The 72,089-nt window shown below is 45.9% G+C and overlaps 1 protein-coding gene and 1 long non-coding RNA gene across 2 annotated transcripts; both read left to right on the forward strand.

Annotated features, from left to right (window-relative positions):
- Positions 1-507: 507 nt before the first annotated feature.
- PRSS23 (serine protease 23) lies at positions 508-15,250 on the forward strand. Its single transcript, XM_033146092.1, has 2 exons — positions 508-942; positions 14,091-15,250. Exons 1-2 carry the CDS (start codon positions 935-937, stop codon positions 15,220-15,222), a joined length of 1,140 nt encoding a protein of 379 aa, XP_033001983.1. The 5' UTR covers positions 508-934; the 3' UTR covers positions 15,223-15,250.
- A 1,655-nt stretch (positions 15,251-16,905) lies between these two features.
- On the forward strand, positions 16,906-30,208 carry LOC117045225. The gene is made up of 3 exons (XR_004426413.1): positions 16,906-18,245; positions 20,571-20,573; positions 30,191-30,208. It is a non-coding gene; the product is annotated as an uncharacterized LOC117045225 (long non-coding RNA).
- The last annotated feature ends 41,881 nt before the right edge of the window (positions 30,209-72,089 follow it).

Consider the following 72,089-nt stretch of genomic DNA (forward strand, 5'->3'; position numbering starts at 1 on the left):
AGAAGCCAAGCCATTCTTCCAAAGGCCATTCATTTTCTCCTGCACGCGTCTGCCAACTCTCGCAATGCATCCTTAACTTGCAGTCAGTTTCTGCCTCACTCTCTCTTTCTCTGGGCAAACTTTGAGAAACTTCGGCGCGCTCTTTCGTCTGAACGCATCTCTCTCCCCCCTCGATGGAACAAAAAAAAACCCATAGGGTGGTGGCGGGCTTTTTTTTTTTGCATCGGAAAACGGGAGAGAGAGAGGGCTCCTTTCTTTCCTCCGCCCCTCTCCCCAATTCACTGCTTCTGAGGGAGGGGGAAATGCCTTGTCCCCTTTTGCAAATCCTGCCCCCGCCCCGCGCGCGCTGGAGCTGCACGGAGGCAGCCTCTGTTTGCGCACGGAGGGGCGTGGGCATAGGGGGGCAGCGCATGCGAGGGGGGGTGCGAGTCTTGGGGAGGGGCGGCTCCTCGGTTGCAGCCAGAAGGGGGTGGCTTGAGTCGCAGGGCGCCTGCGCCGAAGTACCGGCTTGCCTCCTCCTTGGGTAGGACTTTTTCCCCGGCTGCCCCCCCCTCCCCACCAGCCCCATCGCGCCGAGGGGTGAGAGCAGCAGCTGGGCAGGAGGGGGCTCCGCGGTGACACCTGCAGGGAGCTCTCGGCTGCGCTCCTCTCCGGTTGCCAGGTTTTGCAAGAGAGAGAGAGAGCTTTGGAGAGGAGGGCAGCAGGGCGGGGAGGACATCTATCTGCAAACCTCGTTTTGTGTGGGTGTGAGGAAGGGGTCGCATTTATTTAGGGGAGAAGGAAGGCAACGTCCGAGCTAGCAGTGAAGAAGTCTTCCTCCCCTGCGGCGCCGTGAACCTGGGAATGATGGGACTTCAGTCTTCATCTATCTGATTTGTATCTAAAAAAAACTTTGCTTCCTTGAGAACTCTTAAATCAGCGTCCTGGTACAGCCATGAAGAGGTAAGTTGACCAAGAGTTATAGAGAACTGTAGAGATCTAAACCAAGGAAGCAGCCCTGCGTATCCACAGGTAAAGTCCTTCTGGGACCCAACTTCCAAGTCGTTTTAGCCCAGAAGGGACTCTCCTTGGAGAGCATCAGCTAGAAGCCCGGCTGATCTGGGAGATGATCTGGCCACACACAGCTGATAGTTGATGTTGATTTGAACAATTAAATAAGGATCCTTTCCTCTTTAGTGGATTATTACAGGTGTTGGGATGGCTACTCTTCCTGGGATCCATGCGAAATGTTTGGGACTTGGGCTAGTGGAAGAGATTAAGCAAAAACCTACGCCAGTGTGGTGTAGTGGTTAAGAGTGGTAGACTCGTAATCTGGTGAACGGGGTTCGCGTCTCCGCTCTTCCACATGCAGCTGCTGGGTGACCTTGGGCTAGTCACACTTCTTTGAAGTCTCTCAGCCCCACTCACCTCACAGTGTTTGTTGTGGGGGAGGAATGTTAGCTGCTTTGAGACTCCTTCGGGTAGTGATAAATCCAAACTCGTCTTCTTGTTGTTTGGTTTTAATAAATTTGAACTCCTTGGCTGACTTTGGGGTGGTACCTGTCTCCTTTACCTTTTTCTTGTCTACCTGAGCTTGGATTCCCTATCACTATTCTGATTCCCTGTGATGATCTGTACTTAACATATTGTGGAGAAGGGCTGTAACTCAAGGGTAGAGCATCTGCCTTGCATACGGAAGCTCCCAAGTTCAACACCTAACCCTAACCCTGGTCTTATTGGAGAAACCCCAGCTTAAAACCCTGAAGAGCTGCTGCCAGTCAGTGTAGACAAAACTGAGCTAGATAGACCAATGCCCTCACTCTTGTGTTTCCTATATTCCTACATAACCATATAGAGCACAGACCAAGTACAAGTGATCTTGATTCTAACTAACTCTTCTTGGAAGATTTGAAAACTTTCTCCTCGTTGCTGTTTGTCTAATCTCTTTGGACCCTCCCAAATTCCCACGGACCAGCAGTCTCTTTAAATTGTTTTGCATCCACCACTGTTGCAACGCCACCCTTTGAGGCATGCTCTGGGGCTTAGCAATTCCCCCCTCATTCCCTGCATACCGAATTATTGAATTATTGGGTCTATCATGTTCTCTGTCTTCTCTACTAACACAGAATTGTAGAGTTGGATGGGACCCCAAGGATCATCTAGTCCAACCCCCTACAATTCAGGAATCTCAGCTAAAGCATCCATGACCGTCCAACCTCTGCTTAAAAGCCTCTGAGGAAGGAGAGTCCACCACGTCCCGAGAATAACTATTCCACATGTGCCAGATATTGCTGGACTAGGACTTCTTTCTTCCCTGACCATGGGCTATGCTTCTTGCAGGGGAAGTGTGTGGAAGTTGGATTACACTGCCTGGCGACAGTTATCCAGAGTTTCAGGCAAAAGTCTTTTCCAGCCTTATTCGGAGATCCTGGGGATTGAACTTGGGACCTTCTGTATGCTGAGCCCATGTGCTCTGCCGCTAAGCCACGGTTCCCCCCCCCCCCATAGTTGTGGCTATCCTCCGGTGGTCTAGTTGTGATTATTCTGCGGTGAGACCTAAGTGCCTCTTACGTATGGTTGCTAAGTCACATCGTGGATACTCCCCGTGTACTTTTTAATTTGGCAGTGAACTGGGAGTGGAGGCAACTTCTCTCTCTCTCTCTCTCTCTCTCTCTCTCTCTCTCTCTGCCCCCCCCAATTGCCCATCCTTTCATCTGCAGTTCTTCCTGCTGTGCAAAATCCCTGTAGCCCTACTTGTTTAAGCGGTCTTGTGTAATTCCACAACAGTCCTGTAAGGTAGGCTAGAAGAAGGACTGAGAAAAGAGGTTTGATAAGGCAGCAGGAAATTAAACCATGCCAACTTTGTTCCATGGGCACAGCATAGCTTCTCCAGGTTATTTTTTATTGACCAACTTGGCACCTTTTGCATTGCCTGCTGTAAATGTGGTTTGGGGGTGGTGTGTGTGTGTGTGTGTGTGTGTGTGTTTTACAAGAAGTACATTTTTCTCCAGTATAGAGATACGGTCTGTTAAGAGAAAAATATTTAGGCCACGTGGGGAAGTTTTGCAAGTACCTCTTTCGACATGATTACACTGAGCCACTATAACTCAGCAAAAGAAGACATTTGTGCAAGTGTTACATGGGATGGTGTCCTTCCTCAACTCGGTGCTTTCCAGATGTTTTGGACTGCAGCCAACACGACTGGGACTGATGGAAGTTGCACTCTGGTAGGGCATCAGGTTGGGCTGACCAAATGTGCATGCTTTGTTCCTACTGCACAAAGGTGGCATTGGAATCCACCATTCCTTCCACTTCCGCCTCTGCTTTTGCTCACCATGGGCATGTGGGTCTCATAAGGTTGCCTGGAGGGGAATGCATGTCCTCTGTAAAGGGTTCCGCACCCATCAGCTAGAGCCTCTCCCAAGTGTTCCATTTTGGGAAAGGACAAGAGAGGCAAAGAAACAGGAGGCACCGGAGAGTTTGTGCTTTCTGTCCCCCTCTGTCTCATTGTCACTTCTAAAGCAGCTCTTAGGCCTGAGATTTCACTGGTGGCTGATGGGGAAGAAAGCCCTTCGGAGTTCAGGTTGCCGAGGAGGCTCTTCCAAATGCTTTTTCATACACGGCCATTCTCCTAGAGACCAGGGAGAAGGGGTTCTAGCCCAGCTGCCTTTGACAACTGGATTTCTACGTGCAGGGAATTCCATATCCCTCTCTCTCTTTCTGCAGGAACATTCATTCATGTGCAGTCCAGAAGCTGGTCTAAACACCTCATTTGCCGTTTGTGAGAACAAGACCAAAGGGTCCAACGTGTAAATAAATTTGGGTGGCGATGGGCATGTGCTTATTATGTGTGCCTGTGAAACTGAGCCAGTTTGCCCTTTTAGTACAAACACTAACATTCCCTGGCACACAGTTATCAGAAAGAAACTTTGTGTGTGTGTTTGTGTGCGCGCACGCGCAGTTTGAGGAATTCAAGAACGCAAGGCAATTCCACGCATGGACTTCATTTTGCTTGCCCTTGCCTTGGTTTTATTTGGATACTTTCAAAGAGCACTGTATAAAGCTATTCCTTTGGAAAGCAATTAATGTTTAACTTCTTATCTACATGCATGCGAGCACACCCAATCTGGGCTCCCCCAGCATTTTCTCAATTCAGCCTGGCTGAAAACAGACGGAAAATAGACCCGGCTTCTCTTTGTTCTTGGATTCTGATTGATGATTACAGAAGCAACACTGATTGGAAGCAAGTGTCCACCTATTGTAATCCATGCTTTAATGAGGTAATGAAAGTCATGCCCTAATTGGACATTGTAGTCAATGCATATTTTTGGAAACTCCTGCACAGAATGCCTATGTGCGCACTCACACAGGCTCACGCGAAAACAGCTGATTAATATCATGCTTGCTTTCTTGGGTGACACCCAGGAGATACTCTCTTATTTCCACCAGCTGTAAAAAAGTTTCCCTTCATTGCGAAATAGTTGGGGCTTCAGTATCCTGGAACGACTTCCAAAGTCTCTTGGAATCCATATAAATACAGTACAATGGTGGGGGAAGGTTCTCTCTAACTTGCACATGCAACATCATGAGATTGCAGCCTCAGCTGCATAAATCTGATGTGCGAAAGCCTTTGAAAAACCATACTTTACCCAGAGTGACTGTGAGTGCAGGAATGGCCCTTCGCAGGCACCCAGAGTAGTGTGGGCACTGTTTTGGCACGATGTGCTCCTGGGCTATTGGTGATGAAACAACCACATGAGACGTATCCCCCTTTTAGCTTACAGTTAGCGAAAGGCTGACATTTAAATAAAGTTGCAGGTAGGTAGCCGTGTTGGTCTGCCATAGTCAAAACAAAATAGAATAAAAAATTCCTTCCAGTAGCACCTTAGAGACCAACTAAGTTTGTTCTTGGTATGAGCTTTCGTGTACTTTCGTGTACATGCACACTTCTTCAGTGTGCATTTGTGTACATGCACACGAAAGCTCATACCAAGAACAAACTTAGTTGGTCTCTAAGGTGCTACTGGAAGGAATTTTTTATTTAAATAAAGGAGAGTGAAGCTGCCCTGCAGGCCGGACCAGTCCCACCCCTCTCACCTCTGCCTTTTTCGCAAAGTCTGAAAGAGAGCTGGCTGCAGTCATGGGGTATGTGCAATTAAAGGACCCTTAAAGCACATTGCTTCCCCTGAAAGAATCCTGGGAAGGGCAGTTTACCCCACACAGAGGCACCATTTCCAGCATCTTTGTTAAACTACAGTTCCCAGGCTCCTTTGCACAACGCGGAGTCTTGCATGATCAGGGCTCCCAAGCAAATGTAGAAGCCTGTATGAAAGCTCTTCATTCGTCTCATGCAGTGGTTCCCAACCTTTTCCAGGCCTCTGACCCCTTGCTTCCATAAACTTATCCCCGGTGCCCCCTACCCTATAAAAAGCATTTTTTTCAGAATAGTGGTTTGCACTATGAAAGACAACAGCACAATAAAATCATGGAATTATAGAATAGTTGAGTTGGAAGGGACCACGAGGGTCATCTAGCCCAAATCTCTGCAATGTAGGCATCTTTTGCCCAATGTGGGGCTCAAACCCCGCAACTCTGAGATTACCGGTAAGAGCATCTTGGATTAGATGACCCTCGGGGCTCCCTTCCAAAACCCACCATTCTATGGTGGACCATGGAGAGACCTGGTCTGAACAAAGACATTGGATTCTTATCTCATTATACATGACAAAGCTATCTTTAGCCATCACACCCCTTGCCTTTTCCTGTAAGACCAATTGCAGTCGTTAACAGTCGTCAACAGGTTTTCCACACCTATCAACCTATCACCCATTCCCACCACCCTTCTGAGTAATACCCCTCCCCACTCTCTCACTATATATAAGGGTCTGGTGACTTCTGTTTCAGTGTATCTGAAGAAGTGTGCATGCACACGAAAGCTCATACCAAGAACAAACTTAGTTGGCCCCTAAGGTGCTACTGGAAGGAATTTTTTAATTTTTTATTTTGTTTTGACTATGACAGACCAACACGGCTACCTACCTGTAACTGCCACCGTTCCATGATTCTGCAACTTAAGCATAGGAACATAGGAAGATGCTACTGGTATATAGCTCAATCCCAGCAGGGAACTCTCCCTGCAGTAGCTGGAGATGCTGGGGATTGAACCTGGGGGCCTTCTGCATGCAACCTTTCCCCAGAAGGAACTTGGGAATGAGAGAACAGGGGCCGGGAGTACAGCTCCGTGGACTGCATAGCATGTGCCTTCGTCACGAAATCCAAATTCCTTTCTAAGTGTGTGGGGGTGTGAGTGCAGAGTGGGGATGTAGGCGAGCCAGACCCAGTAATTCTTAAACTAACTTTGCCAGCTGGTAACCAAATCACACAATGATCCTATTACTTTGGCGCGGGGCTGCACTCCGGCCAGCTTGCCAGAGAACCTGCTGTGTCTGCTGTATGCGTTGGCAGGTACCCTGGCCCTGGGCGCTCTGGAGACCTGGTTCAGATTTTCCAGCATGTCTCCTCTTGTAACCCTCAAATTAGCAAGAATTTAGGAAGGAACAGGCTCAAGATATACAGCATCCCTGACAGACTGTGTCTCAACATACGTTGTGTGTGTGTGTGTGTGTGTGTTTCAAAATGTGCTTCTGTAATCCTTAAAGTGCCTTGCTTGTGTTTTTAACAGCCTGTCTGCATGCTTTGCCAGGAGTGGGAACGGTTGCTGGATTCTCATTCTGTAATAATTTGTTTAAAGACGCTCTTTGCTCTGCCTTCCCGCCTTCTCCTCCTCCCCCTGCACTGCCCCCCCTCTCCTTGTTAATCATTCTGGCTCCTTGCCCTGTGCAAAAAAAACTATCTTCATTGCAAAATGTAATGGAGACTATTCCTCTCGCAGTTCCCCCTCCCTCCTACACCTTCCCACTACACCAGTGTGGTGTAGTGGTTAAGAGCGGCAGACTCGTAATCTGGGGAACCGGGTTCGCGTCTCCGCTCCTCCACATGCAGCTGCTGGGTGACCTTGGGCTAGTCACACTTCTCTGAAGTCTCTCAGCCCCACTCACCTCACAGAGTGTTTGTTGTGGGGGAGGAAGGGAAAGGAGAATGTTTAGCCGCTTTGAGACTCCTTCGGGTAGTGATAAAGCGGGATATCAAATCCAAACTCCTCCTCCGCCTCTTCTTCTTCTTCTTCTTCTTCTTCTTCTTCTTCTTCTTCTTCTTCTCCCCCTCAAAACTTTACATTGCAGGAACAAATTCTAATTAGCAGGATTGAAGAATCACCTCCTAAATAGTGACCTTCATAAAAAAAAAAAACCGTAGGCAAAGGTGATTCATGCCAAAGAGAGACTGAGTTTGCAGTTATGGAAAAAAAGAGGCCATGCTCTTTCCATGTCATATTCCTGAGAGGTGAAAAAGGCTTCTTGTATCTCATCCAGATGTAAGTCAAGTATTCCATGTGGTCAAAGAACACCCAAATTGCCTGCCACAAGAAATAAAGTAAATTATCCAACTGAAGTCTCCCGTGAGCTGGAGAAACAGCTTTCCAAATACAGGATGCCTTCTCTTTCCAGCTCTGTGGGCAGGGGAAAGGCTACCTTGCTTACCTGCCTTTCTCCAGTCTTGCTAGCTAGGGTTGATGGGAGCTGTAGGACAAAAACATCTGGGGAACCCAGGCTGAGAACCACTGTGCTAGAAGCAAGCCCCAGTTAACTCAACGGGATTGGCTTCTCTCAGCAGGCATGTTTGGGTTTGCACAACAATTGCTATAGGTAGGATTTCGGTGCATGCTTCAATTTGTTTTTTTATTGGTTGCTGGTTTTAAATTTTTTCCAATGTAATTGTTTTTAGTGAGAATTTTATTGGGTTTTCTCTAAGCAGATGTGTTCAGGTTTGCACAATAATTGCTGTACCTGGATCGGTAGAATGTTGGTGTGTGTTTTCTTTTCTTTCTTTCTTTTTATAAAATTTATTTATTTGGTTTTTCAGATTAAAGTTTTACAGTCATGTATCCAACATACAACATAAAAATAAGATTCCAAGGACTCTTATCTTCTTTCCATCTCTGTGTGATTCAATTTGTTTTTAGTTGGTTGCTGATTTTAAGTTTTTTTTTTTAATAAGTAAGTAAGTAAGTATGTAACTGCTTTTAGTTGTGAGTTTATTGGTTTTTCTCTTTGTAAGTAACATTGAGGGTTGGGTTTTTCTTCTTCTTTTTACAATCAAGCAGTGTATAACTATTATGAAATAAAATAAATAATAGTTTTTGTGGGTTTACCTCCACTGATGGAGGCGAGGGGTAGGTTTAAGTTTCCACAGGTACCTCTTACTTGCCATGCATTCTAAACCTTTTCAGTTGCAAGGGTAAAGTGTGCCACCAATAACTTTTTGGGGGGTGGGGGTGGGTAGGGGCTATCAGTAATTTGGGGGAAGCTGCTTTTGTATAAGTGCTTTACTGCGCCTCTTTGCAATGGCAGGTGTGGGGATCCCCAACTCTGCAGAAATCAGGGCTGCTGTTACATGCGCACAAACACCCTCTTATAGGAGAAGTGGCGTCCAGGGTCAGCTTCACTGCCTAGCACCCCCTGCTGGCCAGGTACTGCAACTGCAGGCATCTCTGAACAGGAAGAGGAAATGGTTCGGCAGGAAGCAGGAAGCAAACCCACTCCAGTAGCCATCGCAGTGGTATAGGTCACAAGTGGCAGGGAATGGGAACTACCCCTGAGTCCACTGCTGTGGGAATAAGAGGTCTCCATGATCTGGCATCATTTTCTGTGCAGAGATGAGATGCTCAAGTTTTCATGAAGGCTACTGTTTTGTTTGTTTTTTGTAATTAACATGGCTGTCTGTGCTTTCCTACGGTTCCAGTACACCTGTGCCTTAATGACTTGACCCGAAGTTGACGGTCGTTGACCTCTCAATTAACCAAAGTATTTTTTGACCCATCTAATGCCACCTCTGATCCAGCCTTCAGGAACACTAATGTGCTAGAACCTAGTTCTAGCAAGTGGGATGGAGCTTGCCCTCATTCTCAGGTGTGTAATTCTAGGGGTGACAAAAGACAGGCACCTCCCAGCTTTAAAAGCAGGAGAGAAAGAAACCTCCTGTATTTTGGAGCCCAGGGCTGTAGCTAAGGCGGGGATCCAGCTGGGGTCTCAGCCCTGGGTGAAGCCTCTAGAGGGGCACCATTGAGGCTCCCAACTTGCCAGGGGCTTCCTCCAACCACAGCCCCTCCTTGGGCTCCAGAGTCTAAAAGGAAAACCAGGAAAACGATCCTCTCCCTCCCCCCCCCTGTCTGTTTTTGGTATCAGAACATCACCTCCTGTCCTTTTTGGAAACAGAAGCACTTTGGAGTATTGCTTGCTTATGGGTTCTCTCTCTCTCTCTCTCTCTCTCTCTCTCTCTGTGTGTGTGTGTGTGTGTGTGTGTGTGTTTGGATCTAAAGGACAACATACATGTTTACACCATGTGAATATATAAAGAGGGCACTGCTGCATACAATCTGCTACCGACACTGAGTCCTCTTTATACAGAAAATAAAATACCTGCAGTGAAAGAAATATGATGCTGACATGTGAAGCACTTTGTATTTATCCTTTCCTGTAATTTGGAATGAAAATCTAGCCAATCCACTTTAAATTCTTTCATTGCAATGGTTCAGCAGCCAGCATATTTTAAAGTAAACCAGTGGAGTATTTATTCTTTTATTTTATTCTTTGGGGCCTTAAACTGCAAGCCTTTACTACTCAGAAGTAAGTCCCACTGTGTAGAATAGAGCTTACTCTCTGGTATGTGCATGATCAATAACACAGTGTCTGTTACAGGTAGGTAGCCGTGTTGGTCTGCCATAGTCAAAACAAAATTAAAAATTAAAAATTCCTTCCAGTTGCACCTTAGAGACCAACCAAGTTTGTTGTTGGTATGAACTTTCTTGTGCATGCACACTTCTTCAGATACCAGTTTCTGTTGTTGTTGTTGTTGTTGTTGTTGTTGTTGTTGTTGTTATATCATACAGTCATAATACTTCCTAGAATTCCTCAAATGATCTATTACTCTCTGATGAGATCTACTTAAGGTTGAATGAAAGCCAGATACGCACACAGACAATTTTACTCTTTGGAGAGACTTATCTCTTCTCCAGCCTCTTTCAAACTCCTTTTTATGCCCTTTGTGAACAATTGTTTTGAGGTGTGTGTGTGTGTGTGTGTGTGTGAGAGAGAGAGAGAGAGAGAGAGAGAGAGAGAGAGAGAGAGAGAGAGAAAGAGAAAGAGAAAGAGAGAGAAACTGGGCCTTTGCCCCAGGTGACAGAAAATCTAGTGGCCCTGTGAAGCCTACTAAACATAAGCTCACAAAAAGTGATGGAGGAGGTGAAGATAGCAATGTTGCCTTGCTGTTGGTGGCTATTAGCTATGATGACTGTGCTTGGCCCCACAGCTGGAGGCAGCAAAGCTTCTGAATGCCGGCTGCTGGAAATCACAGGAGGTTAAAGTGCTCTTGTGCTCAATCCTGCCTGTGGGTTTTCTGCGAGCATCCAGTTGGTCACTGTGAGAACAGGATGCTGCTCTTGAAGGGCCATCGGCCTCCCCCAGCAGCCTATTCTAATGGCCTTGCAGGAATCTACAGGACTCATTCAGTCAAAGGACCGTTTCTGAACCTTTTCCAAGGAATAAAATCAGGAGCGGTGGTTGTTTTAAATAAGAGTTTACCCAGTGCGTGCTTTAAAAAGAAAGAAAGATGGAACTCAATCATCAAGTAGCATGAGGTAATGGTACCAATAGAGAAATATGAAAAAGATGAGTAAACAAACTATTATAATTATCAATGCATGCATATCCCATCTTCCAAAGGAGCCCAATGTGGCATATATGGGTCCCCCCCTCCCAATATCATCCTCACAACAATTCTGTGGGGTGGAAAAAGTTGCAGGAAAGTGACTGACACAAGGTCATCCAGTGAGCTTCTTGGCTGTAGTGGGAATTTGAACCCTGATCTCCTAGGTCCTAGTCTAACCCTCTCACCACTGCACCACATCGGCTCTAACAGAGCATTATCTTTCCATTTCTCCTACTGTTGACCCCCAGCACCTGGAATGCAAAGACTCCCTGTCCCTGAACATCAAAGCTCCATGGATGTAGCAAATAGCCATTGATAAAGCAATCCTCCACGGATTTGTCTGCCCCATTTTAAACACCCCATCCAAGTCATCATAGATATGTGGGCTGTAAATTCCACATTCCAAATTCCATTACGGGATACCCAAAGAAGTGTGTTCCTCTGCCTGTCCTTAACTTATAGCAACTCGGTTTGATCAGAGAACCTTTACTGCTTTGCGAGCAGGAGAAGACTGTCCAACTTGCCCATACAGTGGTACCTCGACTTATGAATTACTTGACATACGAATTTTTCGACTTACGAATGGACATCCGTTGGCGGTTTTAGATGGGGTTTAGTCGACTTACAAATTTTAGACGCGGTTTACTCGACTTATGAATTTTTCTGAATTTTTCGTTTCCAATGCATTCCTATGGGGAAATCGCTTTTTTCGACTTACAAATTTTTCGACCTACGAATGTGCATTCGGAACGGATTAAATTCGTAAGTCGAGGTACCACTGTACTTTTTATGCAAGGTGATGCTCCTTTATACACCTTCAATATACAGTATTCCTCTTTTTGGTTTCCCTAAACCCCAAAATCACTATTCATCTATCTCTGCAATAAGGCCTGTAGAGAAAAATATGCCAGATGTACCAGCTGATATGGTGGCGCTGTGGGTTAAACCACAGAGCCTAGGGCTTGCCGATCAGAGGGTCAGCGGTTCAAATCCCCGCAACGGGGTGAGCTCCCGATGCTTGGTCCCAGCTCCTGCCAACCTAGCAATTTGAAAGCACACCATTGCAAGTAGTTAAATTGGTAGCCGCTCCGCCGGGAATGGCCAATGGCGTTTCCGTGCACTCTGGCACTTGTCACAGTCCTCCGTGCGCCAGAAGTGGTTTACCTGGATCAAATAATTCATGTGGATTTGTGCTGTGCAGCATGCAAAACAGATAGATATTCCACCAGGGCTCAAATAAGAATGCCTAGCTAGTGACCTCATCTCTTAGCCTTCGTTAGTCATCATCTCTTGGTCCAGCGTACCTCACAGGGTTGTTATGAGGAATAATTGGAGGTGAATCCTGAGCTCCTTGCAGCAGCAGCAGCAGGAGGAAATAAATGTGGTACAGAAAACAAACCAGAGAAGGGGGCATGCACCCACTCGGCCTCCATCTGGAGAAGTTTTGAAGACTGGCAGTAGCAGAGCTATGGCCTAACTCTGGTCAGGTACAGCAGGTAACCTGGTTATCCGCAGACTGAAGGCAGCGTGGGGTGGAATTGTGGGTTGCAGCACAGAGGACTGCTTTGTGAATGCTTGCGGGGACCATTCCTCCCTTGCACAGCTGCGGACACCTTCTCTAAGAGCCGGTTGTATTCTGTTCCCTTTGAGGCATTTCAAGAATGATGCTAAGCTGCTCCAGCCATTATTGGTTTAACCCCAGCCGGGTTTAAATATGCATAAGCTGCGTCTAATAGCTGTGATTTGTTTGAGTAATCCCTTATCGGGAATGGGCAGGCCTTCCCTCCTCCTCCTCTCCTGCAAGGGAGTGTTTGGGCTCCTGCAGTGATTCAGCTGCCTGGCTAATTTTCAAATAAGCCAAAGTCCTGCATATTTCCTCGGCACAGTTGTAGTACCTGCCGCTGTTCGCTACTGGAGACCTCACTTAATCTGCCTGTCATCTACAAATACACCGTAGGATGTGGCTTTTATGATTCGAGCTGAGGAAGAATGCTGCCCTGGGTTTCCTGGAGGATTTAATTTAACATGGAAAACTGTGGCTTCTATTAGTCCACAATTCTCACACCCCACACACACACACTGTCCAATTTAGCTGCACCAGTAGATCCACTCCGTTTCCCCCAATGCAAATCCGAAATGGAGTGCTGCCTATGCTATTTAATTGGATTTCTTCACCACTTGCGACCGTGAAGGAAAGGAGCCCCTAGACCTCAAGAGCATAATAAACAAGACCATGTATCTCTCGTCTCAGGTCTGTCTGTTTCAGCTGCGGAGTGCTTCTTGCTAACAAGTTAGAACCAGTGCAGAATTGTGGGCTGCCGGAGAGCCATAGCTCAATCGCAGAACATCTGCTTTGCACGCAGAAGGTCCCAGGTTCAATCCCTGCCATCTCCAGTACTGTCAATACTTACTGGCAGCAGCTCTCCAGGCAGGGTTGACCTCTTCAGTCCTATCTGGAGATGGTGGGGATTTCGGTTATGAACTCCATTGGGTGGCCTTGGGCTAGTCACTGGGAATGGAGTTTCATAAAATCGGGCCCACAGTACTGCTGGAAATGAGTGGACCACAAAACAGTGACTCCCCTGAAGACCCCAGTGATCAGCCAGGGATTAGGTGAGCCTTGAGGTATCCACACAAATCGTTAAGGGCCTAGTAAATTAATTAGAAGAACCATGAATCTGTCCTGGTAGTATTTGGACAGGCAGTGTAGACTCAGGAGTCTTGCCCCAGCGTTTTGCACCAGCTGGAGTCTTCACATGAAGCCCAGGGGTAGCTCCATCTCAATAACCAAGTCTTGCAGTAACCAAGTCTTGAGGTTACCAATGCATGGATCACTGTGGCCAGGGTGGTTGAGGGAGCTGGGTATGTTTAGCCAGGAAAAGGGGAGATATGATAATTGCCTCCAAATATCTCAAGGGCTGCCAGGTGGAAGAGGGAACAAGCTTGATTTCTCCTGCTCTGGAGGGTAGGACTCGAACCAATGGCTTCAAGTTACAAGAAAGGAGATTCCGAATAAACTTTCTTATAGTAAGAGCTGTTAGACAGTAGAATGATCTCCCTTAAGGCGGTGGGCTCTCCTTCTCTGGAGGTTTTTAAGCAGAGATTGGATGGCCACCTGTCTTGCTTGGATGTTTAGTTGAGAATCCTTCATTGCAAGGGTTTGGATTTAGATGACCCTCGAGGTCCCTTCCAGCTCTACAATTCTATGATCTACTTTGATGTTCTGTAATAAATAGCAATGTGTTATATAAATGATAAATAAATAACATCTTCCTTCCTTTTCACAGTTCAGGGTTCACCATGGCCAGCCTACCATGCCTTCTCTTACTCCTGTGGACCATCAAAGGTGTTCTACCTTCCAGTTCTCATTGGAGGCCCACCTGGCCGGCCTACAGAGTCCCCGTCGTTCTGCCACAATCAACCACTTATTTGGACAAACCCCAGTTTGACGCCGAAGCTAAGCTGGAAGTGGTCTCGTCTTGCAGCCCGTCTTGCCACAAGAGTTCCCCGCTACCTACTTACGAGGAGGTGAAGGACTACTTGTCCTACGAAACTTTGTACTCCAACGGCTCCCGAACTGAGACGGAAGTTGGCATCTATGTTCTGACCGGCGGGAGCGCCGGGACGCAGAGCAGATCTCGGGCCAAGAGGCAGATCTACGGATACGACACAAGGTTCAGCATTTTCGGCAAGGACTTTTTGCTCAACTACCCCTTTTCCACTTCTGTGAAGTTGTCCACGGGCTGCACCGGGACTTTGGTGGCCGAGAAGCATGTCCTCACGGCCGCCCACTGCATCCACGATGGCAAAAGCTACGTCAAAGGGGCCAGGAAACTACGCGTGGGGTTCCTGCGGCCGAAGCTGAAAGATGGCAGCAAGGGGGTGAACATCAGCAGCTCCCCGGAGCCGGAAAGGATGAAATTCCAGTGGATCCGAGTGAAACGGACTCACGTCCCCAAAGGGTGGATCAAAGGGAATGCCAACGACATTGGCATGGATTACGACTATGCCCTCTTGGAGCTCAAGAAACCCCACAAACGGAAGTTCATGAAGATTGGCGTGAGCCCGGCGGCAAAACAACTGCCTGGCGGGAGAATCCACTTCTCGGGCTATGACAACGACCGGCCGGGGAACCTGGTCTACCGCTTCTGCGACGTCAAAGACGAAACGTACGACCTCTTGTACCAGCAGTGCGACGCCCAGCCAGGCGCCAGCGGCTCGGGAGTTTACGTGCGGATGTGGAAGAGGCAGAGCCACAAGTGGGAGCGCAAGATCATTGGGATATTTTCCGGGCACCAGTGGGTGGACACAAACGGCTCCCCGCAGGATTTCAATGTGGCCGTTCGCATCACTCCCCTCAAATACGCGCAGATTTGCTACTGGATTACAGGCAACTATCAGGACTGCAGGGACGGATAAAGACAGTGGGCATCCTTTTTTAAAAAAAGGAAAATTAATGGCCTTGGTTTCTGAATCGCGAGCAGGGTGGGGTGGGGGGAAAGGGGAAGCGAAACTCTTCTATATTGCCGGTGCTATGGGGCGCAGTTCTGTTTTTCTTTTTTTTATAAATACCTGGATGCAGGAATCAAAAGGGAAGTCTGTCTTGTTTGTAAAGGTGCTTTGTGTTACATACTACGCATAGACAGGCTGGCCTTAGATACTGGGGCATCCTGGGGTGTACATCTGGCCCTGCCCTTCTCCAAGAACTCTCCTTCCTGGTCCCCATGTCATGGCAAAACACCCCCCTTTTTTTGCCTGTCTTCTAACTTAGGGCATCTCAGCACTGGGAGGCTCTGGAGCAGACACCCCCAAACTCTGCCCTCCAGCTGTTTTGGAACTACAATTCCCATCATCCATGACCCCTGGTCCTGTTAGCTAGGGATGATGGGAGTTGTAGTCCCAAAACATCTGGAGGGCCGAGTTTGGGGGTGCCTGCTCTGGAGCTTGTGCGCTTTGCATGTGATTTTTGCAAACTGTTGCTCCTGGGATCCTGGCCCCCAAGTCAAGTCAGAGAGCACGGCGTTGATAGGGGCTGAACCGGGGATGGTGGCCAATTTAAAGTTGAAGTGAGACAGGGGTAGGCATGAGTGTGGCTGTGGGCTTTGTTTTTTGTTGCACCGCCGTGGCTGCTTTCTGCAGGTAAGCAAGAGAAGAAAACTCTCAGCTTTGATGCTCCCGTGTAGGAGATAGCTTAGATAGACGATATGCTTTGCATCAGTCAAGTTCTCCCTGAAAAAAAAAAGGCTTTTCGTCTGAAATGTATTTAGCGTCAGCAGCTCTGATTTCTATTTCTGGGAGCTATTATATTCAGAGCGGGGGTTTTGAGAGTCTGTGGGAGCACAGAACAGCTTCAGAATTAAAATTCCTAAGAATCGCAGGGTATTTTGGAAGCGAGTCCACCACTGCAACACACCCACCATATTCGGCCATATGCACAGATTTCTCCACTAACCTGTTCTGGTTTGCAGCCAAAGCAGACCATTTGCACAGTGTTGGTTCGACTAGCCCACAAAGCCACCTCCGACTTAGCTGGAGCAGGGCTGTGCACAGCGCTGATTGGCTGGTCCTTTGTGTCAATCGCAAAACCACCTCTCCCTCTTTGGAGCTAGGTTGTACACAGTACTGATTGGTTGGCCCTCATTGTTCATGGAGCCACTCCCTCCCTCTCTCATTGTTTTCGCCCTAGGGTTACAAATTTTTTGCAAAAATATATATTGCAACCTTTAAAAAAAAAGGAAAGGGACATTCCCAGCCCTACCTGGAGTTGCGGATAGGGGGCTGAACCTGGGACCTTCAGCATGAACAGCAGATGCTCTACCACTGAGCCCTGTCCCTGCGGGTGACGCTGTGATCTAAACCCCTGAGCCTCTTGGGCTTGCTGATCGGAAGGTTGGCGGTTCAAATCCCCGCAACGGGGTGAGCTCCCGTTGCTCTGTCCCAGCTCCTGCCAACCTAGCAGTTCAAAAGCACGCCAGCACAAGTAGATAAATAGGTACCGCTCCGGCGGGAAGGTAAACGGCGTTTCCGTGCGCTCTGGCAGTCCTCCGTGCGCCAGAAGCGGTTTAGTCCTGCTGGCCACATCACCCAGAAAGCTGTTTGACTGGACTTAACCGTCCAGGGGTCCTTTACCTTTACCTTTACCCAGAGAACAGCTGAAGGAGACGAGAGGCACCTCCCAGTAGCATCAAATTTCAACTGCCCCGAGTCTCTTCAAGCCAGGAGCAAAGTTTCCTTCTAGCTAGAGGGACAGGCAAGGCTAAGTGGGCTTTGCAGCAGAAGCAGATGTTGTCTTTCTTTCTTTCTTTCTTTCTTTCTTTCTTTCTTTCTTTCTTTCTTTCTTTCTTTCTTTCTTTCTTTCGTGCTGGGTAGCCCATGCCAATGCGGAGTTCAGAAGTAAATTTACTGAGTACTGCTTGCTGTGTGGGATCTGTTACCTTTATTTATCCCTGGTCTTTTATTTTTCTCATGTGGTTTTACCTTTCCTCTTGTTTCCCCCCAAATTCTCCAGCGATTCTCAGCAACTAGAGAGCAGGCAAGTTTTAGTGAGGTTCCCCCCCCTTTCCCCCCCCTTTCAACTGCCCTGCTATCCCTTGGCATAATGGATGCAAACTGAGAAGGGCATTCAAGCCTTCGCACACCAAGATTGCCAAACACAATCTGTCCAGGGTTCAGTTGTTTTTTTCCAGAGCACAGCGCAGTCTCGGAAGCCGGGCTGGTGCCTCGCGGTTAGGGATAGGAGAAGATGTCCGTTTCAGTTTCTCGCAATCTCTCATTTTCCCCATCTTGAGTTCTGTTCTCCACATTTCCTCATCATTTTGCAATTTTCTTTTAACGGAATTCCTGTGAAAATTTGTCAGCGTTTTAATGCAAACTTCCGCCATGCACATTTTTGTACGCGGTCTTCCCTGTCAACCACATTTTTTTGCAATACAGTTTCCATTAATATAATGCATTTTCCTGCCAATAAGTGCATTTAAATGCATAAGCATTTTTGTACATGTCACCTGGCCAGAGAACCACACTTGCAAGATCCTTCAAAATGTGGATTTCGAGGGGCGGCTGTGTTTTGGTTTGCATATTGATGCTGAAAATGCGAATTAGGTACCGGTAAGTTCACATTGAAATGCAAACCGAATTGAGATTCTCCTCCTGAAAATGCGAATTAGGTACCGGTAAGTTCACATTGAAATGCAAACCGAATTGAGATTCTCCTCCATCCCATCTGGAACATAAAGGACTGAGTTACTGTGGACTTTCTGGCCTCAGTGCCCTCTACAGGCACAAAAGAGAACTGCAGCAAGCATCACTGACCCCTGCAGTTGGCAGGCAAGACTCTGGGTTGGTCTGTGTCAAAAAGAGAGCCCACAGGGAAAAGCTCTGAAACTGTTTGTTGTTCCAAAGTAGCAGCTCATCAACTTATGATTCATTGCATCTTCAGCTTTGTGCATGGCGGGTGGCCTGTTCCCCAGGATTCTCCCCATTTAAGCAGCTCAGTTCAGACATTGCCCCCAAACCATGGTTTGCAGGGTTTGCATATCTCGCTTCATTTCTCATCTGCTCAGTATTCCCATTTATGTGGTGCAGCAACCCTCCAAGGTGCAGGGATGGTTATAACAATGGTATGTCGGCGCAGTTATCACATCTAGCGATGTTTGGTACAAACCATGGTTTCGCAAACACCCCTGAAGTGCATGAGAGCTGTGGTGAAAAAGTGAGACTATGGTCAATGTTAGTCCCTCCCACTTGGTTTAAAAAACGTATTGGCAAATATAACAAAAGGAATGAAAGAGGAAACCAGCAGACATTAACAATATTTGATCAATCTTTTTTTAAATAAAATTCTTAAAGTTTATAGAGAAAAAACTTAATATATTTTCCTTTTTTAAAAAACCAAACCTTCATCTAGATAAAAACATAAAAAGGGGGGGAGAGAAATAAAGAAAAAGAAAGATATAACAAGAGTAGGAAAGAGGTTAAAAGAGAAAGATAGAAAGATCCAGAAAATAAAGTACTTCTGATTTTTCACCTGTCCACTATAAAAAAGCCTATCAAATGAGACCCTTCCCTTTTGTTTATCAAATTTATTTATTGCTTCACAACAAATAGGGAGTCTCAAAGTGATATACAAGTAAAGTAAAATTCAAAAGTACATAATAATACCGTTTGGTGGGAGAGGGTCTCATGCAGATACCATCTCACCAGGAGGTCCGTTCCATCTATGTCTGAATCAGGCCATTTGTGTGGCAGCACCTATGCTGTGAAACTCCTATTGCATGTCAGACAGGCATCTTCTCTATTGTCTTTTTTGGCACCTGTTGAAGACCTTCCATTTCCAAGTTTTTTAAGCAGAGATGTGTATCCCAGTCCACATCTGGACTGGACTTGAAAAATGTTCTTAGATATGTTTTTTATCATTAAATCAGTTGGGGCTAGTTCAGGCCTTGTATGTGACAGAGAGAGACATTCAACCAAACGGACAGAGGAAAAACACCCTCAGAAAGACACAACCAATCAGAGCACATGCTACCTCAGTGAGGGTCATGTTGCTGTGATTGGTTGCTAAGGAAAACCTACACACACACACACACACACACACACACATACACACACGGTTAGCTGACTTACTGTTAAAGAATTAACTCTTTAGTCACACACAGAATGATCTCTGCTGTTCTGCCAAGCCATTCATTACCGTATTTTTCGCTCCATAGGACGCACTGGACCATCGGGTGCACCTCATTTTTAGAGGAGGAAACCCAGGAAAAAAACATTTTTCTGGTTTTCCTCCTCTAAAAGCCCTGTTTGTTTGTTGTTGTTTTTTTGAGGATCAGCTAAAAGTTTTGCAGCTTTTTTGCAAAGGGAAAAGCCCTGGCTTTTTTGAGGATCAGCTGAAAGTTTTGCAGCTGTTTTTGCAAAGGCAAAAGGCCTTTTTTTAAGGATCAGCTAAAGGCTTTGCAGCTTTTTTGCAAAGGGAAAAGCCCTGGTTTGTTTGTTTTTTGGTTTTTTTTTGAGGATCAGCTAAAGGTTTTGCAGCTTTTTTTGCAAAGGAAGAAAAGCAAAGCTCCTTTTGCAAAGGGGGAAAAACAAAGAGGAAAAGCCCCATTTTTATGGGGTTTAACTCACATTTCTGAAAAATCTTAAGGAAAAGGAGCCATTTCTACTGTTTCCAGACAGATAATCTAATCAGCCAGTCACATGTCCTGGGGAAACAAACAACCTCCCTCTGCAGCACATTCAACAAAGGAGGGCGGGGCTGAAAGGGAGCCGGGACTCTTATCTCTCTCCCGATCTATTTCTGATCAGCTGCTCAGGGGGGTCCTTTCAACACTCCCTTTTCTCTTTGTAAAATAAAAAGCACAATCTGCTTTTGGCTCCTGGGCAATTCAGCTCCAGGGACCACCATTCGCTCCATAAGACGCACAGGTATTTCTCCTTACTTTTTAGGAGGAAAAAAGTGCGTCTTATGGAGCAAAAAATACGGTAATTAAACTACAGTTAGCGCCAGGCAAGCACCCCCAGAAAGAGCAATCCTATAACCCTGCAACCAGACCTCCCTGCAGATGCCCACTTTGCAGATGTTCGGCAGAGACTGAGATCTGCTGGTGAATGTTTACAAACCAGACCAGAGCAATCAAACTGAGCAGCACATTTCCATCAGGGTAAAGCCTTTCACCAGGAAGCCTGCTAGCACATTTGCAAAGCTAAGCAGGGTCCGGTGTGGTTTCAAATTGGATGGGGGACCGCGTGTTAAGATTCCTGCGTTGCAGGGGGTTGGACTAGATGACCCTTGGAGTCCCTTCCAACTCTACAATTCTATGATTCTACAAATTAGAATGTGTCAGGTGAGAACTCCCCCTCCCCCTGTGTATGTATCTCCTTTATTTCCACTCCACCCTAATGAGGTCAAGGGTGTTAATGGTGCTTAATTTTTTCCCAGGTATTGTGGTCCCTCTTTGGAATGCCAAAATTGCTTCTCGACATGTTCACATACCAGGTGTAGCTTTCGCACATAATGCTAGGGCTCTTCTTTTTTCTTTTCTTTTCTTTTATTTCCGGTGCGCTCTGGCACAGACAGTCAAGGATGCTTTACAACGAAATCTGGCAGCAGGATGGGGGTGGGGGTGGGGGAGAGAACCTTTTTGCCTTTGGCAAAACCTCATCCACCTCCTTTCTTTGTAGACACCTGACTCCTGTGACTGTTTAGTGCCAGTTTTTTTTAAAAATGAATGTATCGCAGAAAACCAAGAGAAAACTGAAAGAGACAGAGGATTTTGTACATATTTATATGTTATCTGCCGGAAATGAAAAGCGCTCATTGTAATTACACTTCATTTGTAAGGATGTTCAAATACAGCACAGTTTTTATCAACCTCTGCAGTAACAATATGCTTGATCATTTTCTTGTCATTTTTTTAAAAAAAAGGATGTTGCTTTGCATGCTTCCTAGCCACATGGGTGCAGTTCCAGAGAGTGGCAAGCCTGAGCTTCAAACCCATCATATGTTCCACCACCCTAACCAGTGCTACTGTATTTTGTAAAGCACTTTTGAAAACAACAACAATAAAGAGGTATATAAATTTTAATAAATAAAACAGAAACGACGTTGCCGCTTCGAGCAGAGAATCCAAGGAAATCGGCTGCAGTTTAAGACAACTCCTCGCTTCCACATCTTCCAGGCTGCCCTGTGCAAAAGGACCCTTACTCACCCAAATCTTGATGCCAGCAGCATTGCACTATTTTTTCCAACCAGGAGTACAACATCCCAGAAGCAGCTCTTTTCTACAGGGAAAATGAATACTCAGAATACACATGAATACTCCCAGAAGCAAGGACTAGGGCAAGGGATTATTCATTTCATTTCTACAATTCATATTTTTAAGGGGATTGGAATCTCAAAGTGGTTTGCAACCTATATTAAAACATCAAAGGAAGCAATTCCAGAAGAAAGCCAGACATAAAAGTATACATTCAAAGAAACATAATTCACAGGAAACCATTAATTATTATTATTATTATTATTATTATTATTATTATTATTATTAACTTAATTACATTTGTATACAGCCCTATACCCATCAGTCTCAAGGTGGTTCACAACACAAAGTGACAGCATACAAAGCACAAAGTACATAACAAAAATAATCAAAGCACAGAATACATAATAAAAAATAATCAAAACATACAAGACAGTAAAACATGGCTTTTCACTCAGCAAGCTAACTCCTTCTCCAAAGCAAATAAAACACCACACAGGAGGGGTCAAATACAGAATGCACATTTAACGCAGCAAAGTTAACAATTTTTTTATCTTAAATGTTTCAAACGAAAGCATTACCAAAGGAAATCAAATATGAAATGCACATGTAAAGCAGCATAATTAGCAAGAGAATAAAATAGTATCATAAACATAGAACATATCTTCTGCCGTTGCTGCCAATGGTGGTTCATGACGGATGGTGGATGCTCAGGCTCGGTGACCTGGGTCTGCACTAAGAAGCATGCAAAAATAGTCTCTGGCCTCTTCCTCAGTCTCAGCTTTTGTAGCTGGAGTCAGTCCGGCAAAATAATCTCTGGCCATTTCCCCAGTCTCAGTTTTTGTAGCTGGAGTCAGTCCAGTCCCCGCCCTCCCAGGTCAGGTGGGGGAAAGCCTGCAAGGCACGGAGCGGGTCTATCAGGACTCGCAGCCAAGATGGGGATCATTACACTCTATCTCTAGTTGTCAGTTGCTCTCTCCCTACATGTTCTGTGAAATAATGGGGACACACCCACACAATACAAAAGACATTTACCGAATGTGGGCTTTCCCTGAAGAATTCTGGGAAATGCCATCTGTCAAGGTGCTGGGAACTGTAGCTCTGTGGGTGGGTGGGATAAACTGCAGTTCCCAGGAGCCTTTGGAGGAAGTTGTAGAGTAGTAGAACTGTAACGCTAAAAAGGACCCCCATCTAGTCTAACCCCCTGCAATGCAGGAATCACAGCAACATTTGTTTCAATACCTCATGTGCTTTAAATGAGCTGTAGATGTATGTTGTGGGTTTATTCTGAGCCAGCAAAATGAGGCACCCTTTTGCTTGTCCACCTGCACTCTCTCCTCTGAGTGGAGTTCACCTCGCCCCCGCTCCTCTCAACGCCACTCAGGGAGAAGTTCAAGTGACTTAGCAAATGTGATGGCTTCTCCTTCCATGGTCAACCCCCTATCATTTATTAATTTTAGCCCACTTTGCCAAACGGGTCCCAGGGCAAGGTACAAAAGTGTCAGTCTGAATCAATTTTCCGTTAAAAAAGCATAAGGCAAAGCCGAAAAACAACCGGCGGCAAAATAGCAATGTAACAGAACGGCGGCAAAGTAGCAAAGTAACAGAGCAGCAGTACCGGTGAATGTAAACATGGCATTCATTTCTCTGCTTCACTTTTGCCTCTGGCCCTGTGCACCACTGGCTTGTGGCCCCCATGAGCTTACCCAGAAGGCAATGTGGCCCTGGGTCTACAAAAAAGTTCCCCACCCCAGGAAGAGCTTGGTGTGGCAAGACAACTGCACAGAATTGACTGTTAAACGAGCCCACGTTTCCAAACTACCCTGCACCGCCACATCGCCTTGACTCTCGAAGCAGCCTTGCACGGCCCCAGCTGGAAGTCGCCTTGCACAAGCAAATATGACACACATATTTGAGATTCTTCTCTGCATCGCCTCTTGTCAGCACCTCTTGTGGGGAGAGCCAACTTCAGGTACACATATCCTGTCCTTGATATGGAACCTGGTCGCTGTGGCTTCTGTTTGGCGGCATTAAGAGAAAATGTGATATTAGATGTGTATTCTCATTGAGAAGAGAAGCTCTCAGGAAATAGGGCAGTGGGGAGAGGCAAGCCTGGGCCCCAGGAGCCCCCTTTTCTGCACAAAGGAAGAAGAGAGGGCCTCTAACTGAGCTTCTAACCAACCAGGGAAAAGAAAGGAGCTGGATTCATTTTTATTTATTTTTTGCTTTTGTAGCAGTTGCTATTTCCCTTCTCTCTCTGTTTGTTTTTTTTTTTTTTGGAGGGGTGCATTATTTAATTTTAATGCATCTATACCGCACCACTTTTCCTAAAACAAAAGCGCAACATCTTCCAACTGCACTGTGCAGAAATGCAACTCATTGAAATGCATTAGATCAATCGCAACCCACAAATGAAACCCCAGCGGCAAAATGCTAAGGCTGTTTGTGTGTGTGTGGGGGGGAAATCTGTATAAACCTCTTTGCTGGGGGGGAAGGGCATTGCAAAGCGTATGGGGCCACTACAGAGAAGGTCCTGCTTCTTGTGGTGGCTAATCTGGTACCCATGTGAGATGGAACGCAAAGCAGGGCCCAACTTACAGGGTTGGTTGCTGGGGCAGGCATTGGTCCGAGATGAACCAGAGCCTGGAGTCACAAAAAAAGTCGTGGAACAAGCTGGCAGCCAAGGGCCGGTTCTGCAGACCTACCATACTAAGACATGATAAAACCCAAAACGGGGTGGAGAATGCAGCTCCTGTAACTTTCTACGGCTGTTTAGAGGATGAGAGTTCAACAGGTGTAGATGGCACAATTCCCTCGCAGGGTACAGCTTGGATAACAGCTATGTGGCTTGCATAACATGACCCTGAAATCTGAGCACCTTTTACACGGGCTCCTTTGCATCTGCAGAACTGACATCCATTTGCCAAGTGCAGAGATTCCTTCCATATTGAAGGCTTAGGAAGTTGCTTTATGTGGGATGTAATCCACTGAGAGCAGTCAAGTACAACATTCCTTGTTTTCCTAGAGTGGTCATGCAGGGGAATGTTTGGTCCAGCCAGTCGAAACTTCCTCCTGTTCCTCCTGGCCTGGGGCATCCTTCCTTGCATGTGACTAGTAGGTGAGCATGACCTTTCCAGACCTGGTAAAAGGACAAGGCATGCTGCCACTCAGAGCCGTCTTAAGGGGATCTGCCGCCCTGGCGCGGCTATCCCTCCGGCGCCCCCGCCATGCCGCCTCTCCGCCGCCCCCCTCCCGCGCTTGCCGCCCCTTGGGAGGGGGGTGGGCGAGCGGGGGATGAGGGGCGTGGCGCTGGAGCAGCGCGGGGCTCTGCGCGCCCTTCCAGCGCTTCCGGGACGGGAGGCGAGGGTGGCCGGCTCGCGCTCCCGCGCGCATCCGGATGGCGCGGCGCAGCCGGGCAGCTCGCGCTCCGCGCGCAGCCGGCCGCCCACCCGATGGAGCACAAGCTGCCCAGCTGCGCCGCCCGGCTGCGCCGCGCCATCCGGATGCGCGCGGGAGCGCGAGCCGGCCGCCCTCGCCTCCCGTCCCGGAAGCGCTGGAAGGGCGCGCAGAGCTGTGCTCCTGTGCTCTGCTGGGCAGCCAGAGGGCGTGGCGTGGCCGGCCAACTCCCTTGCCGGGAGTCAGAGGGCGCAGCCGGCAGGCGCTGCCAGCGGGGCTGGAGGACGGAGGCACCCTCCAGGCCATTGCGCCCTGGCGCGCCGCGCCACCAGCCCCAATGGATGAGACGGCTCTGCTGCCACTCTCCTCTTTTTTCCATCTTCTTTTCGTCCTGCGAACTTCCTGGAATGAACTGCCAGCCGAGCAGTCCCCCAGGTCATCTCCCTTATGGGATAAACCTGTTAGTATAGTACTTAAGCCTGCCTTCAGGGAACACACTTTGCTCTGCCTGATCATGAGTAAACTTTCTTTTTATTGCTTGTGAATAAGACTGTGTGTCTTTATTCTTTTAGGAGGGATTCAAGGGGTCTTACCAGGAAAATATTAGAACACATTCCAATCTGGACAAGTCAGATTGAATTGCGTATTGTCTTAAGAAACTCACACAAGTTTGCAACTAGTTTTCTGCTGTGTAAAGGGGAATGCACTTTGCCAAGTAAAGAAACTTGCTAACGCGAGTTAGGAAGAATATAATAAACAATACAGCCCCTCCTGCCACCCTGAACATTCCCACACCTTTTACTGAGTCAGACCACTAGTCCACCTAGTTCAGTATTGCTGACACTGGCTGGCAGCAACCCTCCAGGGTTTCAGGCAATGGGGATATTCCCAGCCTTACCTGGAGATGCCGGGGATCGAACTGGGAAACTTCTGTTATGCAACGCAGCTGCTCTACCCCTGAGCAGTAGCCCTTCCCCCACTAAGACTGAGCTGCAATTGCAGAGCCTTTCACGTGAGCAGAGGGAGAGAACTGGCTTCTCACCAGGAATGATCAAAATCTGGCTCGACACTGTGCTTTTCTGACGAATTAGCAAAAAACAAAGGGCCCTTTCGCCTGGCTTGTGCACACACAGCAGACATTTCCATCAGCGAGAAAACGGGGGTGGCAGAAAGAAAATGTCAAAGGTGGGCCTCGTCTGGCACCTTCAGCTCCAGGCCACATGCATGAGATCGAGAAGTCACGTGACTTGCAGAATGTCACTGCCAAACGGTCATGTGGGATTGTGTTTCTCCTTGCCGGTGTCTGTCCTTTCTGCATATAAGCTTTACTAGCCATTGAAGCAAAGAATATACTAGCTGATGAGGTCACACATTGTGTGTGTGTGTGTGTGTGTGTGTGTGTGTGTGTGTGTTGGGAAGCTTGTGTGACTACTCTGAAAACCAGGTGCAAAGAGGAGAGGGACCCTGTGCCTTTAATAATCATGTAGAAGAATGAATTTTGGAAGGTCAACTTAAGGTTTTTCATCACATTTTGGAGAGTTGATCCATTGCCTTATCAAAACAACAAACCTGCAAGGCAGATCAGGATCGTTGCCCTTCTATTTCTGCAACAAGACAGGAGATGGGTGGAGGCTGAAGGAGACAGTGAATTAGACTGAAGCTACCCAGTGAGAGGTGACATTTGAACCCAGTGCTCTTCGATTCGCAGCCGAGGCTGCTATCCAAATTCTTCCGCTTGCTACTGATTCAGCTGGCCTCCCACGGAAGTGTCATTCCACTGGTCCAGACCTCTACCTTCCGCTTGCTGAATGAATGGGCAGGTGGAAGTCTCGTCGGCAGGAATTCAACCAGCAGAAAGTGCTGAAATGAGATACCCTGAGGAGGGAGGGCTGAGCAGCCAGCCCAGGATCCATGGATCCTGAGCTGCTCTCACAGCTGGCAACAGCCACAATTGGGCTTGATGGCTGTGCCACCCTGGAGCTGATCCACCTTCCATTGCCGCCACCATGATTAGTCATGCTGTGGAAGCAGTGGCTGTTATGCACAGCCATTGCAGCCGAAATCTGCAGTAGTAGCAGCCGATGATGCACTCCTGGGAGGGCAGATCTGTTGCCCCAGTGCAGTGGCAGACATTGGGTTCTCAAATTTCAGCAGCGCTTGTTGTCGTTTAGTTGTGTCTGACGCTTCGTGACCCCATAGACCAGAGCACGCCAGGCGCTCCTGTCTTCAACTGCCTCCCACAGTTTGGTCAGACTCATGTTGGTAGCTTCAAGAACACTGTCCAACCATCTCATCCTCTGTCGTCCCCTTCTCCTTGTGGCCTCCATCTTTCCCAACATCAGGGTCTTTTCCAGGGAGTCTTCCCTTCTCATGAGGTGGCCAGAGTACTGGAGCCTCAGCTTCAGGATCTGTCCTGAAGCTGCGCTTAGTGTGACACTAAAATTCAGGGGGCCCTGCCTCTAGCGCTCCTTTCCAACAGCATTGTTTTGGCACCCCCTGCAACACAGCACCTAGTGCAGCCAAACCGGTCACGCTACCCTAAAACCGCCTCACCTTGCCTCATGAGTGGGCCGGCCCTGCAGGCATGCAATACAGGTGCGGAGGCAGGGTGAGTGGGGAGCAGTGTGCCCCACAGGAAAATGCCGTTTGGGGCTGATGGGAATCTCAGTCCAAAACATTTGGAAGGCACCAGATGTGTGTGGAAATATATTTAGAAAAATGGCAAGGATAATGCAGGTGCCGGAGCCGGCAGCAGTATTTCGGAGACCAATGCTCAGCTGGCTGAATTTTGGCAAAGGGATCCTTTGTGATACCATCAGGGGATTCTCATTCAGTCTCTAAGCACACGGGACTTTCTTTTGGAGATCGTGGGACGGTTCCGGTTGCAAGTGTGAAAGAACAGCATGTGCTGATCCTTGTCGGTGGGACATTAAAGAGCTTCTCACCTCCAAGGTCCATGGGGCTTGCTTGTTTTAACAGGAAGAATAGGAACAAAACAGGGTGCTTTTTTATTTTTATTTAATCATCCGGAATCCTGCCCTTGGCAATAGATGGGAAAGGAATGAATGCTTTTTGGAGAAAACCTAACTGTTACCCATTCAGGAGAGGCCCCAGCAGTTAAGGGGGCAGGAAGTTCGAGTAAGCATGGATTCGCCAGCCCGGTTCAGTTTTTCTGAATTTTTCGTTACTCTAGTCTTGAGCTCAGCTTGCCACAATTCCACAGTTTGCAATAGCAGCAGCAGCAGCAGCAACAACAACAACAACAACAACAACTCCTGGGGAAATCTGCCAGCATTTCGGTGTGCTGTTCTCCTAACACACAATTTTTGCATGTGATTTGAATCCGAACCCTCCCTGGATAGACTTAACACAGCGCTAGGACCACCCACTCAGTCTGGAAGCAGCAGCAGCAGCAGCGCCACATGGAGGGTCTGGCTAGGGGGCGCAATACTTGCTTTAGAAGCACAATACTTTCCTTGCCCTGGAGGGGCGCTGGCATCCCACACTAGTGGTGATGACACAATGCCATGGCTTCACATTGCACACTCAATGTTTCACCGCACTCCAGCTTTCAAATAAATGGGCAGCCATCTTTCGCAGAGCAGCTTATTGACAGCTAAGCAGACAGCAGCTCTGCCAATATGTCAATGTTGTCAGAGGCCACCATCTGATTGCAGCCCATCTTGTCCGGAATGGCAAGGAAAGTGGTCGATTCGACATCCTCATTATTGTCTGCCACGCTTCTCAGGACTGATAAGAGGAATCATAGACTTATGGAATTGCAGAGTTAGAATGGACCCTGGGAGTCCTGTAAACAGCTTTATAACTTTTCGTAGACATCTGAAGGGAGCCCTGTTTTGGGAAGCTTTTAATGCTTGGGTTTCCCACCCCCCACCCCCCTCCCCCCCTCTGTATTTTTGTTGGAAGCTGCCCAAAGTGACTGGGGCATAAGAGATTATTGTTATCACATACCCTCCAACAGTTCTCTGGTGAAAATAGGGTAGGAAAAGCGAGACATTCCGGGATCAAATCAGAAACTGGGGCGGCTTCTGTAAATCGGGGGCTGTCCCTGGAAAATAGGGACACTTGGAGGGTCAGGTTATCATCATCATCATCATTATGTAATCCGACCCCCTGCAATGCAGGAATCTCAACTAAGGAAGAGGTTCGTGCTGATTATGTCTCTGTAGGTAATTATCTGGGTGCGCATCAAGAAATCCTTGGCGGAAGGAAGAATTGGCCTCCCGTCCGACACCAGTGAGTGCTCCCGTTCTAGAAAGCCTGAGGGCTACATGTGGCCCCCGGCCTCATTTCACGTGGCCCCCAGTCTAATTTCGGGTGGGTGGGATAAGGATGGGAGAAAATGGAATGGCAGGTGGAGGGGAAGGGGATGGCCCACCCACATTTGGCCCTGGTCCCACCCACCACTGGCTGTGGCCCCTCCCATTGCTGGCTTGTGGTTGGGGAAGCTCAGGTCCAGGGGCCATATGTGGCCCTCTCCATCTGGCCCTTTCCCTGTAGGCAGCACACCTTTCTGAGCCACACCCTGCTTTGGATTTTCCTGCAGCGTCCCCCCACCCCCGGGCAGGAATGCAATCTTGTACTCTGATAACGTAGAGAGGGGTGTTTTGAGTGTGTAAGCCTAGTAAATCTTTAGCTACCTCCAGTTTCGCCTCCGGCCCCCAGGAGATCGCCCAGAATGGAATGTGGCCCTCAGATGGAAAGAGGCATAGCATTGCAGCCTGTACTTCTTACTTCAGATGTTGCTGCTCTATATTCCTATTACCAGGCATGATAAACCGAGATGAGCGTTTCAGGATTTAGCAAATCCGACCTCACATTTTCCTCTTGATCCTATGGATATTGCTCTGCAATTAATAGGTATCTTAGGTTTAGGGCAGCACACACACCCCCCACCTCCGCTAATATATGCCTTTGATTTTTGTCCCATCAAGTTATTTCAGCTCATTACGGTGGCTGGAACTTCATGGCTTTTAAAAGGTGAAATAGGTGCCTCATCAAATTGTCCAGCTAAGAGAAACGACAAAGGGTATGTCTGATTTTTATATATATATTTTTAAAAGCTCTTTGAAGTTCTGACATTTTGTGATCTTTGAACGCTTTAGGGAAAGAGCAGCTTTGTGTGGGTTAAGAGAAGAGAAGGAACGAAAAATGATCATTATTATCAGAAAGTCGAAAAATTCTCAGGAAAAAACAGCAATGAACAGTATCATGAGAGCCAGTGTGGTGTAGTGGTTAGGAGCAGTAGACTTGTAATCTGGTGAACCGGGTTCGTGTCTCCGCTCCTCCACATGCAGCTGTTGGGTGACCTTGGGCTAGTCACACTTCTTTGAAGTCTCTCAGCCCCACTCACCTCACAGAGTGTTTGCTGTGGGGGAGGAAGGGAAAGGAGAATGTTAGCCGCTTTGAGACTCCTTCGGGTAGTGAAAAGCGGGATATCAAATCCAAACTCTTCTTCTTCTTCTTCTTCTTCTTCTTCTTCTTCTTCTTCTTCTTCTTCTTCTTCTTCATGCCATTTAAACCAGGGATGTTGTTAAGGGGTGGTCCAGTGCAGAATTGGGTGTGCAAAACCCCAGATCATCTGCACTGGGGAAATCTCCAGCCCCTTTCCCCTTTTTTGTTTAACCCCTGTCACTTGCAGAGCAGCTTAATCCTTTGAAAGTCAGCCTAAATTTGCCCCTGTACATATAATTAAGCACATGCAAAGCGGGTGGTACTGTGGGTTAAACCACAGAGCCTAGGGCTTGCTGATCAGAAGATCGGTGGTTTGAATCCCCGCGATGGGGTGAGCTCCCTTTGCTCGGTCCCAGCTCCTGCCCACCTAGCAGTTCGAAAGCACGTCAAAAGTGCAAGTAGGTACCGCTCCGGCGGGAAGGTAAACGGCGTTTCCGTGCGCTGCTCTGGTTCACCAAAAGCGGCTTAGTCATGCTGGCCACATGACCCAGAAGCTGTACGCCGGCTCGCTCAGCCAGTAATGCGAGATGAGCGCCACAACCCCAGAGTCGGACACGGCTGGACCTAATGGTCAGGGGTCCCTTTACCTTTTAAAGTGTATACAAATTCATGTCCTCGGTCTGTGGCCTGAGATTTTTAAGGATCTAGCTGTATCCTTGCACTTAAGCCTATTTAAGCGAAGAAAGGTCAGGCACTGCATTGATTTAGCACGGAAACGGTGGCGGCACAAGACTTTTGTTGCCTGATGCGAAGGTCAAACGTTGACATACACACACCCAGTGCTTCTGATGCAAACACTTTGAAGAGTTTTGTTGACACCAGTTTCTGCCTTTATCTATTTCCGTTCCTGATCCACAAGTTAAAAGACCAATGCTGGAGGAGACAATAGACCATGATTTCTTTTCTCACATTCCTGGCAGAGGATGTAGCCTCCCACGCCCCACATTTCCTCTGAGACATCTAAGCTAGCCTGCTGCCCCCAGGTAGAGGACACTCATTGCCCCGTGACCAGCGATAAAGTAAGACTCCTCGGCCTCTCCCGTTGGTTTCTGCATGGGGAATGGCCAGGGACGCCCCTTTGTCCTTGGCCTCAAGCATCAGAAAATATTGGGCTGCCTCTTCCTCCTTGCCTGCCTCCTCAAGAACCTTTATTGAATTAACAGAACTCACGTAGGAGCCCTGTTTGCTCCAGTCAATTGAATCTTAGGCAAGAGACTGGTGGGTGAACAATGCACATATTTGAATCATAATTGTTACAAACACTGATTTATAATCCCATGGCCATGTCATTTTGAAAAACAGATGCGAGATGCAATTTAGCAGCATTACCCATGTGCTGATGGAATTAAAGTTGGCATTTCTTCTTAAGATAACCTTTTCTTAAGAGGCTTTTCTTTGGGGAATAATAGGATTTGAGATACCCAAGCAATATAACAACTTATTGATTGTTTGATTGAGAAGCAAAGCCTGATCTTTTAAATATATATATATATTATTGAAGATTTCTTGGTTTACAAAAGTATGTGCAATGTCTCTTTTTTCAAGTTACATTTTCTACAGGTCAGTTACAGGTAGGTAGCCGTGTTGGTCTGCCATTTGTTGTTGTTCAGTCGTTCAGTTGTGTCCAACTCTTCATGACCCCATGCAGCAGAACATGCCAGGCACCCCTATCTTTCACTGCCTCCCGCAGTTTGGCCAAACTCATGCTAGTCGCTTCAAGGACACTGTCCAACCATCTCATCCTCTGTTGTCCCCTTCTCCTTGTGCCCTCCATCTTTCCCAACATCTGGGTCTTTTCTAGGGAGTCTTCCCTTCTCATGAGGTGGCCAAAGTATTAGAGCCTCAACTTCAGGATCTGTCCTTCCAGTGAGCACTCAGGGCTGATTTCCCTCAGAATTGATTGGTTTGATCTTCTTGCAGTCCATGGGACTCTCAAGAGTCTCCACCAGCACCATAATTCAAAAGCATCAATTCTTCGGCAATCAGCCTTCTTTATGGTCCAGCTCTCACTTCCATACATCACTACTGGGAAAACCATATCTTTAACTATACGGACCTTTGTCAGCAAGGTGATGTCTCTGCTTTTTAAGATGCTGTCTAGGTTTGCCATTGCTTTCCTCCCAAGAAGCAGGCGTCTTTTAATTTCGTGACTGCTGTCACTATCTGCAGTGATCATGGAGAAGAAGAAGAAGAAGAGTTTGGATTTGATATCCCGCTTTTTACTACCCGAAGGAGTCTCAAAGCGGCTAACAATCTCCTTTCCCTTCCTCCCCCACAACAAACACTCTGTGAGGTGAGTGGGGCTGAGAGACTTCAGAGAAGTGTGACTAGCCCAAGGTCACCCAGCAGCTGCATGTGGAGGAGTGGAGACACGAACCCGGTTCCCCAGATAACGAGTCTACCGCTCTTAACCACTACACCAAACTGGCTCTCACTTTCTGGAGCCCAAGAAAGTAAAATCTCTCACATTTCTTCCCCTTCTAAGTAGCACCTTAGAGACCAACTAAGTTTGTTCTTGGTATGAGCTTTCGTGTGCATGCACACTTCTTCAGATACATGAAACAGAAGTCACCAGACCCTTATATATAGTGAGAGGGTGGGGAGGGGTATTACTCAGAAGGGTGGTGGGAATGGGTGATTGGCTGATAGGTGTGGAAAACCTGTTGACGACTGTTAATGACTGCAATTGGTCTTACAGGAAAAGGCAAGGGGTGAGATGGCTAAAGATAGCTTTGTCATGTATAAGAATTCAATGTCTTTGTTCAGACCAGGTCTCTCTATGGCTTTAAGTTTGATAATTAGTTGCAATTCAGCCACTTCTCTTTCCAGTCTATTTCTGAAATTCCTTTGTAGTAAGACAGCTACTTTGAGATCTTGTATAGGATGTCCTGGGAGACTGAAGTGTTCTCCTACTGGTTTCTCTGTCTTGTGATTCCTGATATCAGATTTATGTCCATTTATCCTTTGGCGTAGGGTTTGACCTGTTTGTCCAATATAGAGAGCTGAAGGGCACTGTTGGCATTTGATGGCATACACAATGTTAGAAGATGAACAATTAAATAGTCCTGAGATGGTATGTTTGATGTTGTTGGGGCCAGTAATGGTGTTGTCCGGGTGTATGCAAAGTTGGCATCTGGGTTAATTGCAGGCTGTGGTACCGGTGTCCATGTTAAGTACTATTGTTGTATTATTGTGGGTGAGGAGTTCTTCTACAGGTCAGTTTCATTTGTTGAGACATTAGTGTTACATTAGGAAGAAAAGGGGGGAAGAGGTGGAGGGGGCATGGTGAGCGGGGTGGGGTGGGGAGACAATGTTTCTTAGTGTATGTGTGGGGTTTTGTGTCAGCGTCGCTTGTGTGGGTTCTCTTTATCTTGGTGGTGAGAGATAAAAAATATTTTATGTATGCGTCCACGGCAGTCCAAATTATTTTAGCCCAAAGATGGGAAAGAAAACATCCCAACCAAAGAAGAATGGCAGCAAAAACTGTTGGAATATGCAGAAATGGCAGAACTTACCAGAATAATAAGAAATCAAGATGACAAGAGTTTTTAATTTAGAATGGAAATTGTTTACTGAATATTTTAAGAATGAATTTAAACAGATCAAATCATTAGCAGGATTAATGTAAAGACATGCAGTGATATAAAACTAATTTTGTAATATTGGATAAATAATAATTAGGTTTCACTTGGAGATGCAGCAAATATATTATAAACATAAGTAACCGCAGAAAAACAAAATAAAAAAAAATTCCTTCCAGTAGCACCTTAAAAAGGTAAAGGGACCCCTGACCATTAGGTCCAGTCATGTCCAACTCTGGGGTTGCGGCGCTCATCTCGTGTTAATGGCTGAGGGAGCCGGCGTACAGCTTCCGGGTCATGTGGACAGCATGACAAAGCTGCTTCTGGTGAACCAGAGCAGCGCACGGAAACGCCATTTACCTTCCTGCTGGAGCGGTACATATTTATCTACTTGTACTTTGATGTGCTTTCGAACTGCTAGGTGGGCAGGAGCTGGGACCGAGCAACCCCATTTAACCCACAGCGCCACCCGTGCCTTAGGGGCCAACTAAGTTTGTTCTTGGTACTGTATGAGCTTTCGTGTGCATGCACACTTCTTCAGGTTCACTTCAGATACACTGTGTATCTGAAGAAGTGTGCATGCACATGAAAGCTCATACCAAGAACAAACTTAGTTGGTCTCTAACATGCTACTGGAAAGAATTTTTTCACCGGTATTTCGTTTCGACTACGGCAGACCAACACGGCCACCTACCTGTAACCGCAGAAAGGAAGGGAGGTTGAAATGTGGTATTGAAATTCAGTGCAAAATTATTTTGTTTGATGTGAAATGTGAAATGAAAAATAAATTATAACAAGAAACAGAAAATAAGTTGGTATTTCTTTATCCAGTACCAGACATAGCCCAAAGTTTCTCCAGCCTCCAGTTTTTTTGCTTTGGGTTTTGTTTGTACTATTACCAGGTTTGCATCTGACTGATATTATTTTCTAATTCAGACAGACTTCCTCACCCACCCAGATTTCTTAACTGTGATCTTCTGTTGGTTCGATAAGGGGATGTGGAATGTTTTAAAAGAACTAAACAGGAAAACCCCACTTGGCTCTCTCATCCTTCCCTCTTTGCCCTTATTTATCTCTGCCGCTCTCCATCCCTCTGCATTCTACCTCCTCTTACTCTGAGCACTTCAGCATTTAATCGCTCTTGATAAAGATGTCAGCCTTGAATGTATTTTTATCATGGTTAAGACTCAATCACCTTAAATGGTCATTAGTATTCTATCAACCTCCATTTCCTGCTGATGCGTCTCTTTGTCTTCAGTTAACAATTATTTATTTTGCAGGATGTAAGAGGATGTTTTCAGCATCAACCCAGACACTATTAAAACACTTATAAAAGTCAAGTGGGTCTCTCTCTCTCTCCCCTCCCCCTCCCCCCGCCATGCGGGGTTCCTTTGTTTTTTAATGCCTGCAAGGTAGACAAAATCCAGCAGTTTTCTTCTGATGTAGAGAAAGGGAAATACACTGCTTGCTGGATTTCTGCTTTTTCGGGAGAAAAGGGAAACACGTGTAAGGTTGAATCACGCAGGCAGAAGATAACCATGTTCTCCTTATACAGGCAGGTACAGGGGTCGGTCTTTCCCAGGCTTGTCTAGAGATGCCAAACATTGAACCTGGAACTTTTTGTGGGCAAAGCATCTGCTCTACCATTGAACTACGTTCCCACCCTTGAAGCTTAACCGTAGGCGCCTGCAGATAGCCTATTGTAATAATTAATAATAATTTATTATTTATACCCTGTTTTGCGTAGGCTCCTAAGATGTACAGGTGAAACTTGAAAAATTAGAATATCGTGGAAAGGTTCGTTTCTTTCAGTAATTCAACTTAAAAGGTGAAACTAATATTCTGGCATATAAGACTACTTTTTAATCCAGGAAAATCTTCTCAAAAGTCGGGGGTCGTCTTATACGCCGGGTGGAGAATCTGCGGTCGAGTATATCTCAAACTCTATATTTTAACTGGAAAACTTGGGGGGTCGTCTTATATGCCCAGTCGTCTTATACGCTGGAAAATACGGTAATATATGAGATAGACTCATGACATGCAAAGCTAGATATGTCAAGCCTTTATTTGTTATAATTGTGATGATTATGGCGTGCAGCTGATGAGAACCCCAAATTAACAATCTCAGCTTTGGGGTTTTCATCAGCTGTACGCCATAATCATCACAATTATAACAAACAAAGGCTTGACATATCTCGCTTGGCATGCCATGAGTCTATCTCATATATTAAACTCCAGTAGCTAATGAAAACAGTTGCTTACATAAATGAACTTTTCCACGATATTCTAATTTTTCGAGTTTCACCTGTAAGTAGCCTGCTCCCTAAAATATCACTGGTTTCTATATCAATTACTTTGACAAAATGCATATTTTGTTATGTGCAAATGGTTTTAGATACCTATTAGGTCCATAAATTACCATACAGCATATATTCAATACAAAAAAACAGCAAAAAATTGTTGTTGATAAAGGACAGCTGGACATAGAAAGGGCCCCATTCACTTCAGTAGCTTAGAGCCTCATCAAACCTAAATCCGGCCCTGGCTGCGTGCACTCAACATTATATTCTACATGCAATGTACCAGTATATCGAGGTCTTTTTTCTCCTACCGAGTCCACACACACAACCCAGACGCATTGCGTATTTTATGAAGAGCGTTTTCATCAACCAGTTTCCTTCCAAAAATAAAAGCTCAGTGCAGATTGATCCTGCGTTACCACAGTGTCCATCTGAAAATGGATTTAGGTGGACTCAGCACTGTGGGGTGTGTCCACACCTGCCCAGTGATGTTGCGGGTGGACATACATACACCAAGTTAACAATCACCATTCCCTTCCTTATTCACTGGGGCGTGGGTGGTAAGCGAAAGGATAAGCTAATCAAGGGGAGGGTTTTCAAATATCTATCAGGTTACCATATCCATCTTGGGAGATGGCAGGATTTGGAATTAAACTAGCTTGAAAACAGCAGGTGAGGGATGAGCATGCACAGTCCTGAGAAAAACTAATTGTTTGCATTGTAAATTGATGCAGCCCAGAGGCTACAATTCTGTACTTACCTACTTGAGAGCAATCCCCCCCCCCTAAACTCCACGGGACTTACTTCTGAGTAGACACGCCTAGGATTGTGCTGACAATATCTGGGCTGTGAGAATTTTTGTTGTTGGGGGTTAGTGGTGAAAAAAGGACTTGCATATGTTGAGATACGCCATGAAGGTCTTGGCTCGTGCTGGGTTTTCCTATAGAGAACCAGTCGATTCCTCCAGGAACCATTATCCTTTTGAGACGTTCCTGGGGCTCCCTCTGGCGGCCACTTCAACTTGACTTTTGTGCAGCCTGGCAAACTGTCCCATGAAGGGCGCACCCACCCATTTAAAGAAATAAACACTGCATTTATTTAACAGGGAATATATTGCTTCTCTGGGAGCTTCCCATTGACATCTGGACCCAATTCAAAATGCTGATTCTCAGCATCCTGTTCTCACAGTAGCCAAGTGGATGCCGTAATGTAAGCAGAACCTCAACACAAGAGCCCTCTCCCCACCTGCGATTCCCAGAAACTGGTATTCAGTGGCACGATCCCTCTGACGGCGGAGGCAGAACTCAGCCCAGCAGGTGAAAGAACCTTCTTGGTGAGACAGCTTTGCATTCTGGGATCCCTCATAGAATTGCAGAACTGGAAGGGACCATGAGGGCCATCTAGTCCAACCACCATGCAATTCAGGAATCTTTCGCTCAACGTGCAGCTCGAACTCACAACCCTGAGATGAAGAGTCTCATGCTCTACCGTCCGATTCATCTTGGTTGGGATGGCCTCCCCAGGGTCTGTCCACCTGAGGGTTCCATGTGTTAGTGTAGTGGTTAAGAGCGGTAGACTCATAATCTGGTGAACCGGGTTTGCTTCCCCGCTCCTCCACATGCAGCTGCTGGGTGACCTTAGGCTAGTCACACTTCTTTGAAGTCTCTCAGCCCCACTCACCTCACAGACTGTTTGTTGTGGGGGACTGGAGGAAGGGAAGGGGAAGGAGAATGTTAGCCGCTTTGAGACTCCTTCGGGTAGTGATAAAGTGGGATATCAAATCCAAACTCTTCTTCTTCTTCTTCTTCTTCTTCTTCTTCTTCTTCTTCTTCTTCGAAGGGAAGCAAGGTCTTCCCTAACATGGTTCACACAAACCTGCTTTTGCAGTTTCTAAAGCTCTGAAGACCAAGTCTATGCTTAGAGCGTGTTATCTCATATTATTTATTAGTTCAGTGGTGTGTCATAATACAAGGGTGCAATTCTGTGCAAACCTATTCAAATGTGGACCCCACTGGGTTCAGTGGCACTTACTCCTAGGTAAGTGTGTTGATTGAAATCTTAAGACTTGTTTTTATCTACAAATGCTTTTTAGTTCTTCATTTTTGCTGCTTTCACCAAGAGTGTAGTATTTTCATTGTTTCGTTCCCAGATAACTGGTTTCATCTAAGGTTTTGGTTCTGAATTTGCTTATATTCTATTGGACTATTTTAAATCGCTCAGATATTTGGAGAAAACATCTAATGAATCCAACTGAAAAACATAGCACACCCCAATGTGTTTTGATTGACCTTGCTTCCAAAATGTGATGAGCTGGGGTAGTAAACAGATTCTGAGAATTTTATTCATTCATTCATTCACAACCTTTCATCAGTTTCGATTCCAGGGCAACTTATAACTCAAGCATTTAATTAAATGAAAATTAGGCCAATGATTTTAAACCACCTTAAAACAAAACCATATAACCAGAACAGCAGAACAGCAGATAGCACCTATCAGTTTACTTTTGCTTTTGTCAAATCAACTTTCTTCTAATAAGTTGGTCTGTGACCGTAAAAATAAATTCATTCATTCAACTTTCTTCTAATGGGTGAAGAGATAAGGTGCTGAAAACCCACAATCACACAACTTGCACCTCTGTGGGTAGCAATAGGCTTACCTCCCATTGAAAAAAATTAGCAAACAGACACCTCACATTTATTTATTTATTACATTTATATACAGTACCACCTTTTCCACCAATGAGTTCAAGTGCAGGATTCTTCCCTCCCCATTTTATCTGCAGAGAGACAGTGACCTTACGCATGCCTCCTGAAAGTCCAGTTGAACCCAATAATGGGTTGCAGCCTCAGAAATCCTGGAAAATCATCGAGTTTGACGGTACTCCAAGGATCATCTAGTCCAACCTCCTGCAATGCAGGAATCCTGCCCACGGTCATCCCTGGGTGGGCTTCTTGAACCACCAACCTTCTGGTTAACAACCAGACACACTGACCCACTGCGCCACAGAAATAAGCACAATTGAAATTAGTGGGATTTACTTCCGAGTTAGACATAATGTGGGATTGCACTGTAAGCCAGCAGGGTTTTTACAGCACGTGTAGCTGTACCGATTTCCTGTTTTGAGGGGAGGGAAGGCTCTGATAACAGAGAAACAGCAAAGGCCAATTTCACACAGGTATGCTTAAATAAGTGGCACTGACGGACACGCAAACCTGGTGATGCAGGCAAGAGTAGGAGAAAATACAGTAGGAGAAGATACAGACCAACCTCTTTAGAGGCAAACTGACTCTTTTCAACACAGGAGGAGTGGTCTGCCTGTCTTAGAAGCATCCACTCAAAGTTCAAAAGAGCAAGTCCTTGATGGACCAACGTTTCCATCAGGCAAATTGGACCATGATGGCTTTGGCATCAAAGAACTAGGAATGGTCCAGTGAGGTTGCTAGATACTTACAAGACTTTGGGGGCACAGGCCCATGACACAATTTGCCAATGCACTAATTTATATAGCTGCCTCTGGAAAAATTAAGGTGGCGGGTTGCTGGGATCTTCACCAGCACTGCAATTTGTAGGCAAAGTAAAAACAGGAACAAAGTTGTTCTAAGAAGGGAGGGAGAGGTGCAGGAAATCAAGGGCTCAGCCCCAGAGATCTGAGCCACCCCATAACCACGTCGGACGCATTCTTCTCACAGCAGGTGTTGCAAAGGGAGACCCCCCTAGCGACGGGCAGTGGAGGGGAATTTCAAACCTTGGATGTGGGATAGGAAGAAGAAATGCCCAAATATTCCATCTCCTACCCACAAGAATGGAATTCAGCTTCCAGGGAGTAGAACCAGGCATTTGGCTGAGAGTAGCCCTGCAGGCTGGGACTTGCTGGACTTTGGCCCGTCCACGTCAATCAATTATCCAGTGGAGATAAACCACATGTAGATACCCAGATTTTAAGCCACAAAGTTTCACAAGTGTTTTCTGGTTGACCAAATTCCCTGGGCAGGTCATCTTCCCCTTTTAGACATCTCCCAACATTTATTCGCACCATCAGGAACAGGCTGGTCTTTTCGTTCTCATTCACAGGTGGGCATGAGTTCTTCTTGGCTGAACCATCAACAGCCGAATGACAACCAAGGGTTACACTTGCTCTTCTGATCTACTGGGGTCCAGTCTCCTGACAGGCATCACCTGTGTGGATTTGCAGCACCCGGCGCAGATGTATTTCAAGAAACACAGGTAAGCACTCCCGGAGATGATGACTGTGACGATGATGATAACGGTGGCACTGAATGCGGGTGATACCGTGTCCTCCAGTACAGAGTGGAGCCCCGCAGTGGCAGAGAAGGTCGGCAGTTCTGTGTTCTCCCCTAAGAACAGAAGAGAAAGGCGAGACAGGGTTTGGTTAGTCTCTTTAGAACACACTAGGAGTAGAAATTAAAAGGAGGAGGAATTAAAGAACCTTTTAATGAGGGTGAAAGAGGAGAGCGCAAAATATGGTCTGAAGCTCAACATCAAAAAAACGAAGATCATGGCCACTGGTCCCATCACCTCCTGGCAAATAGAAGGGGAAGAAATGGAGGCAGTGAGAGATTTTACTTTCTTGGGCTCCATGATCACTGCAGATGGTGACAGCAGTCATGAAATTAAAAGATCCCTGCTTCTTGGGAGGAAAGCAATGACAAACCTAGACAGCATCTTAAAAAGCAGAGACATCACCTTGCCAACAAAGGTCCGTATAGTTAAAGCTATGGTTTTCCCAGTAGTAATGTATGGAAGTGAGAGCTGGACCATAAAGAAGGCTGATCGCCGAAGAATTTATGCTTTTGAATTATGGTGCTGGAGGAGCCTCTTGAGAGTCCCATGAACTGCAAAAAGATCAAACTTATCCATCCTTAAAGAAATCAGCCCTGAGTGCTCACTGGAAGGACAGATCCTGAAGTTGAGGCTGCAGTACTTTGGCCACCTCATGAGAAGAGAAGACTCCCTAGAAAAGACCCTGATGTTGGGAAAGATGGAGGGCACAAGGAGAAGGGGACGACAGAGGATGAGATGGTTGGACAGTGTTCTCAAAGCAACTAGCATGAGTTTGGCCAAACTACGGGAGGCAGTGGAGGATAAGGGTGCCTGGTGTGCTCTGGTCCATGGGGTCACGAAGAGTCGGACACAACTGAACGACTGAACAACAACACAGGAGTAGAAAACACCCTGGCAAAATTCAATACAAATAAGTTGTATTCCCAACCCTTTGCAGACAACAGGACAGGCAGGTGAGGATCAGGATGATGCCAAGTCCTTAATGCAAGATTGGCGAACCTCCACATGTTTCTGGACTACAACTTCCATCATCCCTAGTCACTGGCCATGCTGGCTGCGGTTGGTGGCGCTGTAACTTCTGGCCACATGTTCCCCATCCCTGTGTTAAGGCTTAACAGGAGGATGAGGAACCAGACGTTGTTTGACAGCCAGCATGATGGGAGTTGTAGTCCAACAACATCAGGGTGGGGGCACAGGTTTCAAGTCCTTTCCTTAATAAGCAACCTGTGTGGGGAGGAAATTAAAGCAGAAGTCAGAACAGATTTCCTCTATTGTGATAAAGTTCAGGAAGGGTTGGCATTGACCCCTAATGCTCATTTCTAATATATTGGGTGAGACAAATTCAATACACTAGGCAAGAAGAATCAAGGGCTCGCTGACATTTGCCAGCGATGGACGAGCTAGAGAGTCAGCAGCTTTCAGAGTGACCTTAAGAGGTTTATAATTATCGGTAAGCAGAGAGAAACAGAAAAACAGGAACGAAAGGAAGAGAACACAGGTACAGAAGCAGAGCAGGTGAAATTAATCAGTAAACAGGGACAAAATGAACACTGTGTGGACAACGTTCCACTGTAGATAAAACATGCCAACCTCTAAAACTCCCCTCTGACTACTGTGGTGAACCTCTAAGGTGTTTGTTCTATGTGAGCCTGTTGCCTGAAAAGTAATATTATTATTCATTCAATTTCCAACTCATCCTTCCTCCGAGGCGAGTCCAGGGTGGCGGGGTAATAAAATATTGCAGTTAAGTCTCTCCAAGCCCTGCGTGGAGATCCGGGGGATTGAACCTGGGACCTTGTGCATGCATAGAAAGCAGGCTCCCTACGACTGAGCTACAGCGCTTCTCCTACATGCACATAAAGGAAATGTACATGTTCTGTAGCCCCACACCAGTGCACACTAATTTATGGCCTCAAATTGTCACCCTCAGAGGGGCATGCTCAGCCTGCTTTTCCTTGCAGATGAAGAATTAAATGCTAGTTGGTCTGCTCTCCCCTCCACCTCTCTCCTGACCTGTATTTGCACATCATTGCTCAAGCACAAATTCAACCTTGAAAGTTCTGCTCCTACTTTGTGTTATTGAAAATGAAAATGTCAAGGTGACGAACACAAACTCCAAGCAGAAGTGGGATTAGGAGAACCAGCAGATGGAGGAGAGTCGCCGCACAATGGAAATCAGCAAGCGTTATCTTTAGAGCGGAATCTGCTCTCAGCAAAACAAAGCGGAAACAAACAAACAAACAAACAAACAAACGTTGACGTAACGCCCATAAAACATTTTAAAACAAATTTGAAAAGAAGTGTAATTAAACCGTGGGTCTCCAAAGGTTTTCAGCAGGCGGTATAGTTAAGGTGCCTGTCTGATGTCAATAGAATTGTAGAGTTGGAGGGGACCCTAAGGATCATATAGTCCAACCATCTCCAGTGCAGGAATTGCAGTTAATGAATTGCTGGCAGGTGGACTAATGATTTTGTAAGTTTAATAGGTATATATACACCGTAATTTTCCATGTATAAGACTATGCTTTTTTTTACTCTAAAACAATGTCCAAAATCTGGGCTCGTTTTATACATGGATAGTATCTTGCCGCATTTTCTTAAATCAGAGTCCCCAAAAATAGTCTTATACATGGGGGCATCTTATAGACAAAAAAATACGGTGTGTGTGTGCACGCGCGCGTATTGCTTCAACCCGAGTTGGCACCCCTAGGGATTGCCCCTAGAAATTCAGTAAGCATTTGGTTTTCTGCTACTTCCGCCTCATGGGTAATGACATAGTCCTCAGGGACGGATCCAGGTGACTTGACACCAGAACAGCAATTTAAGCAAACAGTGACAGTTTCAGCCCACAGCAATGAAAAATTTAGAAGGGAAAGAAGCATAGCTCAACTGTGGGAGCAGCCAGGCTGTGAGTGAACTGCAGAGCTAGGGGTGGGGGGGGATGGTTTGAGAGGCTGGTCTTGCAGGGTTGCTCCTGCACTGACTGCTTATCAGCCTTGGGAGTTGGGAGTTTGGGTCAGTGGAGTGCAGAACAGAATCAGGGTAGGTACAACAGGAACTGGGATTCAAGAAATGCAGCAGTAGTGCTCAGTCGGCAGAGCGTGATACTTTTGTTCTCAGGGTTGTGGGTTGGACAAAGGACTCCTGCATTGCAGGGGGTTGGACTCTTAAGACCCTGGGGGTCCCTTCCAACTCTATACAAACTGGCAAACATTTTTTGGGGGGGAGCGCATCCTGCATTGTCTTCAGTCAGTGGGTCGCTCATTAAAGATTTCCCCTGACCTACTCGTAGGAGGAAGAAATTGCACATGTATAATGATATATCTTTCCATAGGTAACGTGGTAATTGGTAGCTCTGAACTCCTAACAGCTTCTCTGTTACGGGTGCTAACATGGAGTAATGTCTGATAATGGAACCAGTTGAATGCAGAGTTACTTTTGAAAGGCAAGCTTTTTGCAGACAATGAAATGCTGATTTCTAAGGTCAAGTTGTGGCTTCTGACGCAACCTGCCGATTTCTACAGGCGAGGTCTCCACAGCTGCGTAAAACGTTGGGAGAAGTTTTTGACTCTTGCTGGTAGCTATGTAGAGAAGGACTAATAACTGTGCCCAGTTTCGTTTGTCTCAGTCCACGGGAAGTATGTCAGGGGAAATCTTTAATGAACGCCCCTTGTAGCTGAGATTTCTGAATTGCAGGGGGTTGGACTAGATGAGCCTTGGGGTCCCTTCCAACTCTACAATCCTATGATTCTCTGGTTCTGACCAGAAGCTTAGCAGCTGGGCTTGGGGATGAGCTGAGCATCAGGTCCCCATTGCACAGATCTTGCCTTCCAGATGCGTCTCTGCCCAGGAGAAACTTCTTTCTTCCCCGTAAGACAAAGTGACAACCAGCGACTAGTAAAATAAATTATTGCCATCTTACTGATGAATAATGCAATGCTGATTTTTAAAGGCCTTTATTTTGACTGGAGGGGAAAGGGAAACTATTTCAAATGCAGGTTTCTGAAGAGTACCCATCTGTGCCAGACTGACACTTCCTGACGGGAATCAAAGAACGTTGTTCCGTGGCTTGCTCTTAAAATAAATGTTGTCTCTGGAACACATCTTTGTTTCAGAGTCAAGAGGGGAAAGGAAAAAAGGGGGGAACCTGTGCACATCAGTAGTTCAGACGCCTAGATAAAATAATAATAACACTAATCCTCTGCTGCAGGCAGTTTTCTACGTTCAATATTAAAAGCAGAATAAAATTAAAACGTAAGGAGGGAAGGGAAGTAGAATGTAACCAGTGAAGTATTTTTGCCAGCCAGCCAGCAAGGTTTTGTTTTGTTTTTAAATTTTATTTTTCATTTTCTCATTTGACAATTATTTTAATGAAAGGGGGGAAAAAAACCTTTATACAATGAATCTACAATGCCAATTCCCGCTCAACGCCCCGACCTCCCTTTCCGCGGTTACTCATTTTGTGTCTTTTACCACTGCATATCCGATGCAAACCTATTTACTAATTTTCCTTTTGTATCCCCTTTAAAGCCATTTAAAAACCCGTCAACCATGAAACCTAACAAACCAAAGTGATTAAAAGCTTTCATTCCAGTATGTGCTTCTACCCTAAAAGCTATATAATGGATTGCTTATTGAGGTGTGCTACGTGAATTTTATTTATTTATGTAGTTGTTATTTATTTATTTATTTATTTATTTATTTAATCGGGGTGTGCTACAGGCATTTAATTTTGGGGTGCTTTTTTTTTTAATATAACGTTCCTGTTTCTCCATGTGGAGCTTGCTTAAGCTCCTCTTCCCATACATTGCAGCTCTCTGAAGCTTTTCAAGTGTGCCATCCGGTTGCTGGATGGAGATTCAGGATAAGAAGCTTCTCATCATCAGGTGTATCCCCCCAAAATACTGCATCTGGGTTCTATCTCAGCTAATGCTAGAATGATAACACTGCAATATCATAAACCTACGCCAATGCCTGCCCAAATCTGCCATGCTAAATTGCGGAATGGTGTCATTATCTCAGCCATTGTAAGCGGTTTTGGCAGAATATTTTATACACACAGAGAGAGAGAGAGAGAGCAGGCGACACCAATCTTTTTTAAGCCTGTGGGCACATTTCTCTTCTCCTCCCCACACCTACGAGGGACAGTGTTTGTGCATGCACTTCACTTTTCTCAGGGATACGGGCAAAAGTGAGATCCAATAGAATGAATCTAACCCTTGAAAACATCATAGAGCTGAAAGAGGAAGTGAGAAAGAGCGTCACTCTTCCAACTTCCTCCTTAAGCTCTATACCAGTGTTTTTCAACCACTGTTCCGTGGCACACTAGTGTGCCGCGAGATGTTGCCTGGTGTGCCATGGGAAAAATTGAAAAATTCAAGAGAATTACTTTATATATAGTCAATAGAGGCACAGAGTTAAATTTTTTAACATTTTCTAATGGTGGTGTGCCTCGTGATTTTTTTCATGAAACAAGTGTGCCTTTGCCCAAAAAAAGGTTGAAAAACACTGCTCTATACAGTGGTACCTCCGGTTGCGGACAGGACCTGTTCCAGAGCTCCGGTCTCATCCTGAGGTTTCTGCAACTGGAGGGGCCATTTCTGCACATGCGCGCAGCACGGTAGAGCACTTCTGCGCATCAGCGCACAGTGAAACCCAGAAAAATACATCCAGGTTTGCCGCGTTCACATCCTGAAGGATACGCAACCGGAGGTGTGCATATCCAGGGGTACCACTGTATCCATTTTAATGGAGAAAAAGAAAGCATGCTCACCACTTCACAACCAAGGGGAAGCAGGGGGGTGAGGAGGCCCAGGGTTTTTGAGGGAACCAGGGAAAGACTTAATGATAATAGTAATTTTATTATTTATACCCCGTTCATCTGCCATGAAAACCAGAAGGCTGTATTTCAGTGTGTGTCGGGAACGAATGCAAACTAGTAACAACCGCAACTAACACTACAATGCAAACCTGCCCATAAAGACAAACCATTTGGGTTTTGACATATATCCAGAATGGACCAATGGTGGAGTTGGGAGCAGCCTCACCAATGCAAATATGCGTAAAGAGGGTTTTAGACTCACTGAACTGAAGGAACATGAATAACTCAGTGGTAGAGAATCTGTTTTGCACGTAGAAAGTCCCAGGTTCAATCCCCAGCATCTCTAGGTAGGGCTGGAAGAAACTCCTGTCTGAAACCATGGAGAGCCATTGCCAGTCAACCAAGGGTGTCGGAAACTCAGCCAGATGGGTGGGGTATTAGTACTACTACTACTGCTGCTGCTGCTGCTGCTGCTGCTGCTGCTACTCAGTAGAAGAAGAACAAGAGTTTGGATTTGATATCCCGCTTTATCACTACCTGAAGGAGTCTCAAAGCAGCTAACATTCTCCTTTCCCTTCCTCCCCCACAACAAACACTCTGTGAGGTGAGTGAGGCTGAGAGACTTCAAAGAAGTGTGACTAGCCCAAGGTCACCCAGCAGCTGCATGTGGAGGAGCGGAGACACGATTACGAGTCTACCCCAGATTATGAGTCTACCGCTCTTAACCATTACACCACACTGACTCTCACACCCCCACTGGCTCTCAGTACAGTGGACGCTCAGGTTGTGAATGCGATCCGTGCAGGACGCGTTTTTGCAACCTGCACCGCTGCGTCTGCGCACATGCGTGATGCAATTCAGCGTCTCTCTGCATGCACGAGCGCTGAAACCCGGAAGTGACCCGTTCCATTACTTCCGGGTTTGGCGCAGTGCACAACCTGACATGGCCATAACCCAAGGTATGACTTTCTAAGGAAGCTCTATGTTCTTATGAATTGAGACATACTAAGTAAGTCAATACCATATTGCATGCCTGTCCATGTGGCTTCTCTGAAAAGTGTTATCTCATCCTAGTCCCACTACCATAAATACCCTGACCACAGTTGGGCTTAAAAAAACAACCCCAGAAAAACATGAGGCCAGGCCTTGGGCAACCTAGTCAGATGGACGGGGTACAAATAATAACATTATTATTATTTCATTCAAGATTTTATATTATTGCACATCTCGGAGCAGTGCAAGATTCCAAGCGCTTACTCTGGGTTCATGTTTCCTTTGCAATGAGAGGCAGCAAATACTGTGGTGTATTTACGATATACGGCTTATTTACACATATATACAACATATATACAATGCTGAGCTTCACAGCATTAACATCCCAAAGAGGATCTTGCTTCTTCCATAGCCACGGCCTTGGATTCCAACAGAAATCAGGCTTGGCTCTGTCTCTCTGGCTTCCCAGCCTGCCGCTTTGCCTCCGGCTTCTACTTCTAGCTCACGTAACTCAAACTGTCTGGCACTGAGCCACTTCCTTAGTTACCTTAACGGTCCATACTTACAGTTACAGGTGGGTAGCCGTGCTGGTCTGCCATAGTCGAAACAAAATAGAAAATTCCTTCCAGTAGCACCTTAGAGACCAACTGAGTTTGTTCTTGGTATGAGCTTTCGTGTGCATGCACACGAAAGCTCATACCAAGAACAAACTCAGTTGGTCTCTAAGGTCCATACTTAAAGAGCCATTAATATGGAAGAAGAGTCCTCAAATGATTCTTGCATAAGGTGTCGGAGAATAAGATGTGAAGTGATGGAGAGGGACAAGCAAATGCATCTGAGAGGATGATTACATGATTGTAATAAGTGCAAAGGAGGGAGGGGAGGCCACACAATAGAAAATGACCATGGCGACAGGGTCAGGCAGCCTTTTCTTCCACCAATTACATAGGAGAGCACTGTATTTTAAAACCACCTACACAGAAGGGGAGCCAGGTAAACAAGCCAGCAGCCTGGAAATAAAGTGTCTGAAGAGTTTATGTATGAATGCATCAGGAAAGAAGGAGGGGGGGGGAGAGAATGAAAGAAAAATAGCAGCTATTTCAAACTTATTCCTGCTTTAAAAACTAGGCACATAAACTGAAGTTGAAAGTGGACCGGAAAAGTAATGGTATATTTATTCTGACTCACAGCCAAAATAATAATGCATTAAGCACAGTAAGAGAAGGGGCTCTCTGAATCCAGCAAAATGGTCTGTCTAATTCTGCATAGCTGTTCACCAACACTGCTAGAGACTCAGATGTCTGGAGGCAGAAATCCAGAATTTATTTGCCCACCAGTACCTGGCATCGCCGTCATTTAAAAAACAAATTAATAAAATCGTTGTTCCCAACCATATATATATATATATATATATATATATATATGTGTGTGTGTGTGTGTGTGTGTGTGTGTGTGTGTGTGTGTGTGTGTGTGTGTGTGTGTGTGTATATATATATATATATATATATATATATATATATATACACATACATATATATACATATATATATATATATACACACACACACACACACACACACATATATATATATATATATATATATATATATATATATATATATATATATATAACAAAACCTAATGCTGTTTGTTACAGTCTCACAGATTATTCAAAATACAGCACAGTACTATCTTTGATGCAAATTAAGAGCGACAAATGGGGAAAAGAGTGAAGAGCCAGATCATCAAAGCTTTTCCTTAGATTATCAAGTAACAGCTGATACAGTACAAGTTTATGCAGAATTTTCAAATTCAAAGATGTTATAAAAATGATCCCTGACTCAATATATTACTGTAGTTCTTTGGCTGACTAGATTTCATTAAGGGCACAACACCCAGGATCAACAAACAAATCCATTTGTGTATCTGAAGAAGTGTGCATGGACACGAAAGCTCATACCAAGAGCAAACTTACGGTAGTTGGTCTCTAAGGTGCTACTGGAAAGAATTTTTTATTTTGTTTTGTTTTGACTATGGCAGACCAACACGGCTACCCACCTGTAACTGAAACAATCCATTATTAGTGGAACGTTCTTTTTCCAGGTGTAAGTTGTAGAAGTTCTCACGGCAGTGTGAAGGTGCATTTTAAAAAAAAAATCCTTTCCTAATCTATTAACAGAACTATTGCGACTCAGATGGTGCAGTCAACATGGTGCTAGCACACAGGTGTAGCCAATCCAGCACTACTACTGGCAGGTTTGTACCTTGGAGATTTCCCTGTTGCCTCAACTTTGCCCTTCCTGGTACTGTATGCAGCAATGACTCAGCTGTTCAGGAGGTCAGGTGAGCCCACCACCAAATGTGCTTTTGGAAGCCACTCATTATCTAGTTCAATGGTGGCCAAACTCGGCCCTCCAGCTGTTTGGGGACTACATTTCCCATCATCCCTGACCACTGGTCCTGTTACAGGTAGGTAGCCGTGTTGGTCTGCCATAGTCAAAACAAAATAAAAAATAAAAAATAAATCTGTATCTGAAGAAGTGTGCATGCACACGAAAGCTCATACCAAGAACAAACTTAGTTGGTCTCTAAGGTGCTACTGGAAGGATTTTTTTTTATTTTTTTTGTTTTGACACTGGTCCTGTTAGCTAGGGATGATGGGAGTTGTAGTCCCAAAACAGCTGGAGGGCTGAGTTTGGCGACCACTGATCTAGTTGATGGCTAGTCTATCAGTGGCTACCAGCCATGATGGCTATGTTTTGACTCCACAGTTGGAGCTAGCAACGCTTCTGAGACCACAGGAGGGGAGTGTGATATTGTGCTTAGGATTGAGTCAGGCAAGGCAGGTTGAGAGGACCTGGTTGTAGAGTCAGGAAAAAGGGGTTCAGCTACCGTTCTACCAGGCTGCGGCAGAGAGAAAGGTCCCACTTCATCATGGGACCTGGCAACCACCATTTGGATCGTCCCCTCCCAGAACCATCTGCAGCTGGTCACAATGAATGTTTCCCCCCATCTTCACTCCTTGTTCCTTTTCCCTCTCCGTTCCATCTCCTAGCTCGCAAGCAATTCAGAAAAAATGCAAGTTGTCTTGAGTGCTTTTGCAGAACAATATGAACAATCTGAGGAGGAGATATTGATTGGTACTGGACGGAGTGATTGGGTGGATGAGTGTTTGCAAGTACTGTTGGAAGAATTGGGTGAGTGACATTGAAATAACAAGTGTTGTGTGATCTGTGCAGAACTGGTTAAGGCAGAACTCGGAGTGTGATGTGTATGTGTCAGTGGGGTGATTGTTGTATTTAGTGAATCAGAATGTGCCTTCGCAGGAGAGAAGCTGAAGAGGGAGGGTTCTCTGGCTCTAAAGATGTTTCACAAATATGCTGCTGTGCTTTCGTTGTGGTGGTTTTATTGCATTGCATTGGGTTATGCTGTAGTTTCCCAGTTTCATTGTTTGTTATATATAACAGGCTGACAGTGAAGTGAAGACAAGCTACACGCACTGTTTTCAGCTTGGCTGCATCAAGACTAGGCGTGGTCTAAACCACTGAGCCTCTTGGGCTTGCCAATCAGAAGGTCGGCAGTTTGAATCCCTGCTACGGTGTGAGCTCCCGTTGCTCAGTCCCAGCTCCTGCCTACCTAGCAGTTTGAAAGCACGCCAAAAATGCAAATAGATAAATAGGTACCGCTCCGGCAGGAAGGTAAATGGCGTTTCCGTGCCCTGCTCTGGTTTCGCCAGAAGCAGCTCAATCACACTGCCCACACGACCCGGAAGCATAGCTGTCAACTTTTCCCTTTTTTAAAGGGAAATTCCCTTATTCCGAATAGGATTCCTTGCAAGAAAAGGGCAATGCCCGGAAACTATCTGCAGACAAAAACTGGCACCCTCGGCCTGTAAAGCGAGATGAACGCTGCAACCCTAGAGTTGTCTGCGACTGGACTTAACTGTCAGGGGTCCTTTAAAGGTAAAGGGACCCCTGACCATTAGGTCCAGTTGCGGACGACTCTGTGGTCGCAGCGTTCATCTCGCTTTATTGGCCGAGGGTGTCAGCGTACAGCTTCCGGATCATGTGGCCAGCAAGACTAAGCTGGTTGTGGCAAACCAGAGCAGCACACCAAAACGCCGTTTACCTTCCCGCCAGAGCGGTACCTATTTATCTACTTGCACTTTGACATGCTTTCAAACTGCTAGGTGGGCAGGAGCTGCGACCGAGCAACGGGAGCTCACCCCGTCGCAGGGATTTGAACAGCCGACCTTCTGATCGGCAAGCCCTAGGCTCTGTGGTTTAACCCACAGTGCCACCCGCGTCCTAAGGAGTCCTTTACCTTTACCTTTAAAGACTCAACACCTGAAGGCTGTGTGTCTAAACTAAGCTCCCAACCTTTCTCCATGCACCCCAGGGGCAGTTATCCTAAGGGGGTCTGTGATTAATGCTCCTCCAGCTGGAGGGTTGAATGATTCCCTCCACCAGCCTCTCATCTCCGCAGTGGTGTTGCTGAGCAGCTTGCAACAGCAGGAAAGCAAAGAAATGTGGATCAGTGCCGGTGGCCTATGCCCAGGGGCGTAGCAAGGGGGGCGTAGGGGGCGCACCGCCCCATGTTCCATAATGGAGGGGGTGACAAATTATCAAGAAACAATTACTGCCCTACTAGGGCGGTTCATAAAAAACTTTTCTTTTAAATGCCTGCTCCAAAGGTCTTATATTACTATACAAGGTATTATATAGCTATATATGAAATTTCATGCATATCGGTTAATATCTTGACCCTCCTCTACCAAAATAGCTGTTCACTTGGCTGTTTTCCTATGTCGTGAAGGCTGAAATTTCAGTTCAGAGAACACTTACTGTACCCAAACCCTAACCCTGTGGAAAGCCATCTCATTAGACTTTAATTTGATTCTGAGATGTTTTAAGGAGGTAATTTAATTATTGTTTGATTTTATACCAATGTTATGTATCTGATGTTAGCCACCCTGAGCCCGACTTTGGCCGGGGAGGGTGGGATATAAACAAAAGTTTTTTTTTATTACTACTTGTTATTATTCCTTTGTAAGAAAATATGAAATAACGTAAAACCATTTTTGCAGGGGGGGGAATCAATGGGGGGGGTTGACAAGAAATTTTCCTCACCGGGTACCACCTGACCTTCCTACGCCTCTGCCTCTGCCTCCCCCACTTTCCTTCATCGATGTGAGTCGTGCTTTGAGGAGCCCCATAGCAAAGCGTGATAATGGTTTGGCTTTGCCTTTCCGGGTTTGTTTTTTTCACTGCAGAGGCAGGTTACGCCCAGGGTTTTCTGATCTTTCATGTCGCGCTACAAATAGGACTTATTGGTGGGAGGCGGTATACCCAGGGCGGTGGTTTGAATCTGACTTTAGTGGATTTTGCACTGTGAACCGCTGGCAGGCTTTTCGTCTACTAATTACTGATTGCTTTTGGGCTCCTTAAGTCTGGGGCAGTATTGGGTATTCCTTCTGCTGCTGTGGGTGGGGGTTGCCTAATTCTTTGGAGGTGGGGTGGGTTTTTTTGGCTTTCATTTATCTTAGGTCGTTTTTTTTGGGGGGGACTACCTTTGGGGGCTGTCTGTTGTTCCAAGTAGCATTTGCTACTCATGCCTACTGGCTTAGAAAAATGATAAACAAACAATAAATATAAATAGAACCGAATCAAATCAATTGTTTATATTAATAGCTTAACTTCCAGGCATTGGGGATTTCATTGACGTACACAACTGATAGTCCTCATTTCACACATAAGAATATATTACATTGCTGGCAATTAAAGTTTTCCTTTTCATTCTTTCGGGGATTGCCTCAGTTGAGTTCACTTGGAAATAATTACATCTGTATTTTGTCCAGTTTGATGGATCAGTTGGGTTGTTGATCATTGGGTATATTGGGGAAATAAATGAATGAATTCATAATTATAAAATTTCTTTCATAACTTTTGAATGATCTAATTGGATCGGGGAAATAAATGAATTTATATTTAATACACCTTTTTAGAATTAATTACTTGGGTCGTCGATTATTTATACATAAGTAAATGAACTTTTGCTACCTTCTTTGATTTTGGCACATTTGCAAATTCATTTAAACGCTTGTATTTTCTTGATTAGCAGAGCCTAAAATTACAACCATGTATATATTTTTTTAATGAAGTTTAAAAGGGGCTCATCGCACTTGTAAAGGTTGGGAACCACTGATTAAGTCTATTTCTTACCTTTAACCGTAATGTCCCAGGGTGGGTAACAACGAGTATAAGCATACAACTGAACGCAAGTAAAACATCTCCAAACAAGAGCAGCACAGTATAGATTAAACAAAGGAGAAGAGGAGGGTCCCACACAAAAAATAATGAGCCAGCATCTTCTTTTAATTTTGGCACTTCTGGTCCCAATCCTAATGAATCTTTCATTTGTTTCTCAGAATGCATGTCCACCTTCCAGCTTTGTAAGCTCAGCTTTGTAGCTTTTCTGAAACAACACAGAATTTTACAAACAGCACCCCCCTTGCCTGCCAATGAATTTGACTCAGAATGTTGAACTACAGAGGAGGAAATGAGGCTACGTTTAGGCTCAAGAAAATCAGCATGGATTCCTGGCCAAAGGATTTATTTAGCAGAATAAATTAGCAAGATACCTGGGGTGAATGGACGCACAGGTACAACAGAACTAAATAAGCATCAAAAATTATGAGTGATTATGATGGCAGAGGTGGGGGCATAACGTCTGTGAAAGGCGACATGTGACTTTCATCTGGGTTGGCTGCTGGAAGGTTTGCAGTGCGTCTCTTCAGTGATGTCATAAGCTTTTGTTCAACCCACACCCAAAGAGGGGGGACACTCAGGGGCAAAGGGCATGCCCACCTTTGGCCCCTCAGCTCTTACAAGTGGCTGCTAGAAGCTGTCAGCCCCAGGAAAGGCTTAGACTGGCTTCCTAAACCAGGTAAGGGTAGTTGATGGGTCTCAAACCCTCAGTGAGTTAGGGACTTCCCCTGTGTGCGAAGACAGGCTCTGGGAGATTGAGCGGACAGGATGATGAGTGGATCCAAAGGTCAAGAAGGCGATTTCTTCAGTGCTGTAGAGCAGGCATACCCAAACTCAGCCCTCCAGCTGTTTTGGGACTACAACTCCCATCATCCCTGACCACTGGTCCTGTTAGCTAGGGATGATGGGAGTTGTAGTCCCAAAACATCTGGAGGGCTGAGTTTGGGGGTGCCTGCTGTAGAGGGAAGTGAGGGGCAGATGGGGCTCGTCGATCTGGGAATGCAGCCCATCTAGGAGAAGGAAAACTCTGGTCCCAAACCTCCACCTTCTTCAAGAGAAGAAGAAGGCTAAAGAGTAAGAGTAAACCTCATGCAAATGTAGAGTGGATTCCCAAGATGGTTGGATGGTGCCTTGTATGCCTCCTTTTGGCAACTCCTGGACCTAAGCTGATGCCGAACATATGGCTTTGCTTTGCTTTGAACCACATCAGCAAGGCCAAGAATGACCAATGGTACCAAATAGTATGGGAAACTGCCTTACTAGAAAAATGAACCAATAAGCTGAAACTGACACGGGGACAAATAGAAGAAGACACCTTCAACCTTGTATGGCTCCCCTTTATCACATACACAGCTCAACAAGACAACGGCAAGAATCCATCAACAGCATACAAATCAATATGGCTAACCTGATCCAAAAACACCCACCCACCCCACTCACACATGAAAACAAAGGTCACCCCAGCCAATCACAAACAAGCAACCATATCCTAGGCCAACCCCAAATTCTCTCACCACCAAAAGAACACAAGCAAATAACAAAGAGAACCCCGCACAAGCGACGCTGACACAAAACCCCACACATACATTAAGTAAAACAGAAACATCGCCACCCGGCCCCACCCCCACCCAACATGTCCCCCTCCACTTCTTCCCCCCCATTTCCTCCTAATGTAACACTAATGTCTCAACAAATGAAACTGATCTGTAGAAAATGTAACTTGAAAAAAGAAACATTGCACATACAGTGGTACCTCGGGTTGCGGACACGATCCATTCCGGGGTGCCGTTTGCACCCATGGACCAGAGCACGCCAGGCACACCTATGATTATTGTACCTACCTTTAATTGCTCAGGAATGGCTTACAACAACATAAAAATGCAAAATCAATTACAGCAATTTACAGTTAGAAGAAAAGGGTAGATCTATAAAAGAGACATGGTGGTTTATCCAAGTTCTGTTTGTGTAACATTTGAGAAGAAAACTTCAAAAATATAAACAGCAAGTTCAGCGGTGCAAGAGCAATTGGAGAGAATGAAACACAATCTGGGTTTCTGGACAGCTTATCCCACTGTGCCGATAGATTTCTGCAATAGTACTGATTTTCTATATATGGTTTTGCATGATTTTAAACTCCCTTGTAAGCTTATGAATTAGCTGAATGAATCACGAGGACCTTGTAGGTGGGCACTTTGGGACAGATTGGGGCAGCCCAGGACCTCCAAACACACAGGCCAGGCTTGCGCCTCGGTGCTGCAAACACAGCAAACCTTGCGCCCACAGGTTCTTTCTGGCATTGGCACTGACGCATGGCAGGGCCTTCTCGGTGGAGGCTCCCTTTTTGTGGAATGTTCTGCCTGGTGAGGAACATCTGTAGATTACACCCCACCTAGTTAGATGGAGGCTGGGGGAAGAAGCATGTCTGTGGGTTTCTTTGCCTTAATTTTTTAAAGATAAATATGGATGGTCATTTTTGATACAATCAAAAGCAAATGAGCCTTGAAAAGTTTGATTAATAAGGATGGAATACATTAGTATATTACTTAGCTATTGATTTTGCCTACATCTCCAACATATACCAAAAAAAAAAAGCTCTCCGGTGGTGTGGAAACATATTGCATTTTGTTCCTCACGGGAGGAACAGAAGATTTAGTCTATTCCTGGCTCCTAGAAACAGAAGTTTGCTGTGTTGTGCGAGTTTCTGGGAACACAGGGAGCATAAATCTGAAACGGCTTCTCCCTCCATGGCATCAAAGCCATGGCAGACTGGGTGATGATGGATCAGTCCGTCTCATCCAGCAGCAAGCACAATGCAACACATGCAGAAATGACAACAAATCCTCAATAACATAGAATTGTAGACCCTGAGGGTCATCTAGCCCAACAACTTGCAATGCAGGCATCTCAGCTAAATTTCAGAAATAGACTGGAAAGAGAAGTTGCTGAATTGAAACTTATTACCCAACTTAAAACCAGGGAGAGACCTGGTCTGAATAGAGACATTGGATTCTTATCTCATTATACATGACAAAGCTATTTTTAGCCATCTCACCCCTTGCTTTTTCCTGTAAGACCAATTGCAGTAAATAACAGTTGTCAACAGGTTTACCTCACCTATCAGCCAATCGCCCATTCCCACCACCCTTCTGAGTAATACCCCTCCCCACTCCCTCACTATATATAAGGGTCTGGTGACTTCTGTTTCAGTGTATCTGAAGAAGTGTAAAGGTAAAGGCACCCCTGACCATCAGGTCCAGTCGTGTCCGACTCTGGGGTTGCGGAGCTCATCTCGCTCTATAGGCCGAGGGAGCCAGCGTTTGTCCGCAGACAGTTTCCGGTTCATGTGGCCAGCATGACAAAGCCACTTCTGGCAAACCAGAGCAGCGCACGGAAACGCCGTTTACCTTCCCGCTGGAGCGGTCCCTATTTATCTACTTGCACTTTGACCTGCTTTCGAACTGCTAGGTGGGCAGGAGCTGGGACCGAGCAACGGGAGCTCACCCCGTGGCAGGGATTTGAAGTGCCCACCTTCTGATCAGCAAGCCCTAGGCTCTGTGGTTTAACCCACAGCGCCACCTAACTTAGTTGGTCTCTAAGGTGCCACTGGAAGGAATTGTTTGTTTGTTTGTATCTCAGCTAAAGCATCCATGACAGATGGCCATCCAACCTCTGCTTAAAAACCTCCAAGGAAGGGGAGTCCACCACCTTCAAAGGGAGTCTTTCACTTTTAAGCTGCAAAGGGAAGCACTCTGCTGAACTCACAAACGTGATTATGGAAGGATAGTATCTCATAAATATATCCTCTACCAGCATCTACACACATCCCTACAACCTTGAGCTCCTTGAGAGAAAAAGCTGGGCTATAAATCCAATTCATCCGTAACAGCCAGCAGTTTAACACTGTGTCCAGGGCCGGTGCTAGGGTTTTCTGCGCCCTAGGCGAGATCACCTTCTGCCCCCCCCCCGGCCAACCCCTAGCACCAGCCCTGCAGAGAAGCCCAATTTCGGGCTGCTCCTCCTCCCCGCCACTCTGCCGCTGGCGGAGGGGGCAGAGAAGCCCGATTTCAGGCTGCTCCCCCCTCCCTGTCACTCTGCCGCTAGGGGAGGGGGCAGAGAAGCCCGATTTCGGGCTGCTCCCCCTCCCCCGCCACTCTTCCGCTGGTGGAGTGGCACCGGGCGGCGGCGGGGGGGCGAGGGGCAGGCTGGCCAGCGCCCCCTCCATTTTGGCGCCCTAGGCAACTGCCTAGTTCGCCTAAATGGACGCGCCGGCCCTGACTGTGTCTCTGAAGAACATACGTAGACATTCACACTGCCAGAGACCAAGCACATCTACAGGCCAAAAAACAGAACTCCCCCACAAATTTCTTCATGGTGAACAACGCAAAGCCCTTTGCACCTCGTGTGGAAGGCAGAACAATTGTTATGAATATAAGCAGAGGCATCTCAGAATACACAAGATGAAAAATGGGGGCAAAGAGGTATCTTTTCATACATTTTCTTCCAATACAGAAAGGCAATTTCCTTTAACAAAACGCATCCGTTCAGCGCGAGTGAAGTTGCTAAAATCCGAACAAAGAGGAGGGCAGGCCCTGGCATTTACATTTGCAAGATTTTTATTTAGCTCAACGCATTTCTGAGTACAATGCTCCTTCAGGGCTTTGAAGAGCCAGCAAGTTGTTTGGTTTCAGGAAAAAAAACCACAACACAGCAGAGAGGAGAAAATTTTTGCTACATCAAGGATAGATTTCAGTGCCTGTGGAGCAGAACAGGGTTTGCATTGACAAGAGCATGAACTTCCGAGGCTTTTGAACAGATCTTGGATGTTCCCACCAATTATTTCCTTCTGTCACGGAGAAGTGCAAGCACTTTGCACTTGAGGAAGATGGTTGCTAATATATTTTAACACGTTTGACTGTTATTTCTTACAGAGAAAGGCACATGAAAAGAAATAATTGAGTATCCTCCCTCCTTAAAGTGCAATACCAGGCATAAAGTGTATAGGAAATGGCAGTATTTGAAAGTTGCTTGTCCCATTTGCATCCCATGCTTGGGGAAGTTGTGGGGGGGGGGTCCTGAAACAAGGCTTGGATGCAGCAGGGGCCTTGAATCAGCAATGTACTGGGGGTGTGCCTAGGGGGAAGGCAGTGTAGTGCAGTGGTTAGAGTACCAGACTAGAACCCGGAAAACAAGGGTTCAAATCCCCACTAAGCCATGATGTACACTGGGTGAACATGGTTCCAGTTACAGGTAGGTAGCCATGTTGGTCTGCCATAGTCAAAACAAAATAAAAATAAAAAATAAAAAAATCCTTCCAGTAGCACCTTAGAGACCAACTAAGTTTGTTCCTGCTATGAGCTTTCGTGTGCATGCACACTTCTTCAGATACATGGGTCAGTCAGCTCACAAATGGCTGTTTTATTGGAATAATATTAAAAGTTTCTGGGGGGGAGGGTGTTCTTGAAGAAAAATAATTTTATTTCCTGCTATATAATGGTTTTCTGCTGCCATTTTAATATATTCAGAGGTCTTGTATTAGACTGAAGGTGACATTTTCTAACGTTAACACCTATGGATTAATTGGCTCCCGCCAATTTGTTAAACTGCCTTGAGCTCCCGAGGAAGAACAGGGGCATAAATGTTTAAAGCAAACAAATTGACTGATCCTGCTCGCCAGGCAGCAGTGGCGTAATTGCAAAAGTGTGGAGCTCCGCTTCCCAGAATCCTTTGCAGCGCACAGGACGGAACCAATTCTCCGGAACAGTAAACTAACCAAAGCCCCTCTCCATCCCTCCCCAAAGCAGTCTCTAACATTTACCCTACTCTGCAAGATATAGAACAGTTTATTATCCTGCACCTTCCCAAGTCGTGCTCCTACATACGTTTTCTGTTCCACCCAGCAGATACACCTCTTTCAGGAGTGCGTGGTTAATGATAGGCATTAAACTGTGCTCCCATATGGGGAGAAAAGAAAAGCGAAGTTATGGTTTTGATACACAAAAAGAAAACACTCGTCTACAGTTTTTTATGTTTAAAATAAATACCCTGCAATTTGACGCAGGATCTGCATCAACCGGAAACGTTGAAGGAGTAGTGAGCAAAGGCTTAAGAAGAAAACAGCCAAGTGCAGCTGGAAGTTTATTATGGTTCCCATAATAGCCACAGCGTCTAAACTGTCCTGGAGGTTGGGTCTTTAAGCAGCAGAAAGGCTGGCGTCATCACAGATGCAAGCTAACTGATCATATGCTGTGAGAAAACCAACCGGAGTGTAATAGAACAGAAGTCAACGGCCACATAGAGATGAAGAAATGTTATTTGGAAAGGTGTGCGTATATGAATGTGCGTGCAATTTGTATCTATTTTTATCTCTCTCCTTTCTTGCAAACCGCCCTACGGTTTGCACAAAGGGTGGCACATAAATAACCCAAAGAGCAATCAGTATCACATTAAAGGCATTCAATTCCAATTCCAAATCCCAGGGCTTGATGGAGAGGTGTAGCCATCACCAGCTCCACAGCTGGCACTGGCTAAGGTGCAAGAGAGGGGGAAGAACCCCTTGGCTGCACCAGCTAGCATGCTGGTGCCTCAAAGAGACCCAGATTTGTGCCCGTTGCTGTTGCATGAAGGCAGAAGGATTGGCAGAATCCAGTGGCTCCAACTCCTGCCCTTAAAAACCTAGCTTTTGGAGTTACTGTTGTTGATAGTCCCCACCCACCTGGTGGATTCACTGCAGCGTTTCTTGCAGGCAGTGTTCAGAATTATCGTATTTTTTGCTCCATAAGACGCACTTTTTCCCCTCCTGAAAAGTAAGGGGGAATGTCTGTGCGTCTTATGGAGCGAATGCATGGTCCCTGGAGCCAAATTGCCTAGGGGCCAAAAGTAGATTGTGCTCTTTTTTTTTTTTTACAAAGAGAGAAGGGGTTGTTGAAAGGAAGCAGGTGAACAGCTGTTCAGCAAGTGATCTGGGAGGGAGATAAGGCTCCCTTTCCAGCCCTGTCCCCTTGCCCAGGCCTCCATTGTTGAATGCAGAGGGAGGCTGTTTGTTTCCCCAGCAACATGTGACTGGCTGATTAGATTATCTGTCTGGAAACTGTAGAAATGGCTGTAGGACTAGAAGCTGCAGAACTGTGAGTTGAACCCCATAAAAACCGGGCTTTTCCTCTTTGCAAAAAAAGCTGCACCACTTTGAGCTGATCATAAAAAAGCAGGGATTTTCCCTTTGCAAAAAAAAGCTGCACCACTTTGAGCTGATCTTCAAAAAAAAAGGGCTTTCCCCCTTTCCTCCTCTAAAAACTAGGTGTGTCTTATGTTCAGGTGCATCTTATGGAGCAAAAAATACAGTATTTTGCACCTGGCTTCCTACCACTTGTGACCAAGTGAAGGTGCCTGGGTGAAAGGATGGCACCTGACATCTCCAACATCTGGGGATCATTGGATGGGGACTATTTTCACACACTAATGCCCCATGCTGTAGAAATCTATCGGTTATATTTTATCTGCACAATCAGAATGAATTTCTGGAACCAAAATGCTTTTTCTGTGCAGCCTGAGCAGGAACAGTCACCATTAGGGTGGGGGGGAAAGAGAGGTCGGAATAGGCCAGTTTTTATGTGGACTGTCCCTGGATCAAGTGGCTTTTCTTCTTCAGGTTCTCAAAGTTCTTCACCTAGCTCTATGTTATCATCTGAACCAGCCAAATGTTTCACCGGGAATCAACCCCAGTCAGTCCATCATTTGAGAAAACCAAGACTTTTGCCCCAAAATGGCAACCAGACATTCCGTTTTGGCGACTGCAACCTTGGTTTAAGGAGCCATTTGGCGCCCAGCTTATACATTTGAATTTCTAATGCCACTCGCAGTTGGGGCTAACCCACCAATGGCAGAGGCTGACAGAGTTGAGAGGCGTTGGGCACATCTGACGCCATCCAAGGATCCTCTGGCAGCACAGCGTATCGGGGGCTTGGATGTGGCCTCAGTGGTTAGAAGTGCCTTTTACCAACTGCAAATGGTTTGACAGCTACGGCCATTCGAGGGCTTGGATTGTGTGGCCACAGCAGTTCGTGCACTGGTTACCATCAAGACTGGATTACTGCAATGTGTTCTGTGTGGGGCTTCCCTCACGCCTGATCAGGAAGCTGCTGTTAGTGCAGAAAGCTGCAGCACCATTGCTGACACCACATGTGAAAGAACTTTGGAACTCCCTGCCTATTGATATGATGCAAGCGCCTTCGCTGTGTTCTTTTCGGTGCCTGCTGAAGGCATTCTTATTTAGACAAAGCTTGCCCAAGCTGTTTAGAAAGTGTTTGTATGCGTTTTGGTCTACTCTATTGTGGCTTTCGCTTCCTGTGTGTGTTCAATCATGGTTGTAAATTTATTAGTGGTCATTTTTTTTATTGTTTTGTCTCTTCCGTAAACCGCTTTGAGGGTTTTCTCTACAATCAAGCTGTATGAAAATTTTATGAAATAAAATATTTAACAAGATTCAAGCAAAAACAAAAAAAACAAAACAAAGCCCTGGCTGAGTAGTTCACACAAAACAATACAACATATTCGAAAGAAAGCTGCTCTGTGAGTCAGGAGATTCTCAGCTGAGAAAGGGAGGGAGTGATTATTTGCAGAAATTGGCTCTTAAGGGACAGAGGGGGGGTGTCTAAGTTTAGCAGACTTGAGCAACATCTAAAAATCAGAACAGCACCCAATAGCAACTGGCCTTGCATCCAGTCTAGAATATTCAGGCTCTGCCATCTGGCATAGGAAGGAGGCAAAACAACCCCCAAACCTCACCCCCCCCCCCCGCTCAAAAAAAGCTGCACAATATTCATTAAGAGAGAATATCCCCCTATAACTGTTGGTCCCCTACCGGCAAATCACAACCCACATTTGGTCACACAAGAACCACCACTATTTTACACACTATTGTGTGTAAGATGGCAAAATAAAGTGAAGACAAAACACATACAGGTGGGAGATCAGACACAAATCAAGGCAGAACTCCATTTTTAAAGGGATTTTTTTAGTAGAGACACCCGAATTTTGCACCTAGATCCAGCTCAGAGTGTTACTGGGTCACCCAGAGGCAAGTGTCCCAGAATAGCACAGCCTCTGGCTAACTTGGAAAAATCGTGGACACCTGGGAAGGGATTAAAATATGCATTGAACTAGCAGGGAAAGAACCATTTTTTTAGTGATACACCCAGAATCATGCACACCACAGGGCAATTAAAGAATGTTACAGTGGATCTCTGTTGACATGACCCTGTAAACATAATCTTATCTACCCATCCATCCATCCTTTTGGTGGTGTTTGCATACTGCTTAACTGTAAAGTTGTTTCCCTAGTGATTATTTTTAAACAGTAAGCTCCTTGGGGTAGGGAGCTGTCCCCTCATTCTTTGCAGAGCACCTCATATATATTTTCTTTGTTCAAATATTTATAACCTGCACTTTTATGAAGTATCTGGAGGCAGCTCAAGGCACGTAAAATATAATAAAACCAGTTCATAAATACCCACAAAATGTGATCGAAAAACATCCACGAAGCATCAGATACTGGTCTGTTAAGAAGAGCAATTCGTTCTGTGAAAAGCTGCCTAAACAAGAGCAGTTTTCAAGAGACGTCCGAAAGGAAGGAAGGGAGGGAGGGAGGGAGGGACAGTTCCTGACAAACCTCTCTAGCAGCAAGGAGTTCCACAGATCAGAGCCTACCACACTAAAGTCCAACCAAACCCCAGTGAATGCCAGTTCTTGGCCAATCTTTCTGCCTCTCTGTGTATAACTGCAAGCACATATGCTCAAATGCTGATGTCCAAATATACTACCTCACTTCTGCAATGTATTCCTGTTGATATGACAGGGACCCAACTATCTGCACTTTCCAGAAACGGTTGGAAGACATTTTGTTCCAGCAGGCTTTCACAAACGTAAGGCTTTGCCATGAGTGTCTGGTTGTTAGGCTTTCAGTCTTGTTTTAAACGTGTTTGCTGGTTTTGTGGGGTTTTTAATTGTTTTTAATTCTCTTATGTGTAAATCGCCCTCATAAATATATGACAAAAAAACTTATTCGGGCAAGTACAATGGAGATTTGCTATCGGGCAGGATCAAGCAGAGGGAGGACAGGAAGCTCCTGCCAGCCACACGACAAAATCTTTTGGTGTTTAGGAGAATGCCAGGATCAAACATGTGCATGTGCCCGAGATCAATGCCTGAATGTGGAGAACCCTGTCTTTCTAAATAGAATATTTCCCCTTCAGTTCAACACATGAAGAAAAGCCAACCTCCCATGATGGAGGAGCTAACAGAACCACGGACAGCTTAACTGAAAAGCCGGAGAAGCTCCTTCCTCTTTAGTTTTCATTAATCCATTTTTTATCTAGGTAGTTACTGTAGTTTGATTGAATGCTACATACCTCATGCTGGTGACTTCACACTTAGCAAAAGACCTGTGCCTGCAAGTCGGGCGGAATAACTCTGCTATAGCGGTTTTATTTTTCATTCGGTGCAGGCTGAAACAAACCTCTTTCGTTCCTAATAGTTTTACACCACTTAAGTCAGCCTTGCCTTCACCCAACACCATTTTCTCAATTGCCTCCCCTGAAGCTGCTGAGGATAACATACAGGTACTTGCATTGGAGGGCTAACAACAGCTTTTTGGGGGGATGGGGGATAATTTAGGTCAGGGGATGCCACTCAGGAGCAGAGAGATTTAAATAATAATAATAATAATGCTTCCCTAGCACCACTTCCTCAACCACTCAGGGGGCCTTGCAGCTGGTCTGTTGGCAGGAAAGCCAATACAATTATCTCACATTCCATCTTATTTTAGCCACCAGCTTACAAAAGCCTTTATTAACCTGCCCGTCTATACACAGGTTAATTATAAGCCTCCACCGCTGGAAAAAAAACCCCAGCTCATCCTCCAAATTTTAACAGATTTCCCTTCATATGACTAAGTCGTTATTTTAGCTTCCACAGGTGTACAGGTAAGTGATTATTGAAAGACCTGGTTGAACTACGCCTGTGTGCTCAGAGAGAGAGGAGGGAGCCACAGGTGCAGAATTCCTTTTTGCACTGAAGATTCTCATGGAACCACAGAATTTTTGTGTTGGAAAGGGACCCCAAGTGTCATCTAGTCCAACCCCCCGCAATGCAGGAATCACACCTAAAGAATCCCTGGCAGATGGCCTTCCAACCTGTTTAAAAACCTCCAGTGATGGAGTGAAGAAGGAGGGAGAGAGAGGGTGGGGAAAGGGGAAAGTTGGGGGGGGGGGGAATGGGGGGTGGAGGGGGTTAGGCAATGAGCCAAAGGGAGGGTTCTGATTCCTGCCCACCCCTTTTATTCTCAAAGACAGAGTCAAAAATGTTTTAACAATAGTTTTCAATTAGTTACTTATGTATTGTCCCGTCACACAACATTTAAAAGCAAAACAAAGCAATCACTGAAGTATCTGGCTACTCTAGAGGCATTTTAAACAACCAAACAGGGCTGTATTGTTACATTAATGTTGCCCTTTTTCTCCGAGGAGTTCTGGGAAGTGTACCTGGTTCCCCAGTCCTTTTTTTTTGTCTTCACAACAACCCCGTGAGGTAGCAGCTCAAGCTTAGAGTGCGTGCGGTTAGCTCAGGGTGACTTAGTGTGCTCCTTGGCTGTGGGCAGATTTGAACCCGCATTTTCCTGCTCTGGTCTTGCACTGCACTGACTTTGGCATTTTCTACCTCACCTTTCCTTCAGGTTAGAGCACAGGGCAGCTTAAATCACAGGATATAATAGACATAGTAGAAGGAAACATAACAAAATAAGAGCGTACATCCTTTACCAATGCAGCGACATTAACCCTCAACTCCAAGCAGCACCGACACCACCAGGTTCCAAAGCTCCTGGGCAAATTAGTATGTTTTCACCTATCACCTAAATGTAGCTCGCGTGGGCAATTGACACGTGTCACTCAGGAGAGACTTCCATAAACAGGCATGGGGGCAGCCATCCAAATAAATGAATGCAGCTGTTGCTATCAAGACCAGTTTGGCAATAAACAATGAACTCGTTAAACAGCCTCCGGCAACTGACACTCTCTCAGCTTTGCTCTTCTCTCCCCATTACCTGTGAGATGAAGAGAATAAGGGCTGGCTTTACTCACGGCGGCACCCTTCGCAAACCACAGTTCCTATTCTCCACAACCATTGATAACATAAGGGCAGTTCTGCAAGATTTGTCCAAAGGCCCATCGTGTCCAGCATCCTTTTCTCACAGCGGCCAACTATAGGGTGCCTGTAGGAAACTTGCGGTCAGGGCCTGAGCGCAACGGCACTCTCTCTTGGAGTAAGTTCATGCTTGCAGGGAGAAAAGCTGGGGCTTAGGGTGAGTTGCTTGCACCTGCGAGGTCTGGAGCTCCTGGGGTAAGAGGCAGAGGCTGATGCCAATGACTCAGCACAAAGTAGGGTATAAGTAGCCCTGTATTTGTAGCATGGGTGCTTTGGGAAGGTGGAATCTAGATATGTCTATTTCTGCTGGAAGAACTTTTGCTGAGAACACCTTCTGCCAACTACCTGCCAGTAAATATACCGAGCTGCCTGGCGTCTTTCTCCTCCGGCTGGCGATTGGCCTGGGTCCAATTTAATGCTTCTGCTGGCACGCTGAATGCACTCTGCACATGCCCCAACACTCTCCCCCACATGTGATTCCCAGCGGCTGATACTAAGAAGCACACTGCCTCCAACACACAGACATCATTGCCAGTAGTCTTAACCCTTCAGGATTTGTAGGTCACCAGCTCCCCAGAAACAAATATTGGTATTTTTTATTCCTCAGCACCAGCACTGCCTCAAATAAAAGAGGGAGGGAGGAATCGGCATGGCTTGCAGAAGCTCCAAGTCAAAATATAACAAAATTTAAACATGGCAGATAGCATAGTTTAAGGCGGTTCCTGAGCAGTTGCAAAAAAAAACCCCTGAAAGCCTTCTAGTGTAGATCTGCTGGGCTGGATTTAGGTTTGATGAGGCCCTAAGCTACTGAAGGTAATGGAGCCTTTTATATGTCCAGCTGTCCTTTGTCAACAACAAATTGTTGCTGTTTTTTGTGTTGAATATATGCTATATGGTAATTTATGGACCTAATAGGTATGTAAAACCATTTGCACATAACAAAATATGTATTTTATCAAAGTAATTGTTGAAAAGTCCATGCAGAATGCAAAGTCCATGCAGAATGTAGGCACCCTATATATATAGAAATGAGCAAACCAGTGATATTTTAGGGAGCAGGCAGGCAGGCAGGGCCCATTACTTACACCATAGGAGCCTACATAAAACAAAACACTGTTGCTGTATGTAGGTTTTCTTTTATTTGTTTTTTATCTTATATTTTGGAAAATGTACATCCAGGTTTTTTTCCTTTAATTTTTTTGAGGGCCCCCAAGAGAGTGGGGCCCTAAGCTATAGCTTGTTTAGCTTATACGTAAATCCGGCACTGTAAGATGTGCCTCAAAAAAAGAAAAAGAAAAAGAACCTGGATTTTCTTTTTATCTACTTCCTATGTTTATCATTACTAAGGAGCAGCTCGGGTTGAGCTGCGATCCTCTTTCAACAGGTGTGACAATCTCATTTGTGCAGGGAAGAAGAATCGCTTGTTTCCAGTAGCAGCTCCTACGTGCCTCTCAATTCCTGGGGAACAACGAAACCCCAGGAATGCAAGCACTTGCCAGACATGGGACAACATCACTGCTTCCTTGGTGTTGTTAGAGACAGCGCTGAACACTTAAGTATCTTCCTCCACATTCAGTTGCCGGCTAGTAATGCTGCATCACACATGCATAATATTATCAAAGGGGAATATATGCCTAAACTTGCCTGCAGAGGCAGCTTAAAACCTCCTTCCTGGCTGCAATTGCAAGTCTGTTTATCTCTTCGTTATAAAGACTAAAGCTGCTCCATACAAATTCATCTCCTTCAGGTTTAAAATAAAAAAATAAAAATAAATCTCTTGCCAACTTGCAAAAGTTAAGAAAGGAAATTGTGCATGTCCATTCTGCTTTAGTGAGCAGCACATCCAGCGGTTTCTGAAGTCCCGTTCATGTGGACAAACAGGACAGAGTTGAACGAACATGGGAGGTACTTCTGCAATCCCCATGTCTCCCCACCTCTACTTGTTCACTGCTGGTTTTTTATAAACGCCATCTCCAACTCCTCAAAAGATTCCATCAACGGTGTGTCCGAAAAATTTTACACATCAATTGGGAAGACAGGCGAACTAATACCAGTGTACTGGAAGAAGCGAAGATCACCAGTGTCGAAGCAATGATTCTTCAACATCAACTTCGTAGGGCTGGTCATGTTGTGTGGTTATCGTCTTCCGAAGCAATTACTCTATTCCGAACTTAACAATGGAAAGCGTAATGCTGGTGGTCAACAAAAGAGGTTTAAAGACTCTCTCAAGGCAAATTTTAAAAAAATGTAGTATGAACACCAACAATTGGGAAAAACTTGCCTGCGAGCGCTCCAGTTGGAGAACAGCCTTTACCAAAGGTGTCATGGGCTTTGAAGACACTCAAACTCAGGATGCAAGGGAGAAACGTGCTAAGAGGAAGACACACTTGGCAAATCCACACCGTGATCAACTCCTGCCCAGAAACCTATGTCCCCACTGTGGAAGGATGCGTAGATCCAGAATTGGCCTCCACAGTCATTTATGGACTCATTGTTAAAACCCTGTTTATGAGAGACAATCTTACTTGGCTACGAGTGGTTGCCAAAGAAGAAGAGGAAGAAGAAGGTTGAGGGAACAGAGAGGTTCAGAAGACAGATGAACAGGACACAAAATGTCTTGGAATTTTTCACCTTCCGAGATGAAGACCCTTCTTTCTCCTCTATTACCCAATGCGTGGTGATGGCAAAACATTGCTACTCACTACAGAGACAAAGCCACTCTGCACATGCCCAGGGGGGCACAGCCTATTTTAGTACTTATATATTTCCCTCCCTATTTTTTTATTATTCTAATTTATACACTCACTAAATGTATCCCCTGCCTTTGCCCCAAGACAATCTGAAAAGCTGACATGGTGCTCTCGACAACCTTCACAAGGTGGGCTAGGCTGAGAGATGATGGCTGGCCCAAGGTTAAGCAGTCAGCTTCACAGCTGAGTGTGGATTTTAACTTGGGTCTCCCTGCCCTCTGTCCAGTGCTGCACAGGACCGGTGCTAGGGCTTCTTGCACCCTAGGCGAACCACCTTCTGGCACCCCCGCCCGCCCGCCCCCGCCAAAGCCTGCTTTAGCGGGAGGTGGTGGGTGGTGGAGAGGCAAGCAGCAGTTTCTCCGCTGTAGCAGAGAAGCTGCTGCTCCCCCATCCCGCTGCCCACCCCCCACCAAAGCCTGCTTTAGCGGGAGCCGGGGGGTGGTGTAGGGGTCAAGCAGCACCTCTCCACTACAGCGGAGAAGCTGCTGCTAGCCCATCCCACCCAAGCCTGGCCAGCGCCCCCTCCATTTTGGCGCCCTGGGCAATTGCCTACGCGCCAGCCCTGGTGCTGCACAATTTTCACCTGCATTTCATGGAAGTTCTAAGACAGCCTTGGCATGAATTAAACACCTGCAGATCAGCCTCATAAAGGCTTTCAGATTTGCTCTTGACACTCTTTCAAATACACAGCAAACACAGATGGGAGATACTGCTGGGATTTCTGTGGCCTTGGCAGTCAGCATCACAGAAGGAAACTAGCCAGTTTGGGGCTCCTCCCTATGGGCTCTGCAATATTGGCTCGCTAATCCAAAGTGCAACAGGGTGAAGCAGGACCGTAAAGGCTGGTCAGGATTTTGTGCCTTCCTTACTTTAGCCAAGGAAGAAACTGCAGCTTCTCTCATCCTCGCCTGAAAGCTTCATCTGCCTGCTGTGACCCTCTTCCACTAAGCTATGAAAATTCACCATTATTATGTTATGCCATTAAGGAAAAGGTATTTGGCACCATGCAAGTTGGCTAATAGAAGGGGAAGAAATGGAGGCAGTGAGAGATTTTACTTTCTTGGGCTCCATGATCACTGCAGATGGTGACAGCTGTCATGAAATTAGAAGATGCCTGCTTCTTGGGAGAAAAGCAGTGACAAACCTAGACAGCATCTTAGAAAGCAGAGACCTTGCTGACAAAGGTCCGTATAGGTAAAGCTATGGTTTTCCCAGTAGTAATGTATGGAAGTGAGAGCTGGACCATAAAGAAGGCTGATCGCCGAAGAATTGATGCTTTTGAATTATGGTGCTGGAGGAGACTCTTGAGAGTCCCATGGACTGCAAGAAGATCAAACCTATCCATTCTCAAGGAAATCGGCCCTGAGTGCTCACTGGAAGGACAGATCCTGAAGTTGAGGCTCCAGTACTTTGGCCACCTCATGAGAAGAGAAGACTCCCTGGAAAAGACCCTGATGTTGGGAAAGATGGAGGGCACAAGGAGAAGGGGACAACAGAGGATGAGATGGTTGGACAGTGTTCTTGAAGCGACTAACATGAGTTTGGCCAAACTGCGAGAGGCAGTGAAGGATAGGCGTGCCTGGCGTGCTCTGGTCCATGGGGTCACAAAGAGTTGGACACAACTGAACGACTGAACAACAACAAAGTTGGCTAAGATGTATATAACAGTCTCGGATAAGTGTTGGGAGTGTATGTTGGTGGAAGGTGGTACCTTTTTCCATACCTGGTGGATGTGCAAAAAAGTAACAGAGAATTATTGGGAGATGATGTATAACAAACTAGAAAAGATGTTTGAAACAGATATACCCTAAAATCCAGGAGCATTTCTTCTGGGAATACGTGGAGCAGAGATCCCCCCCCCCCAAAAAAAAAGTTGGTAAGCCAGAGAAAAACGGAGAGCACCAGAAATCCCAATGAAATAGGAATGGGTACTCAAGCTATGAGAGTACTTGGAAATAGCTAAAATAAGGAATTAGAAAGACAAAATATATGTGGAAGAACAGAGAACCTTTTCAATCTATATAAGAACGCAATACAACCAAATGAAATTTCAAACCTATGAGCAATGACAAGAAAAGATTGCAATACAGGATTTAGATAAACAGGTAAGGTTGGACAGGCAGCAGTGAGGAGAGAGAATTAGACCATCACAGATGTAAGGATGGGATGTCGCCAGGATAAATAAATAGATTTTCATGTAAATGGTGTGTTATATGAGCTTAATGTATATCAGTGTAAAATAATAAACTTTTTTTAAAAAAAAACAAGAAAAGAAAAAAAGAAAGAAAAGGTAGAGGAGTCCTGTGTTATTCTGCATTTGGACACCCTGGGTGTCAAAGGCTCAGCACCCCTCCCTTGGAAAGAAGTTAGTTCTGCTAATGCAGCTTTCTCCCACAACTTCCCAACCCAAAGCTCAGCATCTGCTGCACCCCTACAGCATTCCAAAAATCAAAGTTAAAAGCCTTGTAGGGCTGGCAGCTTCTTAAGCAGCTCCTGTAGCTGTGTCTTTAATGGATGTCTAATCTGCATCTGTCAGCAGGCGGAATATATTTATGCACTCACACACACACACACACACACACACACAAACACACAGCTTTCCCTGTTCATTTCTGCAGCTGTTAAAGGCGCAATAGGAGGTCAGGTCATTTTTGCCGAACAGCTGGCAACCTTAAAGGGAGGTAAAGGGACCCCTGACTGTTAGGTCCAGTCGTGTCTGACTCTGGGGTTGCGGCACTCATCTCGCGTTACTGGCCGAGGGAGCTGGCGTACAGCTTCAGAGACATGTGGCCAGCATGACTAAGCCGCTTCTGGCGAACCAGAGCAGCGCACGGAAACGCCATTTACCTTTCCGCCGGAGCGGTACCTATTTATCTACTTGCACTTTGACGTGCTTTCGAACTGCTAGGTGGGCAGGAGCAGGGACTGAGCAACAGGAACTCACCCCGTCACGGGGATTCGAACCACTGACCTTCTGATCAGCAAGCCCTAGGCTCTGTGGTTTAACCCACAGCACCACCCGCGTCCCTCTGGCAACCTTACAGCCCTTCTTTTGCCTATGATTGAATCTCCTCTCCTCAAGATAACCAGATTAAAAAGGGAGGCTGGGCTACTGAACCCTTGACAGTTGTGCAGGTGAATTTTGGCAGTACATCTTGTCAGATTTCAGCGTTGCAGAGATGAGAAAATTTGCAGTAGCTGAAATTCTCTTTGGCGCACAAACTATGAAATCAACAAAGAGGATGGAGGTGTAGAGACAGGAATTTTGCAGGTTGGGAGAGCGGGTGATCTGTCTCCTGAAATTCTCTCCTTTTTTGAAATTCTCTTTTTTATAGGAGCTTGCTCTGCCGTTGCTTCTAAAGCTTCAAACCTCTCCTCAGTTACTTGCAAGCAAGTCCACTGATGGAAGAAAACACGCACAGTCACCAAAACACTAAATTCACCACGGCAGCG

The sequence above is a fragment of the Lacerta agilis genome, chromosome 4 (genome assembly GCF_009819535.1).
Source record: "Lacerta agilis isolate rLacAgi1 chromosome 4, rLacAgi1.pri, whole genome shotgun sequence".
In the NCBI taxonomy this organism is placed as follows: domain Eukaryota; kingdom Metazoa; phylum Chordata; class Lepidosauria; order Squamata; family Lacertidae; genus Lacerta; species Lacerta agilis.